The sequence below is a fragment of the Ostrea edulis genome, chromosome 7, assembly GCF_947568905.1.
Source record: "Ostrea edulis chromosome 7, xbOstEdul1.1, whole genome shotgun sequence".
NCBI classification, from domain to species: Eukaryota; Metazoa; Mollusca; class Bivalvia; order Ostreida; family Ostreidae; genus Ostrea; species Ostrea edulis.
Window position 1 is genome coordinate 11,092,264 of NC_079170.1, and position 72,089 is coordinate 11,164,352.

At 35.0% G+C, this 72,089-nt stretch overlaps 2 protein-coding genes and 1 long non-coding RNA gene across 4 annotated transcripts; all 3 read left to right on the top strand.

Moving 5' to 3' along the window:
• The first annotated feature begins 16,971 nt into the window (after positions 1 to 16,971).
• LOC125655364 (prion-like-(Q/N-rich) domain-bearing protein 25) lies at positions 16,972 to 34,266 on the top strand. Of its 2 annotated transcripts, XM_048885640.2 has the most exons (15): positions 16,972 to 17,049; positions 17,812 to 17,887; positions 18,054 to 18,145; positions 18,233 to 18,445; positions 18,545 to 18,646; positions 19,006 to 19,128; positions 19,256 to 19,408; positions 23,256 to 23,399; positions 23,528 to 23,683; positions 23,780 to 23,929; positions 29,822 to 29,965; positions 32,848 to 32,862; positions 32,993 to 33,107; positions 33,298 to 33,379; positions 33,543 to 34,266. In XM_048885640.2, the coding sequence occupies exons 1-15, from the start codon at positions 17,028 to 17,030 to the stop codon at positions 33,834 to 33,836; spliced, it is 1,881 nt and encodes a 626-aa protein (XP_048741597.2). In that variant the 5' UTR covers positions 16,972 to 17,027; the 3' UTR covers positions 33,837 to 34,266. The 2 variants fall into 2 exon arrangements, with proteins under 2 accessions (XP_048741597.2, XP_048741598.2); XM_048885641.2 differs by lacking the exon at positions 32,848 to 32,862 and having other exon boundaries at positions 17,013 to 17,049.
• A 17,480-nt stretch (positions 34,267 to 51,746) lies between these two features.
• Positions 51,747 to 52,832, top strand: LOC125655387 (uncharacterized). The gene is made up of 4 exons (XR_007362722.2): positions 51,747 to 51,854; positions 51,960 to 52,172; positions 52,290 to 52,391; positions 52,722 to 52,832. It is a non-coding gene; the product is annotated as an uncharacterized LOC125655387 (long non-coding RNA).
• A 1,008-nt stretch (positions 52,833 to 53,840) lies between these two features.
• LOC130046461 (prion-like-(Q/N-rich) domain-bearing protein 25) lies at positions 53,841 to 66,400 on the top strand. The gene is made up of 10 exons (XM_056143293.1): positions 53,841 to 53,933; positions 54,061 to 54,216; positions 54,298 to 54,447; positions 55,411 to 55,560; positions 55,880 to 56,023; positions 56,483 to 56,617; positions 61,006 to 61,020; positions 61,156 to 61,270; positions 61,455 to 61,536; positions 61,860 to 66,400. The coding sequence occupies exons 1-10, from the start codon at positions 53,882 to 53,884 to the stop codon at positions 62,139 to 62,141; spliced, it is 1,281 nt and encodes a 426-aa protein (XP_055999268.1). The 5' UTR covers positions 53,841 to 53,881; the 3' UTR covers positions 62,142 to 66,400.
• Positions 66,401 to 72,089: the final 5,689 nt, after the last annotated feature.

Genomic DNA, 72,089 nt, shown 5'->3' on the forward strand with positions numbered 1-72,089 from the left:
GACCTTCCGAGAGTAAACTGGGAAACTTTCTCACTTACCGGTGCAAGCAGGATTTGAACCCACGCCAACCACTGAAGAGACATTATTTGTCGAAATGCGCATCTGGTGCATCAAAATTGGTACCGTATAAGTTTTACCTTAAACACAATGTAGTTCAGGACACACTGAATAGGTCAGATTTGTTTTGCCATAAAAATTGTATATACAAGATATGAAAGCTCTAGCTTAAATAGTTCAAGAGATATCTTTAAAGATTTTTCCTTTAAATATATCAGCATATAAAACTTTGATCCCCTATTGTTACCACACCATACCTCCCGGGAAATGATTTTAACAAACTTGAATATGCACTATGTCAGGAAGGTTTATTGTAAATTTGTGGGCTTCATACTAAATTTGAAAAGAATTCTGTTATTCGAATCGTAGATTGATCGCTGATCGTTATCTTCACCTTTCAGTTATAGAATTTAGTTAAAAATATTCAATTGTTAACATCGACGGACTACAACGGACGCAGACCAATAGCAATATGTCATCTGAGTTTACTCAAGTGACCTAAAATTGTATAATTTTTCTAAAGCTTTTGAAAACTGATAATGCTATTAAAGCCTAGTCTGATCCCTTACACTCCATTTCAATAGTTAAGCGTAAAAACAGACTGGAGTGGATGGGGACCAAACTTAAGAAAGCTGTGAGATTAGTTCAATATTCAAACCTACAGTTTTTGAATAATAAGTATTTAACCCAACTGGGATGATTTCATCCAAAATATTTCACTAAAAATATTTGTGGGGATATTAGTTCACACAGACATTATGTTTCAAAATGAGCACGAGTATGGAAATGAACTGGGGTTCAAATTGACTGGCTACGTATACCTAACATGGCTACATCAACAAAGAAAATCACTTGAAGCTGTGAGTTTTTAGGTTATATGTGAGTTTAAGGAATATTTGAAAGTATGCTTGGAAACAAGTATAGTGGGAAAATATGTTAGGAATTATTTAATATTAAATTCATGAGACAGCGATGCAGGAATGCAGTGATAGAGGGACTTAACCATGCACTTTTTTTCTGTGCCGTAAATTGAAGATTTTTAATAAGGGGCTCATCTGAAGCTCTAGTGCTCTGACTTGCCCCAATATCTTCTCAAAGAGCTACGATTTTGGGTTTAGTTCTGCATCTAGTTTTTTAGGAGAAGATTTTAAAAGATTTTCCTTGTATATATTTCACATATAAAACTTAGATCCCCTATTGTGACCCCACTCTACCCCTGTGAGCCATGACTTTTAACAAACTTGAATCTGTACTATATATGAATGTAAAACTTTGATCCTCGATTGTGACCTCACCCTACCCCCGGATACCATGATTTGCACAAAACAGGAACCTTTTATGTGAATTCAACTTTCCTGGTCCAGTGGTTCTTGAAAAGGTTTTTTAAATGACCCCACCCTATTTTTGCATACCCTTTATCTATTGATGATGCATACCAAGTTTGATTGAAACTGGCCCAGTGGTTCACTCTGGAGAAGAAAATGAAAATGTGAAAAGTTTACAGAGAGACAGACGACAGGCAAAGGTGATCAGAAAAGCTCATTTGAGCCTTTGGCTCAGGTGAGCTAAAAAAGTATATAAACATGTTCAATGTTAAACCTGTTTGTTGTATTGCTTAACAGCTCCATTGCCAGCATCTACCCTTACTGAGCTTACAGTGTCAGACCTTGATATCATCATCATCACTCATTTTGACTATCCAGGCCAAATTAATATTTTTGCAAGGGTGAGGCCTGGCTGTCCTGTCGAGGTTGAAGTTTGTACTTCCACACTTGGCGACCCAGTGGATTGATCCTATCCAATCCTCTAAACTCTAGGTCTCGTTTTAGGATCTCATCCCATGTCAGCTTTGGTCTACCTGTGAAGTTCTTTTCTGTTGATCATGATGCATAACATTCTGACAAATCTGCAAAAATATTTAGAGAAGTGATTAGTAAAAGGTCTTCGTAAAAGGTAGCAAGAAATGTACAATTAGATAAAAATCATAATTTCTATTTCTACAAAGTAAGTGTTTATCAAATGATCAGCTGTAAATATTAATTCACACATCAATTATCATTTTTAAAGATTCAAAGTGATACAGATATCATGAACATTTTATGACAAATATATCATAACTTCAGATTGTTTTTATGAAAAACAAATGTATCCCCAGCTCCCCAAATTGGAAGTGCTCCAAATGAAACCTCCAACCCCTTAATGTACTGCATGGTATGGAAGATAAAGCATGAGCAGGAACATAGACATTATGAACTCCAATAATTAAGTCACATAGGAGAAGGGTTCACAAACTATTTTACACCCTCCACCCCTACAATCCACTATATTAGGGACAACATTTGGATCTTTGATCTGTCCCTGCAATATGCACGTCGCAAATGGCATTGAAGTATTCTACAAAATTTCAAGTCTATCGGATAAGCCGTATAGGAGAAGTATTCACAAGCTATTTTAACATCCTCCACACCTCTTAGATCTACAATTAACTTTTAGAAAAATAATTGGACCCTCCTGTCCCGACAATATGCACATCTACAAATGGCAATGAAGTATTGTACAAAGTTTCAAATCTATCCAATAAGCCATATATTTTACATCCTCCACCCCTCTAAGATCTACTATTAACTTATAGGAAAATAATTGGATCCTTCCGTCCCACCAATATACACATCTACAAATGGCAATGAAGCATTGAACAAAGTTTAAAGTCTATCCGATAAGCCATATAGGAGAAGTGTTCACAAGATTTTGTGGCAGACGGACAGAAAGTACAAAAACAATATGTCTCCCCTGAAAGAGGGGAGACATAATTACAGTACTGCAGCAATATTTTCACTGTATTTCAGTTGGAGGCTGTCAAAATACAAATTATCAATATACTCTTAAGGTGCAAATGAAAACTTGCATATATATACCTTTTCTCAATACATTTTAATGCATTTTATTTCATCTCTAGTGGACTCTCTTTAGGACTGGCTCATTTTGCTGGGAATATGGGCATCTAGCTATCCTGGTGCCATGTTCTTTTTAATGAATATTGTATTTTCTAGGTTATGTCAAAGCCACTTTTTCTCTTTGATGCAAAATTATGTTTGACTGAAATTAAAGTGAAGGTTATTTAACAAGAAATCTAGTAGACACATTCAAGCAATACCTGTTCCCTACCACTACTAACTATATATTTATTCAACATATGTTCAAATTCAATGGAACCACTGGACTTCATATACTATTTTGTCAAAATGCACAGTATTAATGAAGAGGGTGTTACAACTTACATATACCAGATAAGACGTATCATCAATGGTCTACCTAATATATTAATATCTGCTCTAGAACCTGATTTTCATGCACCCATGTTATGATGGATTGTATTATGGTATTTATCAAGCTCTTTCATCTGTCTGTTAGCTTTTTTAAAAATTCAAAATCTTAGTTTATCAATCCTTATACCCACTCAGGTGATCTAATCAGTAATTAAAAAAACTGATTAATCTTTTTGAACATCATATCTAGCAAAGATACTTACATACATATGTAACTTTAAAATGATACTTATGCCTTGTTCAAACAGCGGTTTTAATGCATATTTTGAATTAAAATTTTCAAACTTTAATGCGCATCAAATATACTTCGTAGAATAGATATAGGCCCCTGCATAATGACAAATTTGGGTCACATGCATCATACCCCTGGTTAGCTATAGATTTATATGTATGCTAATTTTGATTGAAAAACTAATTTTAAAAAACTTAATTGATCACTAAAAATAGTGAACATTAAGTAATTAGAAAATGCCAGATGTAGATCTGTGCTCTGCAGAGACATACTGGGTCATATATGCATAAAGAAGAAAAAAACTATAAAACAATTCTCTTTGATCCACTGTAAATTGTAGGAAAATATTCGATCCCTGGGTCAGAAGAACGTGAACAACATTAAATGATAATGAAGTATTGTACACAATGACCTTCATTTTTGCAGTTACTACCATTACACCGGAAGTAGGGGGCGTGCTTACTGATGGAGTCCCCCCCCCAATTGTGGCCCCATCCTACCCCCGGAGGCCATGATTTGAACAAACTTGAATCTGCACTATGTCAGAAAGTTTTCATGTAAAAATAAGTTTTTCTGGCTCAGTGGTTCTTGAGAAGAAGATGTTTAAAGATTTTTCATATATATTTGTATGTAAAACTTTGATCCCCTATTGTGGCCCCATCCAACCCCCGGGGCCCATGATTTGAACAAACTTGAATCTGCATTATGTCAGGAAGCTTTCATGTAAATCTCAGGCCATCATTAAAAATAGTTTTGTTTGATGTACTCTGACTCACATTTTTCAAGGTGGGTCGGTAGGTAGGGTTTTTTTTTTGGTTTTTTTTTAACGTCATGAAAATTTGTAATATTTTCTTTTAGAATAAGGAGAATTTTCTATTTTTCAAGGGACCCACCCCCCCCCCAAAAGTTTTAAATTGCTGGAAAAAATGGTCGGGTAGAAGCAAATTTGATTGGTCGGTCGGAGTACATCAAACAAATCAATGTTTATTTTTGGCCTCAGCTTTTCTGGCTTAGTGGTTCTTGAGAAGAAGATTTTTAAAGTTTTTCCCTATATATTTGTATGTAAAACTTTGATCCCCCCTTGTGGCCCCATCCTACCCCCGGGGGCCATGATTTGAACAAACTTGAATCTGCAATATGTCAGGAAGCTTTCAGGTAAATTTCAGCTCTTCTGGCCCAGTGGTTCTTGAGAAGAAGATTTTTAAATGACCCCACCCTATTTTTGTGATTATCTCCCCTTTGAAAGGGACATGGCACTTCATTTGAACAAACTTGAAAGCCCTTCACCCATGGATGCTTTTGGCCAAGTTTGGTTGAAATTGGCCCAGTGGTTCTGGAGAAGAAGTAGAAAATGTGAAAAGTTTACAGACGGACAGACAGACAGACGACAGACAAAATGTGATCAGAAAGAGCTAAAAATCAATTAAAATATGCAAATTCATTTTTGGGTTGAATGTATTAATTGTTACACAAATTTACTACATGTTTACAAATCATTACATTTTGCTAAATGATATAATTATTCTACATATATCATCTAAGATTTTAATTATACAAAATAAGATCATATAAAATCTGTAAATAAATTATGGATCAACAAAATTGTTAAATACTAAGACCTGCTTTCATATTTACTGTACTTAAGACCACATAGAATTTCATATTTACAGATTATCATCCACGCCCACCCCTCTCAAAATTATCCACCCCATTGTTTTTTATTCTACCTTTTTAAAAAAAAAAAAGAAGTTGAGAACAAATATTTGGCTTGTATATCAAACATTTAGAGCATTTCAATGACTGACCCTAACATTTTGGCATGTTGTGGTTATATTTGACATGTTTCTATTATAAGGGTACCCAAAGATGTGGTAGTTGTTAAGGACTGTTGCAGTGTGATATGCATTTGGTCAAGTGACTGCACATGTATGCCTTGTTAAAATTGATTAATGGAGATGCTATTGAATGTGAAAGTATGCCATATCATGCCATTTCCCAATTCTGTGTTTGGAACTTTTATTATTGAGTGTGCGTGTCTTAGACTAGAAGAAGATGATGGCAAACTGAATTGAATAATGTTAAGCAAAAGAACTACAGTACAGTGACTGTTGCTTTGTGGTACAATGATGGTAATTATGACTCATTAATTAGCGGATACGGCAATGGCATATCCTGATCCTGCATAAACTGCATATTCAAACAAGAGGCCCATGGGCCACATCGCTCGCCTGATTCACCTTGGCCCATATTTAAAGATTTGTTCTACATATTCGCTTCTAAAACTTTGATCCCTATTTAAGTATTGTGGCCCAACCTACTCACGGGGCCATAATTTCTCCTACCTAAAATCTAACTCCAAAAAACCCCACACAAACATAGCTTGTAAAGGGGATAGGAGGACGTGCCTGGTGTTTAATAATTCAATGTGTACAGGCATTAGAAAAATGTGTACAGTCAAAACTGCCATAGCGACCCACTGTATTAAGCGACTCACTGTCGTATGTGACCATAAAAAGTCCCCCCCAAGACGTTACTTTATATTTTGTACCTGTATTAAATGACCACCTGTCTGACGCGACCAACGACCATGATTTTTACAACCTTTTCGTGTATTTTAACGAAATTTTACCTCTATTTAACGACTGTACATTTTTCGATTACAACGTGATTACTACTTTCGATTTCGGTCGAGCCGAATATTCTGGGAATTATCGCCCCTAACACTTTCGTTTTCAAACACGCGACTATTCTGGGAATTATCGCCCCTAACACTTTCGTTTTAATACGCAGTTTGGCGATGATCTTGTTTAGTCAACCCTCTGAATAAATTATCATACCCAAGCTGTCAACATTCAGTGTCATGTGTGGTTAATTAATAAAACCCGAGTTGTTGTTTGTTTAACAAAATCAAGGATCAGGGAATCATGGCCGGTGTATTTGAAGGTGTGAATTTCGACAAACTTTAAGTGCCGGGTAGGCTAGACCGGAAATGAAAATCTACCACTTGTTGTACCATTATGTTCAACAAGAGTAAAACATCTGCCCGATTGCGATATAAATCAGGTAAATATTGTGCTTAGGACTGAAATTTTAAACGGAGTATTCGCAGTTTTCCTGCATGAGATACTCGAGGTTTCCAGAATAATAACCGGAACTAGCAGCTCACTTCGACATGTCCCAAGTATTTGATACGTCCGAGTTCAAGAAAATTGCCTGCATTAGTTCTAAGCTTAAAAGATTTGCTGTGCATGTACAATGGATATTGTGATTTATTTTTAAATGTTTCTCAAATTGAATAACATTTTTCCAGCATGTATTGTACAAAAGGAGACGCAACACTTCATCATTTGCTTTCTTACCACAAGCATTGCATTTTTTAGTTACACTGTACAAGTAGGCTTATACATAAATACCCTTTACTTCAAAGTATTTATAAGTTTTAGAAAATTTATCATTCTTAAACAGATTAAATGTAATTTTTGATGAATAAAAAATTATGATACAACGCATTGTATTCTAGATTTTTAACTACAGTGTATTTAATGTTATTTTACAACTATTGAAACCATACTTGATATTCTTAATGATAAATTCCAAATACATGTAGTCATTTTCTCCATTGTACAAATTATTTGCGAAATTTTATCCATTAACTGCGGAAAATAGGCAACCTGTATTAAGAGACCACCTGTCATATGTGACCTTTTCTCCATTCTCTGTTGGACGGTCTCTTAATACAGGTTTGACTGTATATGCAAAAACATACTTTAAATTGTATGCAAAATGATACCCATGTCTAGTCCTATTATAACATTGGAAGGAAAATTTGATCTGGCCACCATTGCTACACGACATTTTAAGTTATGAAAAATAAAAAAATTACATATGAACACCTAGGCTGTGTCAAGCTGAGTGAGCAAGTTTGTGCAGAACGAACAAAAATTACACCAAACACAGCGACACCTTTTCGAAATTTTATTTTTACAAACTTGAATCTGCACTACAGAGCTGTATGTCAGGAAGCTTTCATGTAAATTATGTAAACTGCTCTGGCCTAATGGTTCTTGAGAAGAAGATTTTTATGGCCCCATTCTACCCCAGGGGGGTCATGATTTTAACAAACCTGAATCTGCACTATGTCAGGAAGTTTTTATGTAAATTTGTACTTTCCTAGCCCAGTGTTTCTTGAGAAGATGATTTTTAAAGATTTTCCCTTTATATTTGTATGTAAAATATTTGATCCCCTATTGTGGCCCCATCCTACCTATGGGGGTCATGATTTGAACAAACTTCAATCTATACTATGTCAGGAAGCTTTCATGTAAATTTCAGCTCTTCTGGCCCAGTGGTTCTTTAGGAGAAAATTTTTAAATGACCCAACCCTATTTTTGCAATTTTGTAATTATATCTTCCCTTTGAAAGGGGGTGTGGCCCTTTATTTGAAGAAACTTGAAAGCCCTTCAAAAAGGATGCTTTTTGTCAAGTTTGGTTGAAATTGGCCCAGTGGTTCTTGAGAAGAAGTCAGAAATGTGAAAGTTTACAGACAGACGGACAACAGGGGATTGGAAAAGCTCATTTAAACTTTCAGCTCAGGTGAGCTAAAAATTACTATTATTCAAAAAAGCGCAAAAGAATGTTCAACTTCAGTGTTACATGAAAATGTACTTCAAAATCACTTAAAAACAATTATAATATTGCTGTATGAAAATTTTCTGTCCAAAAAAACAATGTAAAAAAAATATGAAGTAATCTACACTCTACAGCAACATGCGAGTATAATGAACGGGAAATATATATTCTGAAAAATAAAAAATACACCACCTGCCCCATTTTTTTCCAAGCAAGGATGGAAATCTAAAAAATAATTTTATGACTATGTGGCCTAAAATATTTTGTATACTTACTAATTTCAAAACTCGAAAAGGAAATGTTATCCATGTGAAGCACTCTGTTCATCCTCTGGGGAAGACAATCTTTGATTTGCAGTTTGTGTCATGACTACACCATGATATCTTCTAATCTCGTCATACTATCAGAAAGTAGTTTTGGCAGTTGGCAAGTGTATCAATGGTGTAACTTCTTCATGATCAGATCTTCTATACTGTGTCATATTCAGCATAAAGTAACAAGGGCAAATCATCTAGTTCTGAGGTACTGAGGAAGGGCTGTTTTTCTCAACACAGCCTTTCTTCTGGTATTCTTAGGGATACTTTATTCATCTTTTAATTACATTTCCTTCTTGGAGATTAAAAGTTGAAGACCACTGAAAGAAAAAGAAGTGATTTAATGAGTTCCATGTACAACTGTAGTTTATCGAATGTGCTGACCAGAATATTATCTAACTGTAGCCCCCCTCCCCGATCAAGCATGCAATGTCATACATGTATCTGAAATCAATACTTATAAAAATTAATTAAAATTAAAATGTTCAAATCTACAATCTTGTTACACATCTCCTATATTTTTTACTTATCATAACTTTGAATTTTTAATAAGTGTGTCCTTTTGTCCGCAAACTTTGACAACCCCTCATAAACAATTTACAAATATGATATCAGAAATAATAATCTAAAAACATTATCCTGTTGTTCATAGATGCCATCAACACTAAGAGTATAACAAATAACAAAAGCTCTCCTGACATTGTCTCATTCTGAAAGAAATGATGTGCTTATATCCCCAAAGGCAGGGGGTTACCCAGAATTGTGTCTAGAGAGAGGAATAATATTTATGGAATTAACCAAAAAATTAGTTATAAATTTTAAAAAATTTTAGCTATGAATTCATGTTAAAAAATTGGTAGCTCAGTGGTAACAGAGCATTTGCTTCATGATGAAGAAATCATGGTTTCGAGCCATGCTAATGTACTTTATTTAGGGTGTAAATGTAGGTAGTGAGGTGAATGCTCTATCGTCATATTTAGCATTCAAAAGAGAAAGTTGCTGGTCTTTCAGATGAGACCTTCAAACACCACATGCATGCGTTTAAATGTGTCACACTTCATATTACTGAAATATTCTCTACAGGTATTATACTAAAATCAAACAAACACATATAATCATATACATGTTAAAAATCTTAATTTTAGAAATTTCTTCTTCTGACAAATGATGCGCAAGCATATAAATGGAAGCTATGCCACTATATGTCACGACACTGTACAGCTTGATCAGTTTATACATCACATAAACAATCACAGATGTAAACAATCAAGAAAAACTCAGTACACAACATCATCCCTTAATTTTGTATTGTAGCTGAAGATCATTCTTCCAAGATCGAAATGCAGCTTGGAAATGATTAGCGAGGGTTGAATTATTCTTAAAAAGTAGATTGAAAGCAAAAGGTAACTGCCAAAGTTACCAGGAGACAATAATCCATACATCGTTCGAATTTCCTCCACTGGCCACCTACAGTGCACGTGTAAACCACGTGTGTGACACCACAGCCCGACAGGCTACATTGTAAACAAGTAAAATGCATTCAGAGTAATAGTTTTACATATCATATTCTGTTTGGTTTATAGTCTTAATAGTTACATACCTATGCGGTACGCCTGTACCATGTACGTACTGCAAGCAGTGCGGCGTAATGTACATTTGCATCCTCAGGGATTTCAACCCGGACAAAGTGGAACATGCCAATCCGAATACATATACATCTTTCTTTTTTATTTTTGCATTTTTATTTATTTATCTATTTATTATTTATGTCATGGCGTTGGAGAAAACTTCAAAGTAGGGAGACAGATGTAAAGGGGTATACGTTCCAATCATCCAAAAAATGTGCCGTGTGGGGGGTGGGGTAGGGGGGTTGATTCCTAAGGACCTGGCGCATTTCTTTTTGTGAAATTCTATCCAAAATCAATATGAATTCTTAGTATACAGAGTACATTAACTGCAAAGATTATATTTCAAAAAGAAAAAAACCCAAACAGTTCACGCAGATTTATCACTTTTATCATCGAAATTTTCAGTAACTCGGGTACTCTGTCGCTTGTACATAACACGATCGGTATGAAACACCATTTAACCGGTCTATGTAATAAAAAACCCATTGATAATATGCAAAAAATTTCTTTCAACCGTGTTTACTTACCTCAGATGGGCCAACTTCTTTCCCTGGAAAACTCCATTATGATGATATCACAAATGACGTCATTTAAAACAGAGCATGCGCACTTCGAAAGTGTGTAAGCCATGCTCGCAAGGAAAAAAGATGGACGAGTGCTAAATCTTTACACACCTGTTACACACATCTCATAAATCCTGTTAAGTAAACACTTCAGGATTTTGATGGTAGATGACCTATTTAATGATTTTATGCTGATTTTTATAAAAATCCAACTGAACACCACCATTTCCGTGTTCCTTTGGCCGACCCCGTGTTGATTTACACGTGTGCCTTCTTATTCACTGGTTCAATTGACAGGGCTTACAAACACACACACACACACACACACACACACACACACACACACACACACACACACACACACACACACACATATATATATATATATATATAAGGTGGAGTTGGGCATAAAGTAGACCTCACTTATTCTGAGGCATTAAGTAGACTTTTCTCATATTTTTTATTTGAGACATTTTGTTATAAACATTTAGTTAAATTTATTCTTAAAGGCTTCAAAAATATAAATATGGCCATCTCAACACTAAATATTGTTTCGTTATAAATAGACAAATTTTCTGGTCTCCTTAATATTTTGTAAATACTTTGGAGGTTTTAAGTTGACTTGTATATATTTTTATGAAGATCCTCGGGGGTTTAAGTAGACCAAGTATATACAATGTATAAAGGAGACCACAAAAGTATATATACATGATTATGCAGACCATTTTTTCTTTTCTGGTTTTTTTCTTAAAGAACTGTTGGATTTTCAGATTATATATTTATTTCTAAACAAGAGGCCCACATGCCTTATCGGTCACCCGAGTACTAGTGAAAAAGTATTCACTACTCCCAAGGGCTATGAAATTTAGAAAAAAATTCCTATTCTGAATATCTAAGCTAAATTCTAATGTTCAGCAACAGTATAAAACAAGATGTGTTCTTCAATGCTCTCAAAAGCGTATACGCTGATGAAAGGCTTTAAATAATATCATATAGGCCTAATAGGTGTATTAACATTAAAACATTAGACTAATTTGGATCCATCCCAGAGTCAAAACCCTGGTTTGTAAAATTAACCAGTTTTTTTACATCATTTTCTGCTATTCCCAAGTATGCATATACATTATACAGTATCAAAAAACTTACACATAAATTCTATATACTAAGTTTGGCCCCACCCTGGGGTCAGAACCCTTACCCTGGGGATCATGAAATTTACAATCGTGGTAGAGGCCTTCCTCCTTTACATCACTATGCATTTGGTTTTTTCTTAAACATGTGCAGTTGTAGAAAAGGATGTTTTAAAAATTATTCATATTTTGGCAGTTTTGCCTCGCCCTTAAAGCTCCAAGGGTTCAGAAATCCTGAAAAATACAGTTTATCTCCCCGTTCCGAAGATGCTTCATACCAAATTTGAAAAGAATTGGTATGATAGTTATCAAGAAGTTAAAAATTTCTATTGTTCACACATTTAATAACTGACCATTTTAGCCCCCACCGTAATACCAAAGCCCTACCCCTGGGATCTTCAAATTTAAAATTTTGGTAAAGGAATACCTGCTCTTTCCAAATATCCATTTAGTTTCAATGTAGTATCAACTAAGATGCTATTTTTAAGTGTTTTACACTTAAAAACAATATAGTAAGTTTGACCCTGCCCTGGGGTCAAAACCACTACCCCCGGGGATTATGAAATTTATAATTTTGGTAGAGGCATTCCTGTTCTACATAACTATGCATTTAGTTTTCTTTAAAAGAACATGGTTGTAGAAAAGAACATTTTTGAAAATTGATCAAGTTTTGGCAGTTTTTGTCCCGTTTGCGTATTTGGTAGGCAAAACAAACTCCAGAAAAAAGACCAAATTTGGTCAATTCATCATAAAACAATTACTAATTTTTTAATTACATAGAGTCAAAATGTTAAGGCGACCGATCCGTGTCACCTTAATCCAGGGGGCCACTTAATGCTAATATATAAATGTGATCGGTCTATTTAATGCCACAACTATATATATACTGGACCAAATTTCTAACTCCCCAAGTTAATAATTTCTAAATTTTACAAACCTTTGCATTTATGCAATTTGTAATTTATAATATCGTCTGCTAACTAAAATACTGACCTTTTAAGCACAAAGATTTCAAGAACGCGTTCGTAGCTACTGGACCGTAGCGGGTTTTGTTGAAATTGAAAATCTCGTGTTCGATTGGTTTTACTGGTTTGCTTTTGAAAATTCTTTGTTTTCTTGTTCTCAATACACTCATTTGTATTTGAAAAACACAAAATTACTGAAGTCAAATGCGGTGCATGTCGACAGAGGAACGCGCAAGAGCAGTTGGCATGGTCCATGCTGGTTGCAGTTTACGAGAGGTTTGCTTTCTTCCATTACATTCGATCTTTTGCGAAAAACTTTCAGATACACAGTGTAAGAAACAATTTAAATATTCAATTGAATTGATCATTTTCACAGGTTGCTAGAAATTTCAATAGAGACCACAAGACCATCGCAAACCTAATCCGAAAATTCAATGGAACCGGACGTGTAGCGGATCTACGCCGACGGCCCAAACGGCGTGTAACAACCCCTCAACAGGATCGCTACTTAAGAGTGACCCATTTACGCGACAGACATTTGACAGCTCGAGCAACAGCAAGGCGCACATTGGGAACACATGGAAGACCCCTCAGTGATCAAACTGTGAGAAACAGACTTAGGGAAGGGGGATTGCGGGCAAGAAGACCTTATGTAGGGTTGGTATTGTCTGCAAGACATAGGCAACTTCGATTAGCGTGGGCAAGACGCCATCTGAGGTATACGCGCGCGGACTGGGGACAAGTTCTTTTCACAGATGAGTCCAGATTCAATTTAAGGCGATCAGATGGACGGTCCCGCGTCTACCGCAGAATTGGCGAACGATATATTGACGCATGTGTTAGGGAGCGAGGGCAGTTTGGAGGTGGTTCTGTCATGGTGTGGGCGGGAATATCGTTTCACACAAAAACACCAATGATCCCGATCCACCAGAACCTGAATGCAGCAAGGTAACAAAACCTTGTCCTACAGCCAGTGGCAATTCCACACATCCAAGCAAATCGCGGAATGGTCCTTATGCAGGATAATGCCACCCCACACACGGCAAGAACCACCCAACAGATGCTGCAGGGTCACAATATCCGCGTAATTGACTGGCCCCCTTGCAGTCCAGACCTCAATCCTATTGAACATGTATGGGACGAGGTAGACAGGCGAGTAAGACAGCTTCCCCAGCCGCAGAATCTGGCAGAGCTTGAGAGAAACCTTACTAACACTTGGAATAACATTCCACAAAGGTTTTTACACAATTACGTGACCTTAATGCGAAACAGGTGCCAGGCAGTTATTCGAGGGAATGGGGGACACACACGGTATTGATTGTTGAGAATTTCAAAATTTAGGGTACTGTTAAGTTTTCATGTTTTTAATTGAATATTTCAATAAATGAACATTGAAAAAAAATTGACTTCTTTTGAGGATGTTATACTCTAAACCAATCAAAACCTATGTCAAAATAATAGAAAATAAAACCAGTGGATGACAAAACTTAGGTGGGGAGTTAGAAATTTTGTCTAATATATATAAATATATATTCAATAAATTCTTTTTTCTTGGTATCGGGTTAGAATAAAGTCAAAGAATAAAATCCAGTACTCAAACTTTTATCTATAGCGCTTTCGTAGTAACATAGGAACATATAAAAACTGCCTTCCCCGCACGAATCAAAATGTCCGCTACACGGTATGTTTCTTATTGTAGGATCTCTCATCTGTTGTTTATGTACACGAACACGGTCAGCCAATAAAGAAAAACCAGCAGTCTTCAAATGCGAGGATCCACGATACGGTACTTGCCAATTTATACAAACCGGCCACTCCATAACTTTCAAAAACGGAATTAACTTCAATGTAAATTCAACTATGACGTGTAAATCTAAAAATCTACTTTATTGTATGACGTGCCCTACATATGCAGAAAACTATATAGGTCAAACAGGAACCAAATTGGCTGATCGTGTTCGTGTACATAAACAACAGATCAGAGATCCTACAATAAGAAACACACCGTGTAGCGGACATTTTGATTCGTGCGGGAAAGGCAGTTTTTATATTTTTCCATTTTACAAAGTAAAAGAGGAAAATGAACAATTACGCAGAGCCAAGGAAAACTATTTCATAAAACTGTTTTAGCCGAAACTAAACTGTTAATATTTTTATTTCATGTTATTTAACATGTGCATTTTACATAGAATGTTTCCTTTAATGTACAGGAATTCAGAGGCGCTTAAAACTTATAGACTGAACTATTTTAAATATGTCTATATTTTTAAAAGTGCCTAACATTAACATTGTATAATGTTCTGACGTCACAATCATGACTGTATTATGTTTAACGTTGCCCACATAACGTCACGAGGATGACGTCATAATGGAACTTGTTTACATTGCTTAAAAATCTACTGACGAGCCCGCAGGGCGAAAGCGTTATAGATAAAAGTTTGAGTACTGGAATTTATTTTTTGACTTTATATATATATATATATATATATATATATATATATATATATATATACATATCGACAAAATGTTGAGTATTATAGGATATATGGAATATATGTTTGAAACACTGAGGAAGTATTGATATAATGAAGGTATGTTGATTTCATTCATTGACAATTTTGTTTAGCGGAAAAAACATTCCATTTAACATGTCGATCTGATTTTCCTCGGTCACACAATCAATTAAGACTGCAAAAGTAACACACTTTGGTACATATTGTTAGAGCCTTTTTATACACTGTGTAAAAGGTCATAAACTAAGGTACACGACAATTACTGTTAGAGTAGTCTGTTATGAGATTGATCACTGTTCGCTATCTTCGCCTTATATGAAAACTTTCAAAGGAGTGGTAAGATTCTAGCTGCTCTTTTGATAAACTATGGGTGTTTTACTGTCATTATTGCCAGTTTGATCAGTGTTTAAATCCTGGTGAAGTGTGTTGCTTTTTTATTTCCTATCAAGATACATTCGAAATCTAACTACATGTATAACATCATGACGTCATAGAAAGGCTCATATTTGTCATGTTATGATACAAAATATTCTCATATAAACACCCAAACAGATTAAAACGTTAGTAGCTCCTTCCCTCTGTGTAGGACAGATCTTAGAGGTGGTGCAATTTACATTCATAACTGGAATATGACCTGCCTTAAAATACCAGCGTAATATTAATTTCTTAAGAAAAATTAGTAATTCAAACAAATTCCAAGAGAGTATAAAACCGGAGTGTTGTCTTCGTTTAGAATTATGATACAAGTCAGATGGATCATCTTACTATATTGATGACGTCAAACCGCCATTTGTATGTAATGGCGGATTGTTTAATTTAAACAGTAACGAAATAATCTGATGGGTTACATCTATCACATATCAATATTGTTAATTATGAAAGGCAAAGATAACGAACAGTGATCAATCTCACAACTCCCACAAGCAATACAAAACATACAGTTGGGCAAACACGGACCCCTGGATATACCAGAGGTGGGATCAGGTGCCTAGGAGGAGTAAGCATCCCCTGTCGACCGGTCATGAGCCATATATCTTGATCAGGTAAACGAATTTTTTTCCATTATCATTGTCCAACATTCGTGATTGATATTTAAATATAATTAAGGGTTCAATTTAATCCAGTACCCGTTATGTTCAATGGAATATGCTTACTTTGTGTGATTTTATTGCTAGTTATGTATCGTTATCGTGCGACAAACTCCTTGTAACAAGTTCCTCTGGATTTGTTTAGACGGAGGTGGACAATTGATAAGAAAATGATAAGAATCATTGATAATAGGGAAAACACGGGCCATTGGAATTTTCTAATGTGAGATCAGGTGTCTAGGAAGAGAAATCACCCCCTGTTGACAGGATCCATCCGCCACTAGATGTTTGTTTTAGTCAGGTAAACGTAGAACATGGTCTGTATAATCAGGTGAGAAACATATACCCCGTGTGCAGCTGCTAATAAAAGTATCAGATGAGATATTATGCACAAAATGAAGCTGTTAAAATAAAACAATTAATGACAATTTCCTTAATTTTAAATGGTACTAAGAATAACAATGAGGAAGCGAGCGTGATTGTCAAGTAAAGTATATTCATAATTCAAATTTGCATATGTGGATATGTTTAAGTTTTGCTATATAATGAATACATGCTAAATAAATTAGATAGACAACCATAATGAGGGGAATGGAGTTAGTCGGTAAGTAATTGGTGATCTCAATACAGATATTTTGCTTTAGTAATATCTATCAACATAGTTCAAATGTAACCGCAAATCTAATACATTGTATCTCTATAAAACTTTGTTGTGCATAATTTCTGTCAATAGTTTTACTTAATCGCACCTAAAAATGTTGGAAAATGAACAAGTGAAGATATTGAACAGTGATCAATCTAAAAACTCCCATCGAATACACAATTAAGAGAAGGACAAATTCAGAACACGAAGATGCCAGAGATGGGATCAAGTACCTAGAAGGAGCAAGCATTCACTTTGTACCAGTCACATCCACTGAGATTATGTCAACAAAATATTCCGTAGTCAACCGCAAACTCAAATTAGATCATCAGGATGTGTTAAATGTAATTCTATTACACAACATTATGAGAAATTAACATAACGCAATATATTGTTGAGTATTTTTATCTAAGCAACGAATGTGAACAAGCCAGTATATAAGTATCAAGGCCTGTGGGACAGGTTTGCAATGGATGCAAATTCCCAGACACCTCCTCCGTACTCTGATGTTTCCGGAACTCATTTTTTGTTTTTGTTATCGATCTCCGTTAACTTCACTTTATTCAAACTAAATTTTACAGGAATAGTTTTTTTATGATTACAAAATATTACATACTCTTTTCAATCCAGTTTGAAAATTATGGTGAAAGCCCTTGTTTTTATCTCCACTTCGTTTGAGCTATACATTTATGTTTACTTCCTCGTTTCCTTGTCAATTTATAGATATATTTCTATTCGTGATCAGTCTGAATGGGATTTTGTTGTCGACCAAGTCGATGTTTTCTCTGCATTTCCAAGAGTAAGATTTTCCTTTGAAACACCTAATTTAAAGAATTTTTATTTTTCGTCCACATTAATGTTTTTAAATTGTCGTAAAATGATTTTAAAAAATGGAATATTTAATAAATTTGTGCCGAAACCGTATCAGGGATCCACGCCATGATGAACAATTCTTGCATTTGCAGGGAATTCAGCATTCAAGATATTATCCGGTTTGTACAGAGCGATGGAAGTTGTGAATTTTTTCTACAGGAAATGTCATCACTAATTCGACAAGGTATTGCGTAATAACAAATGAAATACAAAGAAACATGATATTATATTTAGGTGTTTAAGATTCTCTACACCATTCTTCATATTTCAGACAACTTGAGATCTCATCAAAATGAGGAGACTTGCATACTTCTCACTTCGTTCGACAATTCATCATCAAATGAAACGATCCGGCTTAGCGGTGTTGTTGTAAGGCTCTATGCAAATGTGAAGAAATATGAATTTTCTATTATGCCTAACCAATGCCAAGGAAATAGTTCGTTCAACGAAATTCAGATCCATGTCTCATGTCAACCTACAAAAGGTAATACATACATATATATTCTCCTAATAACGATCCAGAATATATAGATACATGCATTTGCGTTATATTATTGTTTGACTTCCTTTCCTTATATTGTAGCACATAACGTAAACATATGCGATGATGGAAGAGGTTGCAACACTGAAAGAGAATTCTGCAGAAAGCTATTTGAGGATGAAAATGAAAAAGGACTTTGTATTGGTACAGAAAACTTTATCATTGGCTATTCAAATTATTGCATTCTAGAATCAAAATTAGACCGTGTCTCATTAAATTTCTTGGGAATCAAACTTTGTGCATTTGTCAACATAAAGTTTTGTCGATGGTGAATTTCTTGAACTGATACTTTATGTTCGTTCTTGACAAAAAAATAGTATTTTGTTTAGTGAAAGGTGATATTGGTTTAATCACCCCCAAAACATCGAAATTCGATACTCAATGAAATATCACAAACAATGGTATATCTATCACTGATCAAAACTGTATAGTCATATCTATTTAGCCCACTGAAAACACAGTGCGTAATATTTTGAATATTTTGATTCTTATTTTGATATAAGCACGACGCAACCTTTTTGAATCCTGTGACAAGGACGTGCAGTGCACACAAACCACTAAATGTGAGAATAGGACATGTCATTGCAAGAAAGGATTTAAAGTCATCGGTGGTAAATGCTTGCCTGGTTAGTAGATATTACACATAAAGTGATCAAATGATATCCACTAGGCTTTTGCTATGTTTGATTTCATGTTTGAAAGTAAAATGACTCCTGATAGAAGCAATGAAATATATTTATTTACATTGTACAGTTGGGATGTCTTTGAACGAATCATGCTCTCACGACGGTCAGTGCACTGGTACTGTAAACGCTGGGAGGTGTCAACAGAACAAACAGAGTCGAGGTGGTGGTGTCTGTTCCTGTGACCCAGGATTCTTTCAAGAGGGTTCGAATTGTTTACAAGGTATGTCCCTTTTAAAACCCAACATATTTTAACAGTATTAGTAAGAAAATTTACATATCTGGACAAATAATGGAAGGTAATTTATTGGTATGTCACTTCTGTGCTGCAAGTTTTCCAAACCAATACTGTGTTCTATGCTTATGTTTATGCTATCTATAAGCAGGATACAGATACACTGTACACATGTATGACGATAATTCCTTTAAGTCATATCAGTTGTATATATCCCTTTATGCATAACAACTATTATCATATCAAATAATACCGATTTTGTAAAGTCTTCAGTAAAAAACTTTGAATATGATTTATCGTGTAGGATCATAGTATCACAAAAGAAATGACCTCATCGTGGCGGTAGCTAAATGTAGATCCGGTTTGAAACACCCAGCAAAAATGTGAATATGGATGGATTAAAATAAATGAGACTCAGATAGTACTTTGCGGCAGACCCATTTGATTATAATATCTTGAGAATTCCTTTAGAAAGTGAATTGAACATTTTCTTTATAGAACTCCCCCCAAAAACGACAATGACCAACACTTTTCAATAATATATTATTTGAATCTGGTGATTATGATGGCCATAGCATACCATAGCTATTTTTGAAAATGACACTCCATGTGCTATGCATTGTCGCATTGTCGTCTTGAAAATGTAAAGTTATTTTTGGGGAAATGTCTGACAGCAACTGACAATAGTTATTATGGATGATCTTTATGCATTTTGGGCGTTTGTAATACAGTTAACAACTACCAAGGTACGAGGTCCTTTCCAAAAGATACAACACCAAATACTCATGATGACTTATGTGCCGTGACCAGGACTCATGTATTAGAGCATCCACTCTCTGTCACACATATGCAAGGTTATCATCTCCACTTACCACTTAACTTAATTAAAAAAATATGATATGGTTCAAGTCACCATTTACGTTTCATTGCTTTCCCCCTTAGCCCAAGCTACACTTTTAATGTTTACATAACAACACGCCTGTTCGATTTCTTCCGAAACATGAGAAATTTTCACAGTTTCTTCTGAAACAGAATTTTCTCTAAAATGGTTGAATATTTGAGTAATTTTTCGCAAAGGTTCGATCCGATCCTCTTTATCAACCTCAAAACTGATTATTTGCACGTCTTTTTATACAACACCGTAACTGTCTTCTGAAGTTATTTTAGTATTTAGTGATGTGTATACATAAATATGTGATGTTCTTCTCTCATCATGTCATGTGCTTCTCTCATTCTGTCACGAACTTCTCATTATGTCATGTGTCTATCATTATGTCATGTGCATTCATCATTTAGTGATGTGGTTATCTCATTATGTCATGTGCTTCTCTCATCATGTCATGTGCTTCTCTCATCATGTCATGTGCTTCTCTCATCATGTCATGTGCGTCTCTCATCATGTCATGTGGGTCTCTCATCATGTCATGTGCTTCTCTCATCATGTCATGTGCTTCTCTCATTATGTCATGTGTTTCTCTCATTAAGTCATGTGCTTCTCTCATTATGTCATGAGCACTAATTATTTCAGGGGCATTTATCATTATGTTGCGTTTATCATTATGCGGTGTGCTTTATTATCTGTTGTGCACTAATTATAATATCATGAACATTAATTATTATGTGATGTGCATCTCTCATGTCATGTGCATTCATCATTATGTCATATGTATTTACCACTATGTCATGTGCATATTTTATACCATTATGCAATGTGCTTTTCTGATTATGTCATATTCACTTATTATGTCGTGCTTTTTTTCGTTATGTGAAAAGATTTTGTTTCTATACGATCTGCTTTTTTGGTTCATTACGTCTTGAACAAACATCTTTATGTTATATGCAAATATCATTATGTTGTGTGCAAACTTCTTTATGATGGTGATCAAAGTCACGTGACGTGATAACTGTAAAGTTAGAAAATGGCGGATGGAATGATAAATAAAAAATGCCGAACTGGCATTTAGAGTTTTCAGAGAGATTAAGTCCGAAAGAGCAAATATTGCTGTTGTTATCATTGAGTTTTGGCAGCTGGAGGCTCTTATATATTTAATCTCCATTTGACTTTTACTCTAGATAGTGTTTAATTAAGATTAACAATAGACTATTTGGACGACTCAAATCTAAGTGATCTAAAATACACACCATTAAGAGTAAAATTGTGTATGGATTATATATCCAAGTGTTTCCGGTCACCAAGAATCAAGGTCAACAACAGCAGGATTTGCTCTCTTGGGCTTCCCAGGAAGCTGAGAAAGTTCTAGATTGATATAAGGTCTGCCGGGTTAATAATGTATTGTAAAGCGCTTTGAGCAGCATACGCTGGAAAATGCGCTATATAAAACCAATAATTATTATTATTATAATCTGTTTGAAAACCCCAAGTCCAGTTCAGCATTTTTCATTTATCACAAATCAGCTGCAATCCTAAAACAAAAAAACAAAACAAAAAAAAAAACCCAAAAATTGAAATACATCCTGATTCCACTTGTACGAACTAATGTGACTTCCTATGCACTCCGGGGAGGGCACCGAAATCGCAAGGAAATACTTTCAATAGAGACATAACGATGATGTCACAAGTCGGCAGTCCCTCCTATTACATCTATGCTGATTCTATCATTCCATCCGCAATTTTTGAACTTTACAGTTATCATGTCACTTGATCTTGATCGTCATCATCATAACGGTGTTTGCACACCACAAAATGATCTTTGCATATAGATGTATGCTCAAGGCGTAACAAACGAAACAAGCACATCATATAAAAATAATGAGAAAATCACATTACCTAGCGACCTAAATTTGCACATGATAAGATGATGAATGTACATGACATAATGAGAGAAGCACATGACATAATGATAAATGCACACGACATGATGATAAATGCACATCATGTAGTGATTAATGCACACCATATAATCAAAGAACCACGTCACATAATGATAAATACATATGACGATAAATGAACATGCCATAATGATGAATGTTATTGGCATGATTAATGCTCATGGCATCATGAGAGGAGCACATGGCATAATGCGTATGGTCAGTTTTTAAATTGAGGTAAGCTACTGACAAAAAAGTTTATGACACAGGGGTTTCAATAGTCTCGTTTAAAGTCAGCATCTTGTAAATTGTATGGTCGTTATAAAGATTTAGTTTGTCAATACAACCTATCATTGGGGGTCAAAATTGAAACACATCACATAATGATGTATACACAATCACTAAATAGCAAACGAACATGAAATGGCGGCTTAACCGTTCCATATCTTCCCCTTTTCTTATTGTTCTGCAAGAGACCCATTTCCGTATACAACCAAATCACAAGACACATTGTACATCTGTTTTGCACCAAACTCCTAGCAGTATCGGACTGTTTTATCTCGCTCTGAGTGTTAGTTACAATTCCTTGTTTTAAATTTTGTGATAAAACTTTAGAAATCCTTGTTTTCTATTTACGTTCCAAATTGCGCATGTCATTGTGTCATAAAGAATTATACGTCATATCTAATTATAAATGTGACGATATGTTACCCATTCATGTGCTCTATTAAGTTTACATGAATTCTGAGATATATTACAGGTAATAAACGTGTTGAACCTTCCTGACCCGACATTTGAGCGTCAATTTGTTGATGACATTATGATTCACCACTGTAACTCTAATGCATTACATAGAATGATGGAATGCCATTTTTTGAGTAAAGAAAGACTTCAACTGAAATGCTTAAAATCACACGATTTTCTCATAAAGGAGTATTCACCTCGTACTCAAGGCAATGATTTATCGTTGTATGAATTTTCCGACAGGTTTAATTATTCATTATAGGTAATCGACGCCTTTTCCAATCTTGTGAATCACAAAGACAATGTACAGGAACTCACGGGGCAGGGGTATGTAAAGTCATCGCTGGTATACAAATGTGTCACTGTCCGGATAATCACACAGTAGTAAAAGGCGTTTGTATGAAAGGTTTGATGTAGAATATAATTTTTGTAACAATGAGATACTACTAAAATGGGAGGGATATCATCAAATTATTCTAAATTATAATGATCGTAAAGGTAAATATTGGTTCATATTTGTTGATATGTTAATAGTTGGGTCAGTCATTGGGGATACGTGTATAATCAATGAAGAATGTACCGGTACACAAAATGGCGGGAGATGTATCTACAGCGAGGACGACGGTACACGGACTCAAACATGTGCCTGCAATGACGATTTTCTAACAAATGGTTCATATTGTTTACCAGGTTGGACATTTTCGCAGGACGAGATTTATTCGCTTTTGCATTTTAATATAATATGTTCATTCTTTAAACGATGTTTATTTCATTCTTGTATTATAGTCAATAAAAAGCTTTTTGAGACTTGTGAAGTAGATGATCAGTGCAATGGAACGTTGGGTTTGGGGATATGCAGAACAGTTGGTGATAGAAAGGTGTGTGTCTGTGGACCTCAATACATAGCTGACATGGCTTCCTTAACATGTCACAAAGGTATGAGTAAAATCTGAAAATAAAAAAAAAATACGCGCAATATAACGAACCCACGATATTGTTAAGTGTATTTTTGATATATAGATAGCAAGCTGCATAGAACAAAAAATATTTGTAAAAATGATATCAAAATATAGATACCAAACACATCCTAAATCTACTGAAAATGATTAGTAACTCAAATCAAATATGATTGTTGGTTATATTATGCAGTGATAGCATATATATAATTATATACAATGCATTTCGATAAAAACAAAACGTGAAAACAAATTCCGAGGTATTATTCTGAAATTATCAATACAATGTGTGTTGTGAAATAAGTCCAATACAATGGGCGTCAGGCGATCTCGTTGATAAGGAATTAAATATAGGTGTTTCACTGTGATTAGGAAGAAAACATAAAAAAATCGTTCCATCAACAACTTGTATTAGTCTGTTACTCATTGATCAGGAGCATTGTAGCATTGACCAGGTTTGTCTCCATTCTGAATAGAAATAGCACTACATGTATGTAAAAGAAAATGACTATGTTTCAAAACTTGGTGATATACAAAGTGTATCAAATTATCAGTTGGGAAGGGAATATTTGAGGCGTGCACAATGGATGACAAGTGCACTAAGACAAAGAATGCAGATGTGTGCGAATACAATACAGAGAGCCAAGCTAACAGCTGTGGTTGCAAGGATGGATTTGAATGGGTGAATGTATCATGTGTACCAAGTAAGAGAATATAAAATCTCAAACAGCATCCATTGGTCATAAATGCTATCAAAAAACTTATAACTAAAATTAAATATGATTGAATTAAGGAATAAATTTACTACTTTTTCGTTGGATGGAGGTATATCACGAAAAAAAGACGGAAAACTGCATCATTGTGCGTAGCGCATAATACAAGAGTTTTCCGTCTTTTTTTTGAGGTACGGATATACCTCCATCCAACGAAAAAGTAATGGATTTATTCCTTATCATTTAATATTTTAAAACATTGAGTTTATATGATGAAACATTATGTGATTTGAGTTGAATTAACGAGTTATTCTTGGACTACATTCTATGTCATTTCGAGATGGGCTTAGTAATTTGTGAATACACAACTTTAAAAACAACTAAGTCCGTTATGCCCGATGGTGACTTACACGAGCTGTTGTTTACTGTTGAGCAAACGGGTTTCTTGTGGACTGAATAATGCAGTTTTGAAAGGATTTGTTAGATATAATTCCTGTTGAGAAAAAATTGCTGGAATTTTGTTGAGTGGAACCGGAATTAAGTGCAAAGTTCGATGTCGGTACTAACGGAAAGCGTGGGACACGTAATAATCATGATGTGGAATGCAAGGTAGGGTTCTCTTGAGGGTTGTCACGGCTTCCAGGTGGAGAAGTTAGTGTTACAGAGGGTTTTTCGAGTTTTATCAGTAAATTTCTAAGGTGTCACAACTGCTGTAGCGTCGTACGGAAGCCTCGTTTCGGTGCTCACTCATAAACATATTATGCCGGAGTTCGAAACCATAGTCGTTAAGGGCTACGATATTGCAGTATCTCTGAGGCAGTGTGTGGTGTGTCTGATATTTGGGTTTGCGACATGAAGGAAATTGTCGCAAAGTGCAAATGGACTATTGTCATCCACGGTTGAATACATTTAACTCCCAGCCCGGAATTGCAGAAGCAGACGTGTGTTGTTATATTTGGGGTGTGTGTCCTCAAATGGCCCTGTTTATTTCATTTTGCATAATTGATTATTATTTATATTTGATATTTGTTTGCTTTTGTTTAATAAATTTATATAGGTCGATAGATTTGTTAAGTTTTTCTTTTCATGATTTTCTAATCTATATATAAATAAGAAGCATCCAGAGGAATCCCCAACAATCCAATAGAAAGTAGTTCCGGCCATTTTTTTGTTGTTGGATACGATATTCCAATAATTTTGTCAACCAATGACAAAGCGTGTAACATGTAAAATTAAATGATTTATAAACATTCATTAAAACATTGTATTTACTTTAACAGTACTTATATAACATGTAATTATTCACACTAATATGGTCAACATACTTTGTTCAGTTGACCCTTGTTACGGCACGTTTGGTCGTCGACGACCATTTGTGTCGCACGTTTGGTCACCGGCGACCATTCGTGCCACACGTATCGTCGCCGGGCGATTGAACATGCCGTGAGAGTGGACACGATTGATAGCCAATTTAGGCCATACCCGAGAACGAATGGTCGCCACCCAAGCTGTCACTCCCAAACCCCAACTTTGCTTTTCTCCCTTCCTCCTCCTCCTCCTCCTCCTCCTCCTCCTCCTCCTCCAGCATCTATTCCACTTTCTTCTCTTTCTCCCTTCTAATCCTCCTCTTCCTCCTCCTCCTCCTCCTTCATCTCCAATTTCTTCTTCAATTTCTTTCGGTTATATCAAACCGAATAATTGTTTAGAATTGGCTGGCAATAGCTAAAGGGGATGTGGCGCTTTCTAGTGCATAAAATTATGCAGACAGTGTTGTTTATGCCGAATTCAATGATTTCATTTTCTTATCAAATCATAACAAATGGTAGTACTTGCTTTGTATTTCACTCTGTGTGCTCATGTGTATTTTTATGCGTGTATGCGCACTCATACTTATCAGGATATATGCCACGCCATATTTATATTTACTGCTTTATAAAGGTATCTTATATAATCTATGAAATATCTTCTATTCTGAATAAGATATCTGATAAATTTTATAAGACGTCTCGTTTAATCTTCAGTTCATAATATATCTCATAAAATATATGATATTTTTCAAAACTAAATCAGATATCTCATAAAGTTTGTGAGATATCTTGCATATTAAACAAAATATCTTATAAAGTTTATGAGATATCTTATAAGATATAGGAGATATAAAATTATTCTTGTAAGATATCTTATAAAACGTATAAGATATCTCATATGTTTTATAAGAAGATATCTCATAAATGATTTCTTAAAAATATATCTCATCAACTTTATGAGATATCTTATAAAACATATGGGTTATGAAATATGTTTTATAAGATATCTTATACATGTTATGAAAATAAATTCATATTGTTATGGGTCAGAATTATCCAGTAGCAGAATTTACTAACAAATGCAGTCAAACAAATAATAATATTTATTTGCAATTATTGAAAGAAAATTATAATAGTAATAAAGGAACTAACATGCAATAGGTGAACAATAAACAATGTCCGTGCCGAGTTGAATCTGTATATAAAACAAATCATAAATGGGTTGTTAATTTCCGACGAAATTCCTAAATCCTAGTCCCAGTTATAGCATAATCCAAAATGCCCAAAGTGCTTGTCTAACTAGAACTTAATATCGGCTAAATTCACATTTTCTAGTTCATTCTTGTTAGACACCGTTCGTCATCTATCTACTACATGATAAACATTGAATTCTAGAACAATCTAGGTCATAGATGTCACTCAAGTGCAAATATTACACAACAATATGATATAGTTTATAAGATATCTTATAAAAATTGATTGATGAGATATCTTATAAAAATAGAAGATATCTTATAAAGTTTAAGAACAATCTTACAAAACATAAAGGATACCTTATAAAGTTGAAGAAATATCTGAAAATACATAAGATATCTTATATATTTTACAAGATATCTTACGAAATATATGAGATATATTATAAAATTTCTTTTATAGAATACCTTATAAAAGTTAATATTTACATTTTCAACTGTATTCTTCTACATAACACTATTACGAGCAATACGTATTTATCACTGCATAAATCCACTATAGGGTCAACAGTGGTCACGGCTGTGCGTATCAACATTTGTTAAAAGTAGGTAACAGGTACTACTTTTACTAAGGCAATACACATCTAGCAATCGCTCTCACTTACTACAGAAGTCTATCAATAGATGAAATGAACATCACAAAATGTATTTATGGTTTTATTTGTATTCACAGCAGTGAATGTTCATCAATAATCGATAAAAGCTTTTCTGTAAATAATGTATTTATAGTTACTAATGTATGTCTAAAATTTCGTCTGCTACAACTTCACCCTGGTCATCGGGGACATTAGGCTTTAGCAAAAAGGTAATTCACAGGATGTATGGTCGATAAGTCGTTGAAGTGCATGAAGACCTACACCCCCACTGCCTCCGTGCCACAGCAGCCATAAGGTGATTGATGTCGGTTTCCAAGTTTATGTCGGGACATCGAAGCGAGGCGTCGTTAAAAACCTATTACAGAAATTTATCGAGTCAAAAGAAGCGTTCAGTGAGCTCATGTTTGTGAACAACTACACATCCAAATCCAAACCGTCCCTTACTTTCGTGCACTTCCACATTCTTTTCTGCGATGTTTAGTTCTTTCCAGAGATTCATCTGAGCTGCGTCCTCTGTCCTGTCTATAAATGATGTGCCTACACCTGACGTCTGCCGTCCTGTTCTTCACGTTCCTCCACTTCAGTCTTCTGTTAACTCCGTAATATCCACATATCTTTCAAAATCGATCTTCATCGTCTTCTCCTTCCAAAAGTGAAAGCGCATCACAACTGCAAGTGTAACCTTGTGCACCCCCGTTCAAATCATACCCCTCCCCCTGGAATTAGACATTTGGAAGAGTCTCCCATTATATACTCCCGATTTAATGTATATGTATATGTTGATATGCTTGCTTTTTAGCGTCTTAATAATCAAAACAGTTCTTCATTTGATGAAACTTTGTTTTGTGTTTTCGTCATTTTGAACATACATGACACTTCGTTGTGCAGGACAACAATGTGAAATGTATGGAAACGTGTTGTTAACACAATTCAGCAATGTTACCGATCAAAAATGTAAATATAAGTAATGAGGTATCATTTAAGAATATTTATCGGGATATAATTACGGGTTGGTACGTGATCAAATTTTCACGGGCCCAACCCGTATTTATATCCCGATAAATATTTTTAAATGATACCTTATTTCTTAATTAAATACCATATTAGAGTGAATGAGCTATCTTAAATCAAAAACGTTAATAAGACATCTTATAAAGTTTATGAGATATATCATATACTGTATAAGATATCGCACATAAAACATATCAAGTTATTCTATATCTTTTATAAGATGTCTTATAAGATTTATGAGATATCTTTGAAGAAAAGTAAATGTAAAACGGCGTGTCATAGGATGGTACGTAGAGTATTGTGTTGTTAAAGTGTTGCGACTTGTGTGTTTGCAAAATAAATTCACATCTAATTTCATCCAGATATGCGTAGGTTTTTTGTTTGTTGGCTTTGTATTGTTCCTCACTTGTGTTAAAAATGTGTGCACGTATGTGCGTGAGTAATGCAAAACAAACTTTGTTACACATAAATGTACACATATACGTACACACGCATATAGCTGCACACATGCACGTATATGCACATGCATGCACACATACACAAGCGCACACACTCACACCGTCACTCAAACACACAGACACCCACGAACGAACACACACACACACATGAACTCATACACTTTTTTGCAAAACAAAAGCAAATTTGAGGTTTGGGACATGGGGCTTGAGTGTCGACCATTCGTACTCGGATATGGCCAAATATTGACGAACAATCGTGCCCATCCTTACGGCACATTCGGTTGTCGGGCGACGATGCGTGCGGCATGTTTGATCGGCTGGGGATAAAACGTGCCGCACGTATTGCCACCGGGCGACCAAACGTGCCGTAACAGACCCTGCCATAAGAAATGAAAATCAATGTGTTCTTCCCAATACCCTGCTTTGTTTTTCGGATATTTCGTTAAGGCGATGTGCAATGGTCCATTGTTTATACAGTTTTTAATACAACATAAACAAACAAAGCATTCCTAACTTTCATTCTTTACATTTCAGTTGGTAGACAGCTGCTTGAATCCTGTGAGTATGGTTTGCAATGTAACGGGACTACAAATGCAACTGTATGTGGATTGTTTGGAAACAGATCACTATGCTTTTGCAATAAAGGCATTGTTGAGTCTAATGGGAAATGTACCGAAGGTAACCATAGTTATGGACATCTTCACTTAAACAGCAATATGCAAGAGAAAGAGAGATGGTGAGAGTTATGTCTTACAAACTCTGACGGCAAGGCCGTGGAGTTATATAATGCGGGATTGAATATATTTTCTTGTACGTTTAGGCACTATTTTTGCTGCAATTATTTTTATCTCAAGAGATCGGCATAGCAAACTAAGCTTTCGAGTTTGAAATCTAATGTGATTAGTGTTGATATATTGCTACTAATACCGTGTATTCAGCCGGTAAAGGCCTTGGTGAATCATGTGAAATTGACAGACAGTGTACAGAAATACTACATGCTGGTGTTTTTGGTTTAAATAGTTCGTGTTCCTGCGATAGCGGGTTCATCAGAGAAGACAAAGGCTGTATTAGAGGTTAAATTTTACAATTACACAGCCTTAAGTATATTGATGAGTCATTCATTGATTTTGTTTTCAGATTTTTGAAATTGGTCATTGTTCGTTATCTTCGGTCGTTTATAAATAGTTATAACTATCAATTCCATATTCAACATTTACAATGATTTATTTCTTAAATGCCCACTCCTCCTTAGCACCTGATCCTACCTCTGGTGTATCCAGGGGTCCGTGGTTGCCGTGCTCATGTTGCATTCTTTATAGGAGTTATGAGATTGATCACCGTTCGTTATTTTCACCTTCTCGTGTAGTTTGAAAAATATTAAGGCTAAAACAAATCTCTAAAGAATTCTATTTCTAGAAAGTATACGTCGAAACGCAGTACATGGATAGGTACGAATGAAATCAGTATGATAATGAGGTCATAAGTAGCTTACTGCTGTAACGTCACGACAATTGTTACAGCTTGATCAATGTATATTGTGATACATGTGTATGCATACAAAGTTCATTTTTAGGACCATGTCAAATGATATATAAAAACTGCTTAAAATCTTTCAACTTTCCATGATTGAATTACGTGTTATACATGTAGCACTATGAGTAGAAATAAATCGGTCAGTTGTTGTTTGGTTGGAAACCTCGTCTAAAAAACGCCTACTACCGACATGACTAAGAGGCGCAACTTTAAATTCGGAAAAATCAAGGTAAAGTATTGAAAATAGCTAATGATATATAAATGCCTAAGACCAAAGTTGTCACAACAATTACTGTGTTCTATACATTTACACATCACTTCTGGAGCGATATATAAGTTTCACGCGCAATTTATGTTGTTTTGTTTGCACACTGTACACACAGTGGACATGTAATGTGATGTGCATACAACACAAACTGTATGTGTGGAAACTGATGCTCAGTTGATACATATACCATTGTTTTAATCCTCCATTATGAGAATATATCTTATTTGATTAATATTTATAAACATAATTCACATGAATACAGAAAAGTTTCTAGGTAATGGAATCTTGAATGAATACAGACAGGATGAATTAATTATACACACTATAACTGTGCTTATAAACTTCAGTACATTTCAAAATTGTCAAGTTTCCCCATTCTGACTGCTGAAATATCATTTGGTCCTGTAGTGTTCTATAACTTGATATATAAGAAAATCAGTTTTATTGAAACTTTAGTGAATTTCGCATTGGATTCCTATACGGTGAGTAACATCAACTTTTAATCTCTCTACATTACTTTGGTCAAGTGATCAATGATATATTAGTAGAATGGGGTAAATCCAAACAACAGGTTGCCAAGGGATTGACAATTATAAAAATGCGAAAATAACAAACAATAATCAATCTGATAAATCCTACAAATAGATACAAAATTGCGAATAAAGCAAACACGGATCCCTGGATATACCAGTAGTGGAAATTTGTGTTTCGAAGACGTAAGCATCACATCAAGTGATATCTTGTATTTGGAAAATTAGTTCATTATATCTAAGGACCACGAATTTAGGAAAAGCTATCTTTAAAGAAGACTTTTAAGATTTGTATACTATCAAATTATTTGTCAGTAGAATGCCTCGATTGAAAAATTAATCTTACGCAGAACGAGCTCTTATAATTTGATGAACTGGAATTGTACACACTGTGGCCACTTGTTCTGCATTTGATGATGAAACAAAAAAGATCACAACTACACATATATAACGTACGAAATGGTGGAGGAGTATATATTACTTCCGTAACGTAGAGCTCTGTGTTGTCGACTTATTTTTTGTGGAAGGCTACTTGTTTTGTAACTATAACAACAGTCTCGTTTATAGTCAGCATTTCGCAAATTTTATGATCGTTACAATGATCTAACATGCCAATACAACCTATCGTTTGGTCAAATGCTGTTTGACATATTTCATTCCGATAGACTAGCTCTTCATCTTTCAACAAACTCATTATAGCTGATCAAGATATAGAGCTCACAGGGGGTGTGACCGGTCGACAGGGGATCATTACTCCCCCTAGATACCTGATCCCACCTCTGATATATCCAGGGGTCTGTGTTTGCCCAACTCTCTATTTTGTATTGCTGAGAAGATTATGAAATTGATCACTGTTCGTTATGTTTACCTTTCATACATTGATATGAAACCCTTCAACTACAGATGCAGGTGATAATGGGAATAATGGTACATTACATAGAAAGTTGACGATGGAGAAGCCGTTTGTTAGTTTGCCGTCAGTATCTATGTTTAACAAAAATATCTAAACACGAATCAGATGTAGAAAACCCTGGTTTCTTTTGTTTCCGGTTAACTGGGATATATCAAATCGACGTATGAATAAAATTGACAAGTATCATTTTACACACAATTCCATGGTTGATTGTTCTTTGAATCAAATGGTTGGTAGGGAGGTTTACATTTACATTCAACCCGCCGAGTATGAGATTTTAAAATACCTTCATTCAACTTTACCTATTTTCCTTTAGGCGGATGGAATGAAGGTATGTAGAACCTGTTCTACTTCTTGTTTTACGTTGTTGTTTTTTTTTTTTTTATATATATATCTATGATACACGTAAAAGTAAAAAGGATATTTTCTGATGGTGATTCATTGTATTGTTTTTATTTCAGAAATAATATATCGATTTATGTTTGTCGGAGCAGGCGGACTTCTGTTTGGAATGTTTTTCTGGATTGTAATACTTGTACGTAAATGTAGAAGAAACCTACTCTCCAGAGGTGGAAGGTGCAGTATTACATTTCCTTAATTTTTATGCCTTTGCATAGTTACTGATTGTACAATATTTGTATTCATTCTTGATAGGATTACTGGTTCGTACTGTGTGAATGACAGTTTTGTGTGTATAATTGTTCTAAATTTGTTTCTTATTGATCGACACCAGTGTTTTACTTTTGTACAATTTTTGTGTGACCAGGTCTGTAGTACAGTCTGATCAAGAAAACATCAATCGTCAATCCACTCTGTATGCTGTACCCAGTGATATTAGGAATTATGTGGTATGACACAAATCTCTAAAGACTGCATGTAGCATAAGGCATTTTGGAATTAGAATCAATTTACGAATCTGTTGATGACATTATCACCCATATGTATTGTAATAAATCATGTTTGTTAAAGCGACTTTATTGCCGTTTATGTTTCTTCTAAATTGTTTTTCAGGAACCTTCAACGTTTCTTCACCAAGATACCCAAAGAGTAGCAAATTACACACGCAATCACCTCAGTGAACCAGTGAAAAAGGAAGATAATGCGTTCTCTCAGCAAATGTTTGTAGAGCAGGACCCTTGTGATGACGTATACAACCACCTCCATGAAAAGGAAGCACCATTGTGTCAAGGCGTGTATGACGTCGCGGAAAATGTCTCTAAACGCATGTTCCAGAGTTCTGATGATGACCCCAAATCAGCTGATTTGTATGATTTTGCTGAACCTATAGATGTAAGCACGCTCTAAATATGCGATAATTACATCTGTAAAGCTTTCATATATTGTATACCTTGAATGTTTGGAATGTAAAACAAATAAATATGTACGTCGAACAACTTCTCGAATGTCAAATGTGAAAGTTGAAGCAGAATATGGATAGATGTACAACGACGGGTTTTCTGGGACGCAGGTTGATGCATGTTCACATATCAAGACACATCATACTGAATCATATAGACGTTGGTACTTAATACAGGTATACGAATGCTGTAATACCTTATCAAACCTCCACAATTGTATCGTGTCATCCTTGCAAACGTTCCAATCTTAAAAGTTCAACAGCTGTAGTGAGTGGAATGTTAATGTGCACACTAAGTTTTTTCTGATTTATTCCCATCGTTATGTGTGTTACATGTGCTTGTGATTAATGGTGAACTATTAAATTTCACATTCTGAGCTTCATTTGTTCTTTCCCTCAGGGAATTTTATTTCACAACACGATTTCTTATATTTTCACTCACTTTTCTCTTTTCAACGTGCGTATGTGCAGAAATCTCCGGTCTCTTATGCATATTGTGTATTTAAATTTCATATTTGAGCCTTCGAACGTTAGTGTAATGATATGATGAGAATATTTATTAACTATTAGAAAAATGGAACATTAAATTTCTATAGAGCACGAGGCTGTTTCACTCCAGAATCATTTGTATGAGAACCAACCTATCAACTTTAAAAGCATTCAAATTGTATATTCAGTAATGGCCATTCAAATCTTTGCCATTTAGAAATACAAATTGTAATGTTAAAGGAACTTAATGGCCGAGGTTTTCAACCAGTCGGTTTTCCTCAGGTAAGTTAAGTGTGGGGCGGAGCTCATTAAAGGCAGGTGTGAAAACCCGAACCCGACGACACCTTGATAGCTTGTATATACCGTCCCAAATATACAGGATGTTATCTGTGTTACCTGCATTACCTGTACGTTTTTGTAAGATTGAAAAATTATTTCATGGTAGTGATTTTTCTCGTGCAGGTTAATCGAAACGTTGATGATTAAATCTAATGAATCAAACGTAAGAATTCAAGCTCGATAAATCTATTTCATATGAATGAGAACGCTAGCCATTGAAAACTTAGGCAGAATATTCTTTATTCAAATTTTTTTTAATCCATTTGACTGCCTTCGTTCGTCGGATACCCAGTATCCGACGATGTTTGACTGCCAAACATACAGTTTCCGACGGAAGTTTCTGCGTACTGTGGTAGATTTTCTGGCTATGTACAGCTGATGTACCGATCATCGTCCCACGCCCCATGGTGACTATATATTCAAAAACAGCTTAGAAAGTTTTATTCTGTTTGAATTGTTTTTTCTGAACCACACATCAGAACTATCTGCCTACCAAAGTTGTCTGTGTGACTCGTCTATAACGTATGGCCTACAAAAACAGGAAATTCGTATTTTCTGACAGTTCCTTTAATAACTGGTCAAGACGAAGAATTTGTTCTTCCTCTGGGTCCCAATTCCAACCATTATAAGCAAGAAATAACCCTTATAGTGGCTAATTTCTCTTCCGATTAGTTAAACTTTTGTGGCCATGTTTCGATGGGAAAATTACGCCTATAAATTTTCAACTGAGTGTAAACAAGATTTCATTAATGTACAATGTATTTACTCATAATTAATCTGTTTAGTATAAAATGGATGTCCGTGTAAATTATATTCAACAATCAATGATACTTATTATCAATCGTACCCATTCCTAAGCAAAACCTATATTCTTTTATAATTTATGTAATTGTACATGCAAAATTTATTACTGTTATTGTGTGACTATATCTCTACATGAAAAAGACAAAACCGTTTCCCCATCGAGCAGGTTAACGCAGTAAGCAACAAAAGATTGCACGGACGCCTCGATCGCCAGATCAGATAGATAAGATTTACACAAAGACTAGTAACCAAATGTCCATCAATTTCTAGCATCCAATCTGAAGGTTAATTTCTCCTGATTGACAAGGGTTCACAGACCAGGTAAATTTGAAGGCGGTGCTTATTTTCTCGGTCTTTAAAACAGATACATTTTTTCCCATTGTTTTTGGAAAATGACAACACACATATATCTGCTAAAAACACACGATGGAATTCATAGTACCGCTGGGTAAGTAAAATTTGTTTCAATTTTAATCTCAACCGAGAGGGTAGTACCGAGTATATACCCCTTTTGGGTCACCTAAAACAACCACTTACAGGAAAGAGTGACTCTGTCTTCATCGACTGGTAGATAATAATAATAATATTTATTGATATATCGCCCTATATGACTATAAATAATCACTCTAAAGTAAAGGAAAATATAATAGCATTAAGACCGATAATATCAAAACAATGCTAAAAACATCAATAATGTGAAGTAAAATTTCTAAAATCTACAACATGATATGCATGAAAAACGTTCCACGCCGTATATTCAAATGATATAAAATAGAATAGTTGAAATAAATATACAATTATACACTTGAAAAAGTCATGTTGAAATGATGGTAAAGAAATCATAAAGATTTAACCACCTATAATACAAATAATATGCAAGTCTAAAAATGTGTTTTTAAATATTTTTGAAAGTGTTCAAATTCTGACAACGGCGAAGGACATCAGACAGAGAGTTCCAGAGTGTAGCTGCTGCCACATTCAAGCGCCTGTTTCCATATGTGGAGGTTCGACATCTAGGTCTGACTAATGTCAGTGCATTTTCAGATCTTAGGGAACGATTTGGTTGGTAAACAGTGATCACCTCCTCCAAGTATTTTGGTGCCATCTTCTGAATCACTTCATATGCGTAGAGGATAATTTTGTATTGGCTGCGTCTGTCAATAGGAAGCCAATGTAAAGAAATCAGCACTGGAGTTATGTGATCACTTCTCTTGGAACGAGTGATGATTCGTGCTGCCATATTCTGTATCCGCTGCAGTTTTGCAGAGTCGGGTGTGTTAATACCGAAAACAAGAGCATTGGCGTAGTCGAGCTATTATTGGGAAGAATATCGACTGCCAAACAAGGGTTTCCTAATCGGCGCATATCTGCTTTGTATTAGTTACTTAGTCATATAAAATCCACATCATAGACAAAATGCACAGAAAACACGTCTGGTTTCCAGGATTAAACTGCAAAGAAAAAATCAAGCCAAGATGTTAACAAAAATAATTTCTATCTCACTTTCACTCTCTTGGTTGACCTATTTCTTTCGATTTATCTAATCATTTATCTATCTATTTTTTTTTTACTATTTATCACTCTATCAATCAATCTTTGTATCTATGTATCTATCTATCTATAAATACAGAGAGAACACCGGTCTTTCAATTGGCGACATAACTGTATGTCTGTTTTCAATTCTGTCGAAGATTATACCAAACGATGGACTAAATAACAAAAAGGAGAAATTGATACATTGCCGGAATGGATTAAAAGTAGTAGAGTAATATTAGAATTCAACATTAAACATATTAAAACAAAAGTACGCAACGTCTATCCTTCTGTGTTTAGTAAATCATAAGTGATAAAAGAATTGGATAGGTTAAATGAGGAATATCTTTTGGTTCAGTTCTAAGGCTCATTATTACAATTGTATTTCAAACGAACTTGGCACTAATTCCACTTTATCCCGCATTGATTTCACTTTTGGCAATCGTACTTATACTCCAACTGCCCCTTCAAGATATGGAATTCTCCAAAAACATGCATCAGATTTAGACACATTTAATATCCCAGTCAATGGATTGGATGAGTATGAGTTACCGTACCTATGCTGGATTCCTAAACTTCATAAAAACCCTTACAAAGTTACATTGATAAATCCAGTAAGTGTTATACCAAGCCCCTACATGGCTTCTCAAACGTACTGTGCGACTACATATGCCAGAAATGGTGTCAATCAAGTGTGAATTCAACACATTTCTAAAGAAATTTAAGTAAACTTGAAATCGTGAAACTTTTCTCAAATGAATGTCCATGGGAATTCCAACAGACTGTTGGAAGATTTGATCACCAAAAACCAATGCAGAACTCTAGTATATTTTTAGTTTAACTTCAGAGTACTTGTGCGTGGAATCAGAGTGTTGTTTAAAAACGTAATTGTTTGAATGACTGATCTCTCTCTCTCTCTCTCTCTCTCTGTTTCTCTCTCTCTCTCTCTCTCTCTCTCTCTCTCTCTCTCTCTCTCTCTCTCTCTCTCTCCATATATATCAACTGTTGATATTGACCACATTATGTAATTGTTTTCGTTTGTCCTGAAGAAGAAAATTTGACAATCTCGTTGTTCGTGTCGTTGGTCATTTTAGTGCTTTGTATAATTTTTTGTATTTGACCTTGTATCCATGTTGTGGATCCGACACTTTGAGGTATCGGGTGTTGTTGGAACTTTAGTGCTTATATATATATATATATATATAACTTCAAACTTACTGTGCGATTACATATGCCAAAAGTGGTGTTAATCAAATGTGGATTCTAAAAAATTCTAAAGAACTTTTAGTAAACTTGAAATCACAGAATTTTCCCCAAATCAATACCATTAAAACCTATGACTTTTCAACACTATATTCGACCATTCCTCACGATGAATTAAATACTATACTTTTTGACATCATAGACAGTTGCTTCTTCAACAAAACCGGAAAACGGAAAGATTCATATCTAGTGATCAGTCATTCAAAAACTTACTTTGTTAAACACCACTCTGATTCCACGCACAAGTACTCTGAAGTTGAAATAAAAAATATGCTAGAGTTCCTCATTGACAATATCTTCGTGGTCTTTGGTGATCAGGTCTTCGTTGGAATCCTATGGGCACGAATTGTGCTCCTTTGTTAGCTGACCTGTTTTTATATTCATATGAAGCAGAATTTATTCAAAAACTTCTACGTGAGAAGAAAAAATATCTCCCTGTGACCTTCCATTCGACTTTTAGATATATCGATGACGTTTTGTCTATTAACAATAATAGCTTTCATTCATATGTCGATTTGATATATCCCTGTGAGCTCGAAATAAAGGACACCACAGAGTCGTCCACTTTTGCTTCATACTTAAATATTTTATTGAAAGTAGACAATAACGGCAAACTGACAACTCAACTGTATGACAAACGGGATGATTTCAGCTTCTCCATCGTCAACTTCCCACATTTATGTAGCAATATTCCATTATCACCTGTATATGGTGTTTATATATGTCAACTGATTCGATATGCAAGAGCTTGTTCTGGGTATAGTCAGTTTTTAAATCGAGGTAAGCTACTGACAAACAAGTTGATGGTACAGGGATTTCAATAGTCTCAATTGAAGTCAGCATTTCGCAAATTCTATGGTCGTTATAACGATCTAGTTTGTCAATACAACCTCGCATTGGGTCAAATGCTGTCTGACGTGTTTCATACCGATTGTTAAGCCGTTCTTGGCACACTGATTTTGACTGCAGATAACTCCGTTTACTTGATCGGGATATGGGGCTCACGGCGGGTGTGACCGGTCGACAGGGGATGCTTACTCCTCCTAGGCACCTGATCCCTCCTCTGGTGTGTCCAGGGGTCCGTGTTTGCCCAACTATCTCTTTTGTATTGCTTGTAGGAGTTATGAGATTGATCACTGTTCGTTATCTTCACCTTGCATATATATATAAAGTCAACAAATAAAATCAAATACTTAAAATTTATCTATAGCGCTTTCGCCATGCGGGCTCATCAGTACAATTTTAAACAATATAAATAAGTTCCATTATGACGTCATCCTCGGGATGTTATATGGACAAAGTTAAACATAATGCAGTCATGATTGTGACGTGAGAACATTATACAATGTTAATGTTAGGCAGTTTTAAAAATACAAACATATTTAAAACAGTTCAGTCTATAAGTTTTAAGCGCCTCTGAATTCCTGTACATTAAAGGAGACATTCTATGTAAAAATGTACATGTTAAATAACATGAAGTAAACATATTAACAGTTTAGTTTCGGCTTAAAGAGTTTTTTGAAATAGTTTTCCTTGGCTTTGCGTAATTGTTCATTTTCTTAATTTACTTTGTAACATGGGAAAATATAAAAACTGCCTTCCCCGCACGAATCCGCTACACGGTGTGTTTCTTATTTTATGATCTCTGATCTGTTGTTTATGTACACGAACACGGTCAGCCAATTTGGTTCCTGTTTGACCTATATAGTTTTTTCCACATCTAGGGCATGTCATACAGTAAAGTCAATTTTGAGATTTACACGTCATAGTTGAATTTACATTGAAGTTCATTCCGTTTTTGAAAGTTATGGAGTGGCCGGTTTGTATAAATTGGCAAGTACCACACCGTGGATCCTCGCATTTGAAGACTGCTAGTTTTTCAGGGGTTGATGTTGGCTTTAGTGAGATTTTTTTTTTCAAATTTGGTGGTTGACGTCTACTCTGGAGTATATCCATGGGCTGAATGAGGTCATTTAATTTTTCTGATTGTTGAAGAATAGGGGATAACTGCTTGACTGTTTTGAATATGTTGTGATTTCTCGAGTTGTGTGAAAGAACGAAAGGAATTTTGTTGTTGGTTTCTTCCTGTTGTTTAGTAGTTCGCAATTATGTGATGGGAGTTTCTTTAGCCTTTTGTATAGCGGTTTCAATTAATTTTGGTGGATATTTCTGTCTGCATAAAATAGCTTAAGTTCAGATAATCATGTATTTCTGCGATCTTCATCTATTACTATTGTACAAATTCTCCGGGCCATGTTAAAAGGGATGTTTGGTTTGGTTTGAGATGGATGGCATGAGTTAAACATCAAGTTGATAGGAATCTGTATGATAATGAGTAGTATTTAATTTCTTAATTCATGAGTATATACAATGTATGTGAAAAGAAGATAGCATATTAATGAGCACTGTAGAACATAAAAAAACCCATGTGAATATGCAATTAAAAACACTCCGGAAAGTAGTCACGGTAGATTCATTAAACAAAGAACACGACCGGTATAAGTACCTATACCCCGTTTTGACACTTGACCGCTTCTGTATACTAAGTATCGAAGGTTTATCCCCACTTAAGTTTTCCGCAATTCACTTTATTGGAATTGTGTGTACAGTATATCATCCCGAGGAAATAATCCCAGAATTAACATACGTACGTACAAAATAGATAGTGTGACCACGAACTTCATTTAGATGGTGCAATATTTGTATATTTCTGATGCAGATACTTTTATATGTGTATTGTATAAACATGCATGAGAAAAGTAAATTTTTCATATTAACAATAATGACTTTCATTCATATGTGGATTTGATATATCCTTGTGAGCTCGAAATAAAGGACACCACAGAGTCGTCCACTTCTGCTTCATACTTAGATATTTTATTGAAAGTAGACAATAACGGCCAACAGACAACTTAACTGTATGACAAACGGGATGGTTTCAGCTTCTCCATCGTCAACTTCCCATATTTATGTAGCAATATTCCATTTTCACCTGCATATGGTGTTTATATATGTCAACTGATTCGATATGCAAGAGCTTGTTCTGGGTATAGTCAGTTTTTAAATCGAGGTAAGCTACTGACAAACAAGTTGATGGTATATGGGTTTCAACAGTCTCGATTGAAGTCAGCATTTTGCAAATTATATGGTCGTTATAACGATCTAGTTCGTCAATACAACCTATCATTGGGTCAAATGCTGTCTGACATGTTTCATACCGATTGTTAAGTCGTTCTTTGCACACTGATTTTGACTGCGGATAACTCCGTTTACCTGATCAGGATACAGGGATCACGGTGGGTGTGACCGATCAATAGGGAATGCTTACTCCTCCTGGGCAACTGATCCCACCTCTGGTGTGTCGGGGTCCGTGTTTGGCCGATTATTTATTTTGTATTGCTTATAGGAGTTATGAGATTGATCACTGTTCGTTATCTTCACGTTACATCAGAGAAAAATGATACAAAAGTGTGTAATTTGGCGAAAGGAGTACATGCATTTATTGACACTTGTTTCATCAATATAGGCGCAAAATAATCAGAAATACTTGTCAAATCATCGAAATTTAGCATTGGGTTTTTAAAGCTGGGTGGGGTGGGTGTGTGTGTGTGTGTGTGGGGGGGGGGGGGGTGAGAAAAACAGTTTACTTGTCTAAAGCTCTTGCCAAGGAAAACAAAATGATGATAATGATAAATTGTTCTTTTGCCCGAACTTGAAAGTGCTAAAAAGATAGTTCGGAGAGTGTTAGGTATTCATTAACAGAAGGTTCCTCATTATTTTGTTACACGTACCAGCTCTTGTCCTTCGCTATGTGTTCATGTATAAGGTTTGAATTCATAACTGTAGGCTCTTACATTCTTCTCACATTCAGAACTACCCCTACTTTTTAACCAAACAATAGTTATGTTCTGTGATAAGAACGATGAATATTCTATCATTTGATATTGGTGAGTGATCTGCAGTTTTCGTTAAATTTTACAGTTAATAATCCTAGTATTTTGTGCTTCAAAAATTGAATTTCTATTATAACAAGAAAGTTTACTTTCACTATAACGTACGTTATTCTTTTCCTTTTTGCCTTGTGGTTAGGTCGTCAGACTCTCGACCAAAAGGTCGTGGGTTCGAGTCCTGGCCGCGATAGGGCCGACGTTGTGTCCTTGGGAAAGCCACTTTACATGAAGTTCCTCACTCCACCCAAGTGTGAAAGGGGTACCTGGCTATAGACAGTGAAATATATTGTTAGAATGTTAGTGCTCTAGCGCTTATAATGACAGCTTGCACTGTGTGCTTCCTAGGAGGCTGAGGAAGTTCTAGATTGATATAAGGTCTGTGGGATAATAATGCATTGTAACGCGCTTTTAGCAGAATACTCTGGAAAAAGCGCTATATAAAGCCAATTATTATTATCATTATTAAGATCGATCCTTCAACTTTGGTGTTGTGAATGACAATGATCGGTTTAATGCTTTGTGGACGATGAATGGTATGTTCTATCTATCTATCTATCTATCTATCTATCTATCTATCTATCTATCCATCCATCCATCCATCCATCCATCCATCCATCCATCCATCTATCTATCTATCTATCTATCTATCCATATATATATATCTATCCATCTATCTATCTATCTACTTATCTATGAACAGATGAAAATAACAAAAGCGAAATAAATAACGAAGATTGATTTATCTCATAACTCCTGAGGAATACAACATAAAGAGCTGGACAGAAACAGACCCTTAGACATACTAGAGGTGGAATCAGGTGACCAGGAAGAGTAAACATCCGCTGTGGAACGGTCACATCCACCTTAAGTCCTGTATCTATATATAAAGGAAAACGGAGTGATATGTAATCAAATTGAGAGTATAATCATAACACATCAGACAGCATTTGGTCTAATGACAGTTTGTATTGGCAAACAAGATTGCTCTGACGACCATAGGATCTGCGAAAATTGTATGTGTATACAGTTTGATACATCAAAGTTTAATCAAAACAAAATGTAGAATCATGCTTTCCTCATTACTAATTATTTCAAGTACATCCATCTTAGTGTGCCAATGACAGAGTGCACTTATCTTCACATAAGGGATATGCTAAAATTCAATTAGAATTGTTATTGTTGCACTTCGATAAATCGAATCAAAGGTAAATTTGCAACACTTTCATCCTTGAAATTTTTGAAAGGTTGAATAAATCTAAATACACTCGGATATCAAACCTTAAACACTCATATTCGCCAAATTTTATTCCATATGTGATATTTCAATACAATTGGTGTACAACTATTATACATACTCACACATATGCAGCAATGATTTGAAAAATGTGCATCATTGTGATTCTTTTATTCCATTTTTCATCAATACTCGATTGTGATAAATGTCTGCCCTGTGGCGTGTCTTTCATATCCTAGATACCCCATATTATATGTACAAATCCTGAAACGTACAACTACATCAAATGAACCGTTCCGTTCTCCACTAGAATCGTTCCCAAACAAAACCGTTCCAATCGAACCATGCAGCGTACCATTCCCAGGCCAAAATGTTTCGTACCAAGACGAAATCGTTCTATTTTTTATTATCTAAAACTGTTTGTCCTTGATTAAACTTTCGTTTCCTATAACCGTTCGTTTCTGTATTATCATACTGAACTCGCCTGTATATCACATGCCGCTCAGTCGGGAACGAAAGGGACAACAAAAACTTGTTGATGAAAAAAAGCACACCAAAACAATTGCGTCGTAGACGATTTTATTCCGGATCGAATCGGAAAGGTGTTTCAAAACAAGCAAAATGATATGCTCAGCGTAAAGGCGATTAGGTCTTAAATTAACAAAACAAAAAATCACATGCTTTGGTGAAATTGTTCGAAAACTAAGATGAATTATTCATTGGTTACAATCTTCATTTGTAGTCTTCAAGTGCGTGTGTGAATCTCTGAAATGCTTAAGCAACGGTGAACTACCACACGAATGATTGGAGAAAGAGTAAACGCCTCATGTGAAACGTCTTCAAGTGTCAAAACAGGACTTACCTGAGCATAAGTATCGTATAGATGTCATTACATGTATATACCGTCATATGATTCATTGTGGATGCGCACCCCGTTATCAAATTAAGATGAAGCCCAGTGTGTCATGTTTACAAACATCTTTCAGTTAAAAAATAATTTCTGTATAATTTTAATTTCTATCATTTTGATTACATGATTTGTATCATGATAAGTGTAGAATCGTTGTCTACATTGACAATATCAGGAGTATTTTAGATTAAAGATGTTTACAAATTAGATTACATCGGATATTTACAGAGCAAACACTATCAACAAAAAAGGGAAGTCGCATCTTTTCGATTCCCAATGACCAACTACAAAATGTTAGCACATTCACTAACAAAATAACTTGCACACTCCGATATCTTGAATAGAAATAAATAGTTAATGAAAAATTGATAACATCGTTGGTTCAATTCACTTCCAGTAGACCTGCGAAATTATAATCACATATACCGAACATTAATAAACATGAAAAATAAAGATAACGAACAGTGATCAATCATAACTCCTATAAGCAATACAATATATATAGTTGCGCAAACATGGACCCCTGGACACACCAGAGGTGGGATCAGGTGCCTAGGAGGAGTAAGCTCCCCTGTATATTGTAGGATTGATAAGTACACGTTAACACTGTCTAATATCCTGTCTGTCGTGCACGAACCACGAGTTAAATACATTTATCACATGGTTACTCCTCTATCCGGTGGATATCACATATACATGGATTTTCGTTATTACAATGTTTTCCTACGCTGTTTGTGACGTCACAAATTTCAGGAAACCAACTTCTGAACAACACACGCGGTTGAGTTAAGGCTTTCCCAATAAAAGTGTTAATACCAGTGCTGTACATAAATATACTTTACCGCACTGGCATATTGCACAACGTCACAATGAAAAATACGTCATGACATATCTACAGTCCTTTTGTGGTTGGAAATGTCAAAATATTGTTTCGTTATTTACCACCGCTGTCAAAAGATAAGCTGCAATCGCGTAAAAGTTTCTGTCAAATGGGTTATATTAATTCTCTTTGATATTGAAAAAGTTTCAATTTCTTCTTTATATAGCATACATGCTAAAGTAATATTCATATTATATTGTGATCTTGATATCGACCCTAATCTACACGTATAGTTACTTTCACAATGGACTCATTTGCATAAACAGGGTTTCCATACATAAAAAAGTCCATCATTGCCACGACACCCCGAGGTTTTTAAGTGAAAGATGTTTGATTTATGTGACATGTGAACTTCAGTGCCAAAGGAAAGTTAGGAGAGCAAGTTCTGACTTCAACAGAAAATATGTTTTTCCGGCTAGATTCAACTTCGTATGTGCAAAAATCGCTGCATCTTGCATATTCAATACAAATATTAGACATGTTACAAGTCACAATAAACTTGCTCTCAGCACTTTTCAAATTAAGAAATTAATATGCTTTGAAGTTATATTAACTTCAACTTGCATTGATATCTGGATATCGTGCCAATTCAACGATTTATACATACACGATACTTTTTTATCTTGTTGTTTGATCACGTGATACAGAGTTGATGTAGAGACTGTCGGTCTCGTGAAAAATGTATAAGAGGTCAATATGCAATTAATGCTATATACATATTGTTTTTGTATAAAAGGGTTGTGTTTACAGAATTTGTCACAAATTGATCTGTTTATTAACGCTTTTTTCCTGACATATTTCTATGGCCCTACTTAACACAACTGCGCATTATTCATGAAAAAAACTTCTGAACAACACAGTGACGTAGATAAATAACCGGGGAATATAAACATGTGATAAGAAAGGAAGCAAGGGCTCGTTTAATTAAATAATATCGGGACACATATTTCGAATAAATAATGCTAGTAAGTCCCTTCTCTATAAACACATTAATTCTACAGATCACTCCATCTTGTTGATGAGGGTGAGGATATTAGAAAAATGATCCAGCATTAAGTACCCTTTTTCGTAGACAACGAAAAGATCACTGGATCAGGACTCTAAGTACTGTAATTTCTTATGGATGTAATGATAATATCTATGATGTTGAACATTTGATGAGTACACAAAGAAGTAACGTGAATGTGAAGGGACTAATTCCCAATACCCTAGGGACATCGTTCAAATAATAAACCAAGTATACATGCTGTCACGCTTGATTCACTTTTGCCATACGTCAACAGACAATTCGGTCAACATCATATTCGCTCAAACCTTTACTCTGTTTCATTGAGAGTTTAATCGAAGAAGTCAGAGCTAGTTTATACTTGGACTGTTCAACACTAGAATATAGACTGAACTCTATGATCATGGATGAAAGGCGAAGATAACGAACAGTGATCAATCTCACCAATCCCATAAGCAATACAAAATAAATAATTGGGCAAACATGGAGTACTGAACACACCAGATGTGGTATCATGTGCATAGGAGGAGTAAGCCTCCCCTGTCGACCGGTCATACCCGCCGTAAGCCCTATATATTGATCGGGAAAACGGAGTTAACCATAGTCAAAATCAGTGTATGAAACACGTCAGACAGCATTTTACCCAATGATAGGTGGTATTGGTGTTGATATTGAAGTTGCCAATCAAAGGCTATTTAAGCCCCTGCGAGTGATGGATGATACCGTACCGCCAGTTCCTTACGCTTAACTTTACATACAAAGGAATAGAACGTAATCAAAGAGTTCAGTCTTGTATTCCAACGTATTTCAAGTTCAATTTACACTTTGTATTTCCTACAGATATACGTCTTCAAAATTAAAAGTATGTATTCACGGATTGTACATTTTTGTATTATTTTCATGTAACAACTGTTTTGTTATAAACTGCGATATTTTATATGTACGATATCTGACGATTAACAAGTTTACACTATCATATTTATGTTTAAATAACAGCAATAGATTGTAATTTATTTGACAAGAACCAAATGTATCTATCAAAAGCAATGTTTGGTTTTTATGAAAAACAGAAAAAGTAAAGGAGTTCTTTTCGCATTTTTTGACAAAATTGCATTATGATATACTGATATCTGACCTATTGCAATCCAATATTTACAAATATTTTGGAATAATTCCTTCTGATATTTGAATTATGATTCTTTAACATTATATTCCACCAATTTCATCAATTTTTGTGACGGGGCCAAATTTAACCCTTTGTTGGCTTGCTTCTCTTGTCACGCGACTTCATATTATAGATCATTTGTATTTCCAAAGAATACTTTCTAGCTGCAAGTGGTCAGAATCTGTAACATTCTAAAAAAAAATGTGTTATGTGTACAATCGTCAAATTGTCTGCTTTGGTAAAGAAACAAAAATTCCTATACCCCAAATTAAAGACTGTTATGTTTTTTTAAGCGATGTTTTTGATGATTCTTTTTCAGATCTTCGATATGTTCTGTAAAACCTGTGTTATAATGATCACTTGAAATTCATTTAGTAGTAATCTCACTGGACGTAGTTTCTGTACTAAAACTTTTGATAATTTGACTTGTAAATCCTTTAACGTTGTTTACACTATTGAGTGTAACCTGTGTGGCTTAATATATATGGGATAAACTAAGGGTTCACTTAATAAACGAATACCGGGGCACATATTTCAAAATAAATAATGGTGTTAACAAACTTCTTTACAAGCATTTCAATTCACCGGACCACCGTATCTTGTCCATGAGGGAAAGGATTTTGGAACAAAAAATACCATCAAACAAACAATTCAATATTAAGTATCCCAATTCGTAGACAACAATAAGATAACTGGATCAGGATCCTAGGCACTACATTTCCTTATGGATGCAAGGATAATGTATATGTAATTGGAAATTTGAATAATCCACAAGGAAATAACATGAATGCGATGGGAGTCTTTCCCAATACTCAAAGAAACGCAGTCATGGACATCGTTCATATAAAAAACCAAGTATAAATGATGTCACTTTTGAATCACTTTTACCATACGGCAACAGACAATTAGGTCCACACCATATTCGTACGAAACTTTACTCTGTTCCATTGAGAGTTTTACATACGTTATTTTAAGAAGTAACAGCTAGTCTATTCTTGGATTTTTCATCACCTGAATATAGACTGAACTCTATGATTATGGATTTTGACAATCACAGACTCTTTAAACCAGCACAAGTCTTGGATGATATTCCTTCCAAATCATGTTTTACATACGTAATTTGAAATCATCCCGTTAATCATAAAGTTGAGTTGTTAGTTTGCTGTTAAGATATATTTTCAATAAAATATCTAAGTATGAAGCAGACGTGGATGACTCTGTGGTGTCTTTTATTTCGAGGTCAAAATGATATATCAAATCGACAAGTGAATGAAAATTAGCATTGTTGATAAATAAATGTATCTTTTCCTCTCACGTCGGTGTTTTTGAATAAATTCTGCTTCATATGAGTAAAAAAGTAGGTCGAATTGTCTAAAGGTAGGTCGAAGGTCAATGTTAAGGTAATCAGGTCAACAAGTTTGGTGTCAATGGAAAGCTCTTGTTCCAAGAAATACAAATACTAAATATGAAAGCTCTAAAAGATATGACTAAAGTTAAAGTATTTTGCCATAGATAGACATATAGACATATAGGATATGCCCTATTTGATTCTAGGGGCATGAAATAATGAATGATAAAGACTCAGGGTTTTTCGTCACAGTTAAAATAAAAAAATGACAATGCGACAATCTTATCACAAGTATGTGTTGCCTATCTGCTCACACGTTCGATATGCATATTTGTTTAGCAATTGTGTGAGCAGATTTAACATCTTTTGAAAATATTTTTATTGGAATGATCATGCATAGACCTTGCCAAAACTACTTTGTTGATCGCACGGTGTGTACTTGGCTGATATTCTGAATTTCAACTTAGGATGTTATGATGTCAGAAAATCCGAAGAAAAACCATGTTGTTGCAAACTTTTCAGCAAACGGCGGTGAATATTCCTCATATTATCTATCTGATAGTGTATATACATTCTGACAAAGGGTCAATGCTTTTCCTTTCATATTTAACCGATAGCAGAGTTAATATTTCTTGCAAAATATTTGATTACATAAAACACTGCCGTGAAATACTGTCTGATTGTATCTCTGAATTATCCTATTCCAATCGAAAAAGGTTCACTTTAACCCAGGACCCGTACACGTATTGTTTGAAAGAAAACGTTTACTTCGAACGGTTTTAATTCTAGTTAGGCATCTTTATCGTGCGACAAAGTCTTTGCAAAAAGTTCTTTTGGATTTTTTTTTAAACTGAGGTGGAAAAATACTAAGAAGCATTGATAATAGGAAAAACACGGGCCCTTGGAATATTCTGATCAAAGATCAATATAACAAATAGTGATCAATCTCATAACTCCTCTAAGCAATACAAAATGGAAACTTGGGCAAATACGGACCCTTGGATATACCAGAGGTGAGAGTAGGTGCCTAGGAGGAGTAAACATTCCTTGTCGACCGGTCGTACCCGCCTTGAGCCCTATACAATGATCAGGTAAATGGAATTATCTGTAGTCAAAATCAGTGTGCCAAGAAAGGCCTAACAAATGGAATAAAACAAGTTAGACAATATTCGACCCAATGATAGGCTGTATTGGCATACTAGATTGTTATAGCGACCATAGAATGTTTGTAATGCTGACTTTAAACGAGACTGTTGAAACTCCTGTACCATCAACTTGCTGTAAACGTAGAATATTGTCTGCGAGAATAAGCTGAGAGATATACACCCTATATGCAGGAGATAACAAAAGTAACAGATGAGATTTTATACACAAAATACAGCTGTAAAAATCAAGAATTTAATGGTTATTTCCTTGTAACAAGTTCCTCTGGATTTGTTCAGACGGAGGTGGACAAATAATAAGAAAATGATAAGAATCATTGATAACAGGGAAAACACGGGTCATTGGAATTTTCTAATGTGATATCAGTTGTCTGAGAGGACAACTCATCCTCTGTTGACAGGATCCGTCCGCCACTAGATGTTTGTTTTAGTCAGATAAACGTAGAACATGATCTGTATATCTAATAAGGTGAGAAACATATACCCCGTATGCAGCTGATAATAAAAGTATCAGATGAAATATTATACACATAATGCAGCTGTTAAAAAAATAATTCCTTAATTGTTAATGGTACAGAGTATAACAATAAGGAAACGATCGTGTTTGGTACGTAAAAATATTCATAATTCAAATCTGCATAAGTGGATGTTTACGTTTTGCTATATAATGAATAGGTGATCAACGGAATTAGACAGACGGTCAAGATGCGAGGAATGGAGTTAGTCGGTAAGTAAACTGGTTATCTCACTACAGTTATTTCCCTTTAGCAATATCTATCAACATAGTTCTAATTCAACCAAAAATGTAATACTTTGAATCTCTATTAAACTCTGTAATGAAAAATTTCTTCCAATATCCTTACTTACACGCACCTAAAACTGAGGAACAATGAGGAATTTATGATAACGAAGAGTGATGAATCTTATAAATCACACAGAATACGGAAGTATGAGATGGACAAACGCGGATTTCTGAGGATGTCAGAGATGGAATTACGTTCATAGTAGGAGTAAACATCCAATGTTGATCAGTCACGCCCGCCGAGATCATGTAAACAGAATGTTCCGTTATCAAGCTCAGTATGTAAAATTCGTATGAAAACACCAGGTGACATTCAACCCTCTGAAAACTCGTTTTACAAATTAGATCATTATAACGTATTAAATGTGTTTTTATCAAACAACATCAGGATTAACTGTATAACTCAATATATAATCGATTATTGATATCTTAAGAACGAACGTGGTGGTGATATATGGATCAAGAAGGGTGTGACCGTTGAGAAATGGATGTGTACTCCTCCTAGGCACCTGTACCCAACTCAGTTGTTTCCAGGATTCATGTTGAAGTTTTGATATTGATCACTGTTTTTTAACTTCCCCTTTTCATGCTAAATCTTTGTGGAATAATATATTTGTGATCCTAAATATTAAATAATGTTAATTCAATTTTGAAATTTACGGAGAAAATCGTTATAATTTGCTTTGCTATACCTCTACTCTTAAATCCATTGTTTCTTTGTAATTTTATAGATCTATTTCTATTTGTAATCGGTATGGATGGAATGGTTTTGCCTTCCAGCTCCAAGCATTCTCCATATTTCCAAGAGTAAGATTTCCTTTGAAATAATTTTACTCCTTTCATAAACATTGATATTCAACATTGTTAAATCGTCAATTAATTTCATTTTAGCAAACAGAAACAGTAAAATAATTTAAGGCTTTCATAACTTTTTGCTGAAACCGTGACAGGAAGTCACGACATAATAAGCAGTTCTTGTCATTTGCAGGGAGTTCAGATTTCAAGATATCATCCGGTTTGTACATAGCAATCAAAGTTGTGATTTTTTTCTACAGGAAATTCCATCACTAATTCGACAAGGTATTGTGTAATCACAGATAAAATCCAAAGAAATAGGAAATTACATGTAAGTGTTTCAGTATTTTTCTACCATGTTTCACATCATTCTTACCTAAAACATTTTAGACAAATCGGCATACCATCACAATGAGGAAACTTGTATACTTCTCACTTCGTTCGACCATTTGTCATCAAACGAAAGTATTAGGCTTAGCGGTATTGTTGTGAGGTTCTATGCCAATGTCAGGAAATATGATTTTTCTGTGATGTCTAACCAATGCCAAGGAAACAATTCATTCAACGAAATTCAGATTCATGTCTCATGTCAACCTACTAAAGGTAATATATACACATATATTCTCCTATTGACGTTTCAGAACATACATGCATATTAAATTAAATTAATGTATTGGTATTATATTACTGTTTTAATTTCCCTTCATTCTTATATTTCAGCACATAGCGGAAATATATGCAAAGATGGAAAAGGCTGCAATACTGAAAAAGAATTCTGCAGAAAGCTATTTCAGGATGAAAATGAAATAGGACTTTGTATTGGTACCTATTACTTTATCATTGGCTATTTGAATTATTTCATTCTAGAATCATAATTAGAATTTGTCTCATCAACTTTCTTCGGAATCAAACTTTGTGAATTTGCTGACAAAAAGTTTTGACGATTGTAAATCTCTTGGAATGATACTTTGTGGTCGTTCTTGAAGAAATGTGATATTTCACTTAGTGAGGTGTGATCATTTGATACTCAATGAAACGTAACAAAACTATAGTATATCTATCAATGATCAAAGCTATGAAGAGACATCTATTTAGCCCGCTAAAACAGAGTACATAAGATTTTTAATACTTTAATTTTCATTTTGATGTCAGCACGGCGGAATCTTTTTGAATCCTGTGACAAGGAAATGCCGTGCACACAAACCACTAAATGTAAGAATAGGATCTGTCATTGCGAGAAAGGATTTAAAGTCATCGGTGGTAAATGCTTGCCTGGTTAGTAGAAATTACACATAAAGAGAACAAATGATAGACATTAGTTTTCTGCTATGTTTAATTGCATGTTTGGAAGTAAAACAACTCCTGAAATAAACATAATGGTTTTTATTTGTTGACCTTGTACAGTTGCGATGTCTTTAAACGAATCATGTTCCCACGACCGTCAGTGCACTGGTACTGCAAACGCCGGGAGGTGTCAACAAAACAATCAGAATCCAGGTGGTGGTGTCTGTTCCTGTGACGTAGGATTCTTTCAGGAGGGTTCCAATTGTTTACAAGGTATATATGTTCAAAACGCAATAATTGTAACACCTTTCATGAAGGATTTAAAATCCGATAACAAAAAGAAATAAGTATGAGAAAGTATTTTATTTACATGCTATTTCTGTATGCAATTTTCTCAAGCTATTAATATGTTCAGAAATGGAAGCATCATTGTTTGTGAGTGGATTTCGAGGGCCACTCGTATCAACGAATTTACGTCTCCTCGAACATTTTCTAAACCAAGTAGAGTTATCTCTCCTAGTGACATCGTATAGCTTATTCACGAAATTGCGTCCCAACGAACAAGCTTTCCCACGAAGATTTGCCTCCGCAAATTGAAATGAATCTACAGTATATTTATCGTAAATCTATTGTGATTTTATGACACTATGTCTTTTAAGATAAAACAAACCAGTCCAAACTACATGTGGAATTGAAAGCAGTATAATTTTGAAATATCAAGTGATAACGATGATATAAAGTTTTACTGGATACATGATTTGGCTTCGAAGAATTGAAAGAAATAATACATTTTGTTTAGTAAGTTATGAGAATAGTTCAAACGAAATGACTGAAATCCCTTTAGAATATTGCAACGGTTTGTATCATAAAATGTTACGCATACCATGGTTAAGTTGATTTTTGGTGGTAATTATACAGGTTTATTCACCATTATAGATAATCGACGCCTTTTCCAATCTTGTGAATCAGACAGACAATGTACAGGAAGTTATGGGGCACGGGAGTGTAAGGTCTTCGTTGGTATACAAATGTGTCACTGTCCGGATAATCACACAGTCGTTAAAGACGTTTGTATAAAAGGTTTGATTTATAACATTATTTTGTAACGATATGATACTATTAAAATGGGCGGGACATCATCAGATTATTGTAGATGATAATGATCGTTAAGGTTAATATTCATTCATATTTGCTGATTTGTTAACAGTTGGGTCAGTCATAGGGGAGTCGTGCACAATCGATAAAGAATGCACCGGTACACAAAATGGTGGGAGATGTGTCTATAGCGAGGGCAACGGTACAAAGTTTCAAACATGTGCCTGCGATGAGGGATTTCTGAAAAATGGTTCATTTTGTTTACCAGGTGTGGTATTTCTGTAGGAACACATTCATTAGCTTTTAATTGTTTATATAGAAAGAATTATATTTCATCCTTTTATTTTAGTCAACAAAACGGTTTTTGAGAATTGTGAAGTAGACAATCAGTGCAATGGAACGTTAGGTTTAGGCATCTGCAGAGCAGCTGGTGGTCGGAAGGTGTGTGTTTGTGGACCTCAATATATAGAGGACATGGCTTCCTTGACATGTCAGAAAGGTATGAGAAAATATGAAAATAAGAAATCACGCGCAATATAGCGAATATACGATATTGTTAAGTGTATTTTTATTTATAGATAGCTTGCTTGGAGCAAAAATATATTAAAAACGTATTGAAAATGATATCAAAATATGCATACCAAAAGCATCCCAAATCTAATAGAGATGATTAGTAACTCACGTCATATGCTATTATTTGTTATATCATGTAGTGATAGCATAATTATATATAATTTGTTCCGATAAAAACCTAAAAGTGAAAACAAATTTCGAGGTATTATTTTGAAATTATCAATACAATGTGTTTTGTGAAACAAGTGCAAATACACTCCTTCTGTATATGCATCCTCAAATGGACTTCAGGAAATGTTGGTGATGAGAAATTAGATACCGTATAAGTTTTATATTATGACCCCTGGGTCGAGGCCTCTGCTGGTGGACTGTTAGTCCCCGAGGGTCTCTACAGCCCAGTAGCTAAGTACTTCGTTACTAGCCTGAAAAACGGATATATATTTAATTGATGTTATAGAATTTAGAAATTCATTTCAAAATTAAGATTATCTCCCTCATGCATAGCTCTTATTCTTGGACAAATTTGGCTCCGCATTTTTTGGCACGCTGTTTTTGGCTATATTTAGCTCTAAAGCTTCATAGTTATTTCGGATTTCAAACATTTCGGTTGAGCATCACTGAAGATACATTATTTGTCGAAATGCGCATCTGGTGCATCAAAATTGGTACCGTATAAGTTTTATAATACAGGTGTGATTAGAAAAACGATAGGTACAGAATACATAAGAAAATTGTTCCGTCAACATATCGTATTAGTTCGTTACTCATTGATCATGAGCACTGTAGCATTAACCAGGTTTGTCTCAATTCTGAATAGAAATAGCACTATGTAAAAGAAAATGACTATTATTCAAAACTTGGTGATATACAAAGTGTATATAATTATCAGTTGGAAAGGATATATTTGAGACGTGCAAACTGGATGCCCAATGCACTAAGACGAAGAATGCAGATTTGTGCAAATACAATACAGAAACACAAGCTAACAGCTGTGCTTGCAGGGATGGATTTGAATGGGAGAATGCATCATGTGTACCAAGTAAGACAATGTAGAATCTTAAAAAGCATCCATTACTCATATAGTAAGATTTATAATTGATTAAACTATCAACAATAATTTAAACATTATATTAACTGTACTAGGAATGATATTACATGTAATTAATTTGCAGTAATATAGTGATCGTACTTTGTGCAATTGACCCTGTCATTAGAAACGAAAGTCAATGTTTTCTTTTTAATACACTGCTTCGTTTCTCGGATATTTCGTTTTGGCGATGTGCAATGGTCAGTTGTTGATACGGCCGTTGATACAACAATGAAAGAAGCATTTCAAATTTTCATTCTTTACATTTCAGTTGGTAGACAGTTACTTGAATCCTGTGAGTATGATTTGCAATGTAACGGGACTGCAAATGCAACTGTGTGTGCATTATTTGGAAACAGATCACTATGCTTTTGCAATGAAGGCATGTTTGAGTTTAATGGGACGTGTATCGAAGGTAACCATACTTATGTACATCTTCAAACTCCGAGAGAGAGAGAGAGAGAGAGAGAGAGAGAGAGAGAGAGAGAGAGAGAGAGAGAGAGAGAGAGAGAGAGATTGTTTATATATTTCAAACTTTGACGTTCATAATGTAATTAACAGTAGCAGAAATATTGTTTTCAATTTGATTGATAGTAACAGTTTAACACATTAAGAAACAGCATGTGTTGGGAAATATTGTGGATTTACATGCTGCAAGAGTTGATAAATCATTTTCTACTTTGAGGCACTATTTTTCCTGGATTGATTTTTTAGCTCTAAATATTTGCATAAGATTTTAAACTTTCATGATTTGAAAAAAAGTGTGCAATTGTCATGTTTTTGTCGATGATAAGATGATGTTTGAAATCCCCTTTTTGTATTTAATGTAATTAGTGTTAGTATATTTTTTACACTGTTACTAATTCGCTTCCAGCTGGTAAAGGTCTTGGTGAACCATGTGAAATTGACAGACAGTGTACAGAAACACTACATGCTGGTGTTTGTGGTGAAAACAGTTCGTGTTCCTGTGATAGCGATTTCATCAGAGAAGACAAGGACTGTATTAAAGGTTAGGTTTGAGAATAAGTTCAAGAAATAGTAATACGAATCAATATCATATATCAATTTTGCAATGATGTATTTCTTCAATACTACATGTAGTTTTACAACGAAAACAGATTGATTGATTGATTTTATATTGTTTAACGCTCGCTTGAGAACATTTCACTCAATTTGAAACGTCATCATTGCCGGTGAAGGGCTGTAAAATGTAGGCCTGTGCTTAGCGGTTATGGTCTCTGAACAGGGCGTGATCTTGATCTGTGACACGGGACCTTGGTTTTTGTGATCTCATCCTAAGGACCGCCCATTTAGTCGGTTTTTACGACAAGCAAGGGGTACTGATGACCTATTCTAACCCGGATCCCCACGGAACCAACGAAAACCCCCCAGCAACTTTATAGTTACTTTGAAAGGGAACATTCGATTTTAAGTTTCCATTTAAGAATCAACGCTGCAAGTTTTTGAACAATTGAAATGTTTTCATAATTCCATGATCGAAACGAAATTTAAATCAAAATCTCTCAAAAATCCAAAATTCGAAATTTAGGTATTTCATAAAGACTGTAACTTAAATATCCAATTCATTTAAAATCGCTGAACGTATTAAGCGTAACGACGTCAAAATTCCTATCATAAGTACTTAGTTGGCAAAATGCAAATTGTTAGGGTTGATATTCTCTTTTTTGGTTTTCTGTTAGGATCATAATAAACCAAGTCCAGCAAACTCCAGAAACATAATTTAAAAGATTTATATACAGGGGAACCTAGCAACATATGAATAATGACTTAGAGGTGTTAAAGTGCATAAGGAATGCTAGCTGTTTGTTTACCGCTGTTTACAGCCCTTTCGAACTCGGTAGTGAAGTCCAGTCCCCAGCTATGTAATATTCAATGTAATTCTGTAGAGGGTTTATCATTACAAAACTTACAGTCTGCTCATTCTGAAACAGATATCTAGATAGTTTAAATTCTAGAAAGTATACGTTGAAAATATACATTCATAAACAGGTTTATGACACCTTTTTATCGAACTTTACCAGATATCATTCTAAAGGTAAAACGTCGTGATATTTCCAGCAGCTTAAACTAGGTCACGTCCATCGATAAATGATATCGAGTACATATGATTTACACAGTCCTGTGATGCATACTAAAGAAGAAAAAGCAAAACACAACCTTAGGTTTGTATCCTCCATGTGTAAATTTATTTGTTACACCTCTTCAAATGAGATATAGATAACAACCAAGAATGTGGCTTGGACAGTTGCCGATACTGAGATTGAAGCAAGAGGACAGCATGGGATGAAAAAAGAAGTGAAACTGAAGGCTAAACTTTGCAGTATGCCTATAATATGCAGTATGCTTACAGTCCAACATTGAACTTAATAAGTTTTCACCTTACAGGAAATATTTATTTATTCTTCATTAATAATGAGCTAAGCTCATGTTGCAAAGACACGAGCTCGCTCCAAAGATCACACATTCAAAACACGTGATCTTCTCTCCATCGACTGAAAAATAGTGGGGATTACCCAAAGAAAAATGTCAACGTCACTACGGTGCTTTCAGAAAAACACGTAGATAAATGAAGTATAATTGAGTGTTAGTTTTTATTTATTTGAATATTAAATGATCGTCTTGGACACATTAAAACAAAAATGCGCACCCTCTATCCATCTGTGTTTAGTTAACCAGAAGTGATGGATGAATTTTATAGCCGAAACGAGGAGTGTTTTAATTTACTTCTTACTGACAAAGCATGTAACAAAAGTGTCTTTGTTTCTATGGTTCATTATCACAACAGTAATTCAAATGAACTTGATTTTAATTCCATTTCTGGTTTTCTAGTTATGCTAAAGGTTCTCTTTCGATTTAAAAAAAAAAAAGATTTCAGATAAAAACAACCCCACATTTGACATCACACATACTTCTGTACACACCGATCTTTCCCATAATTACTTGTAAAAATCACCGAGCGTAACTTGATCGGTTGGTATTTATTCCCGGATGAACTGCGTCAATGGTGAGACGGTAGCTGTGTCACTTTGTTGTATGCTGACACGTGTTCGATGTGGCTTACACATACTAGTAACTTACGTATGGCATGGGGACGGATACAAGACCATGGTAAGTATATGTTTTGTATTTACAGTGAATCTACAGTATATCTTCGTTTATTTAACAGTTGGTATATACTCCTTCTTATACTTGACCTTGACCAGTACTAACCACTTTACCTGCATATGCGGTGGCGTGAGAATTTAAATATATTGTTACATTATGTAAATAGCTTTCTATTATATAAATAGTTTTCGGTGTGTTTTGTAATTTTCTTGTGATATTTAAATTGTTCTTCTAAATACCTGGGCAGAAGTGAATGACCGGATGTAATGCATAGTGTGTTATGTTTGTAAATATCAATGCTATCTTTGACATGTACACCAGTTGTGATATTTACTATTCATAATATAACTTCATTATCTTTACAATTTGATACAATATTTAGTTGCCTATATTTGTGATAGTTGCCATATTTTAGCGTCATGGATAGTTGCTGAATTGAATTGTATGTGGGAATCAATGATAAATCATTGGACTGTGTGTCAATGGGAATCCTAAAGTATCTAGCAGATGGATTGAGACCCAAGCGGAGGGGAATGCCTGTTTAACAACTTCAATCAAGAATTGTCAGGGATCGCAGCTAAGTGACGATCGTGCTTCGCCTTTGTAGAACTTCATCATATTAGCATACATTCTGCATTTAATACCTGTCATGAATATCTTGACATATTGATCAACTCGAAGACGATGACACTGAACAGTGGCAATTAACTGTGTAAAGAGACTATTGATGTTTTTCCATTGTAGATTTTCATTTTTTTTGTAAATATACTTTGTTATTCAAAGGTGTGTTATTGTTTAATTAGAGACAGCCTTGCTTTCCCCCCACATGGCATCCTAATTAGTAAACATGTGAAGATAACGAGCAGTGAGTAGTGATCATGACTCTGATAAGGAATACAAAGATTGAATTGGGCAAACATGGGTCCCTCAACATACCAGAGGTGGGATCAGATGAGTGGACTTGAGGAAGATCTTATTTAGTAACTTGCGACGCCGTTCTGCTAGCAGCTCTCGTGATGAGATCTCTCATCGGAATTCCTTGACGTCGGCCCAGCTCCTTCTCTGTCACCCCGTCTATGTCCTCCCCTTTTAGAGAGGGTGTTATATCGTATGACGTGACCAAACCATGCCATCTTCCGTCGTTTGACTGTCACCAGCAGTGGTGCTTGGAGATCAGCAAGGTTGCTGATCAAGTTCCTCACATAGTCATTGGTCTTGTGCTCCTTATAAGAGATATGTGTCAGTCTTCTCAAGCGCTTGGTTTTCAATGCTTTGATTCCGCTCTCTGTTTCAGATCTCATGTCTCACATCCACATCACTATTGACTTATTGAGCAGGAAGTTTGTGTGGTATATAAATTTCCTTTACTTTTTTCAGTCTGGCAGTTGCAGCAATTACAGAATTAATCCTATTTCGGATTTCTGCTGTGCAGGTGTCATCTTTGGACAAGGTTGATCCTAGGTACTTGAAGCTGGTTACTTCCTCCAAGGGCTCACCACTCATGGTTATGTTGGTACTCATGTTATTGTGTTGTTGACCATGGCCATTGTGCGATTCTGACTGCTGTCCGGAAGAACTGTTGAGGTCCATCGCGCTGCTATAATGTTCGTAGAGGACGTGGACGATTGAATGAGCCCTTCATTAATGTTGAAGCCTCTACGTACTTGCTATGGGCACACATTGTATGCCATTATTAGCTGACATGCTTTTGAAACGGGATAATTCCAAAATATCTTTATGTGAAGAAAAATCTCTTGTAGCCTTCAACTCGACAATAATATATTTTGCCGGCAGTTCATCTACGAAAAATAATCATTTTCATTCATAAGTCGATTCGATATATCTAAGAGAGCTGAATGCATTATATGTCCTGCGTTGCATGAAAATTCAGGTCATGTGCTAAGATATTAATTACGGATTACTAAGTTAACTTGGTCAACATTTTGGACTCACGGCGGGTGTAATCGGTCAACAGGGAATGATTATTTCTCCTAGGCATCGGATCGCACATCTGGTCTGTTAAGAGGTTCACGTTTGCCCAACCTTTAATTTTGTATTACATCTAGGAGTTATAACATTTATCACTGTTCCGTATCTTCACATTTTCATTGAGGATCTGCGTTCGCCATAACGCCGACGTTGTAAAATATATCGCAAGAATTATTGTATACAGAATTCCGAGATGAATTAATATTCTTATATGAAGTTTATATTTTCATGTTATCCAAACCTTCATCTGTGGAATTTTGAAATAACTACATTTAATTTTAGGTGGATGGAATCAAGGTATGTAAAAGCTGTACTAGGTCTTGGTTTATTTTTTTTTATATCTATAATACTTGTACAAGTTAAAAGGATTATGACAATTTCTAATGACTGAATCTCTATGTTATTTTAATTATAGTATCGTTCCCTTTTTAGATATGGTATATCAATTCATGTTGTTCGGAGCAGGCGGACTTCTGTTTGGAATATTTTGTTTGATTGGTATAATTATATGTAAATGTAGAAGAAACCCAATATCCAAAAGTGGAAGGTGCAGTATGATATTTGACTTAATTCTATGATTCTATCTATAGTTATTTATTGCACACATATTTAAATTATTCTGCGATAGGGTTACTTATTCAGGATGTTCAAATGAGAGGTCTGTGTATATAATTGTTTTACTTGCTGCTCGTTATTAGTGTTTTAATTCGGTATAATTTTTGTGTAACCAGGTTTGTGGTACAGACAGATCAAGAACCCAGCAACCGTCAATCCATTCTGTATGCCGTGCCCAGCGATATTGGGAATCATGTGGTATGAATCGGAACCCAAAGTACTACTTGTAGCAGAAGATATTTTGAAATTAACATCAAGTCAAACGAACGATGTCAGGTTTTCTCCAAACTAATTGGCAGGGATTATATGAAATAAAACCAACAATCTAAAATAGATTATCAATCTTTTATGCAATGGAAAAAAGTTGAGATATTATTACCCACATGTATTGTAATACATCATGTTTATTAAAGCAAGGTAATCTCCTTATATACTCTATTTTGCAATGCTTATGGGAGTTATGAGATTGATCACTGTTCGTTATATTCACCTTTCATGTGTATTCTATATTTAATTTTAAGGGACCTTCAACGCCTGTTCACAAAGATACCCAGAGAGTAGCAAATTACTCGTACAATCACCTACACGAACCTGTGGAACAGAAAAAAGACAATGTGTATTCTGAGGAGGACTCTTGTGATGACGTGTACAACCACCTCCATGAAAAGGATGCACCATTGTGTGAAGGCGTGTATGACGTCACAGAAAATGTCTTTAATGACATGAAACACAGTTCTGATGATGACCTTGAATCTGTTGGTCTCTATGAATTTGCTGAACCTATAAATGCTAACATGTATTAAAGATACAGCAGGTGCACTCGTAAAGCTTTTTGTATTCTTTCAACTGTTGATATTCAAATCACGAAAATTATGTAACATTGTATTAGAACGTGTTGCTTTAATCAGGAAGACAATTTGATTTTGGCAGTTCGTCAACTGTTGGAATATGAAAAAAAAATATTAGTTTTACGACTTCTCGAATATCAAAGGTGAAATTTGAAGCAGACTATATTACCACACTTAGTTTCCAGGGACGACGGTTGATGCATGTAAACGTACCACCAAATATCAACCACAGTTGATATCGATGAATGCAGTGATATTTCATCAAAACTCTTACAATGCAATTGTATCATTTGAACAATAGTTCTAACTACAAAGGTCAGTCTGCTTTAGTGAGTGCAAGTTTCAAGTATAAATATACAAGAGTTATTTACTCCAAGACCAGCACATGGATTTTATAAACGTGTATCATAGTGATTATCAGATGTGTTTATACTGTGGTCTAGTAGTTATCCTGTCATAAACCCGCTAATCGTAAATTTGAACAATGCGTAGTAGATTGTTAAGTTTGATATTGTTTGATGCTTGTTTACACCTGTTTAAGATGTAACCATGTTCTATGGAAGATGAATGGTTCACGTCTGATAATGTTTCATGCTGAATTAAGCAATTGCTTTTGATTCTTATTAATATCCGACTGTGATAAAGTTCTGCCCAATGACGTGTATTTCACATAACCTCGATACTTTATAGTAGATGTATGATGTGACACATTTGGACACTTTGCAAAAATATGTCTGTCTAAAGTTTTCATGTGATCGTCATATCTTATGAAAACTATGATTTTTAGGATTACACATTCACGTATGATGAAATATACCTGTATTTTAATTTATTCGTGAATTTAACTTTTATAATTCTGATTCATGCAAAGTTGTCGAGGTTATTGCATGAAAATTGAAGATAACGAACAGTGATCAATGTTAAAACTCCCATAAATAATACAAAATTAAGAGTAGGGTAAACACGGCCCCTATATACACCAGACGTGGAATCAGGTGCCCAGGAGGAGTGAGGATCACCTGTTGATTGACCACACCTGCCGTGAGCGCTATATCCTGACAAGGTAAATGGAATAATCCGTATTAAAAATCAGTATGCAATAACGGTCAACGAATTAGTTTGAAACACGTCGAACATCAATCGACCTAACGACAGGTTGCATTTACTTAAATTCTAAAGAAAAAATGATTGGAAGAAATGATTCCCAACAACGCACATATGTTCGTATTAGCTGATCCCGCCTCTGGTGTGTCCAGGGGTCCATGTTTGCTCAAGTATCTATTTTGTATTGCTTATAGGAGTTATGAGATCACTGCCTGTTATCTTCACCTTTCTTGTACTTCTCAAGAACTAAAGTAATGCTGACTAAAATATGCTGTGATTTTCTTTGTAGTCTTTGATGACCAGGTCTTCGAACAGTCTGTTGGAACACCCATGGGCATACATTGTGCTCCTTAACTAGCTGACCTCATTCCATACTTTAATGACAAACAAGTTGATGTTCCAGGGTTTCATAAGGCTCGCTTAAAGTCAGTATTTCGCAAATTCTATGGTCGTTATAGGGATTCAGTTTTCCAATACAACCTGTCATTAGGAAAAATGTTGTCTGAAGTGTTTCATATCTATTGTTAGACCGCTCTTGATGCACTGATGTTGACAATCAATTACGCCGTTTACCTGATGAATGCATAGGCAAACACGAACCTCTGGGTACGCCAGAGGTGGGATCAGGTGTCTAGAGTAGACATCCCCTGTGAACCTGTCGACCAGTTACACTCGATACGACATAGAAATGCAATGAGTATCATCAGACACCAATTAATTAAAATACACCAACAGGTCAGACAATGAACAAAATAAACTACAACTGGGATTTTAAGGCACTGTTGGAAGACTTGATCACCAAATACTACAATTGTAAACATAGGTAAAGTCAACGAGGAACTTGAGCATTATTTTAATATCTACTCCATGTCGTGAAATTTCTTTTGCGTAGAATCAGAGTGCTGTGTATCAAAGTAATTTTGTTAAATACATTACAAAACAATGTAGATACAGGCTTTGTTAACTGGAGACAGTACATACATGTATTCATTATCTTACCTATCGAATTATTTGATGGTTTATTAAACACGAAAGGGTATATGACAAGCGTCGTGTCTAATGCCAGCTTTTGATATTTATGCTACGTATATACTTACCTATTTGTCGAATTTGGGGAAGCATTTGCGATGTAGGGATATAAGTTTGAATGTGACTGAACTGTTTTAATGATGACATATTATGTTATGATTTCGCTGGTAAAATAATGAACAAAACAGAACAAGTCACTCTCTTTACAAGAGAGGGGTTTCAGACAAGACTAAAGAGTGGTATGTTGCCTTGAATCATACCAACTCCGGAAGTGAAACATCGGATATAATAAATAAAAACTAGAGTAGATTGTCCATGATAACATAAATTACATTTTTATCAGGCGGTAAGTGAAACAATCATACAATGCACTTAAATTTCGAAAGATGCAATATTTGTACTATTAACATACCGTAGTTGTAAGTTTCTGGTTGTTGAAGCCCTTGAACACTGTTTTTTAAATACATTATAGATTCCCGGCTGTATATGTAGGTACAAATTTGTGAAAACATGTATTCTGAGAATGGTGATTTGTTAGTGATAGTGCAAATGATGATAATTCCAATTATCCCACCACATCATATGACAACAATTTATCAAGTATAGTCAAATAAATCAGATTGATTTAAGTGTACGATAATAACAGCCTCACGATTATCGCATTTCACGACATTTTTCCTGCTTGAAAATGTACTTGAAAACATTTGAAAAATTCGATATTATATATAATCATTGATCAAATCATTTACAACTTTCCTATTTGGTATGCATGAAAGGTGAAAATAACGAACAGTGATCAATCTTATAACTCCTATAAGTAATACAACATAGATAGTTGGGCAACTATAATATTTATTAATAACTTATAATAAAGGTGATGTCGTAAACAGGGAGATTAAAACATTTTCTGAGACAAAATCTTTAACGAGACAACACTTCCATTAGAACTGACCTTGTTCCTAATGCAAAATAATATTAACAAACATAAAATTACCCCGCTCTCGTTATTGTGGCTAACTATACAATCGCAACCATGTACTAATTTTGATGATTTTTTTAATTTGTTATTTCCTGTTCTCATTGTACTAATGAATGTGATATATGAAAGCCTGAAGCATTTGCCTAAGGACATACGCTTTTGAGAAATCGATCGATTGCATTCGGTTATCAAGTACGTTGTGTAGACCCAACGTTGGATGTCGTCTATGTTCTTATTGACTTGTTATGTTCTGAAATCAATTTCCCATGAGAAATAGCAATATTTTCTCACTGTTTATGTCAAGGAGTGGGCTTTTGTCACAGTAAGGGGCTCAAATGCTCTACTTCCGGCTATAAAGTTACAGAAATAAATATGTGCTCTATCATTTATAGGGAAAATACACCATTGCGTAAAATACATACTATATCTAAGTATAAACCACATGTTATTTTGTCCTTCCTTATGCACTGTAACTTAAACACGTGTTACGGAAATAGATTATATATTTACATAATTCCTGACCTGAGTGAAAAGTGAAAATAATGAATAGTGGTCAATATTATAAAGAATACAAAATTAAGAGTAGGGCAAACACGGACCCCTGAACACAAAAAATATGCGAGTTTTGAAACTGAACATCAATGTAAAATCATGCACATGGAAATGTAGTAGTTGCTGCTCTAAGATAGATCTTTTGCACTACATTTATAATGAAAGGATCGAAAAGATCTGTTTATGTTCTATGTACGTTTAATCAATGGATATTTTCGGTTAGGACATACATATATAGACATACACCTAAAGGCAAAAATAACGAACTGTGATCAATTTCATGAATACCACAATTATTACAAAATAGAGAGTTGGGGAAACACGGACACCTGGGCATACCAGAGGTGGAATCAAGTGCCTAGGATGAGTATGTTGGTGTTTGTGTTGGATAGAACATATTTTATTGATCAAATCAAAGGGATTAAGAATAGGTTCTTACTTACTAGCCACTCACCTACATATGTTGCTAAATACTGTTGTTTTTGTATATTTCCTCCTTAATTATTTGCAATGAAGAAACCACAAGCAAACCCGCAGCCGAGAAACGAAAGTTATGAACATATTATCTTCACATAATAGAAACCTTCGTTTTAACTTTATATGATACAACCTATCGTTGGGTCAAGTGCTGTCTGACACGGTTGATACCGATTGTTAGGCCGTTCTTGGTACACTGATTTTGACTGCGGATAATTCCGTTTACCTGACTAAGATATAAGGCTCCTGGTGGATGTGACCGGTCGACAGGAGATGCTTACTCCCACTAGACACTTGATCTCATCTGTTGTGTGTTCAGGGGTCCGGATTGTCCAACTATTTATTTTGTATTGCTTATGGGATTTATGATATTGATCACTGGTCGTTATCTTCACCTTCCATGCTTGATATGTTGACCCATTATTAGTTTTAAAGAAAATTATCCAACAGCATGTGTTCGGAATGATGTAGAATTCTGTGTTTGCTCATAATTTACAGAATGTAATAATCATTACACTGATGTTTATTCAAGTGTTAACGATAATTAACGCTAGGATTTATGTTATCAAATCCTTTTATGTGGATTCATGAAGGGGAAACTGGAGCTCAATATTTTTGTTGAAACATATGGCCCTTTATGTTGCCCAGATATAAATGTTACGTATTCACATTATTCGTGCAGAGTTCAAAGAACAGAATTTGAAAGATATGTGGCATAAACATAAGTTATGTATGGTTTGCATATAGAATATATTAAATTATTTTTATTTGTACTTCGGTTGCATTTCTATTGAATGAATTTGTGAAATAGAATTCCAGGATCATGATGTAATCCTTTTCTGTGTTGTATGATCCATGACATGCCATTTATCTAAAGTATTATCAATACTTACTAAGTGTTGAAGGCAAACACACTCCATTCTCTTTGTGTTTTTTTTTTTTATCGAGGCAGTTTTGATGTTACAAGGGTTTCAGCAGTTACGTTTAAAGTTAACATCTCACAAATAATATGGTCGTTATAACGATCTAATTTCCCAATACAACATATCATTAAACCAAATGCAGTCTGACGTGTTTCATACCAATTGTTAGGTCGTTGTTAGTCCACTAATTGTTTACTTCTGATTACTTCGTTTACCTCACCAAGATATAAGGCTCACGGTGCGTGTGACTAGTTTCTTAGGCACCTGATCTCACATCCCAACTCTTATAGGACTTATGGGATTGATCACTGTGCGTTATATCTACTTTCCAAGTGTTAGCATATTTTAGAAAATTAATTTACGAGAAAGAAATCAAACTTGTGAGAGCTAAAAGGTAAACTAGAGTGCCAAATTCGTCCAAGGATAAGAGCTATGCATGAGGAAGATAATCCTTAATTTTGAAATAAATTTATAAATTTTATCCCACCAATTAAATATACATCCGTATTTTCAAGCTAGTAACGAAGTACTTAGCTACTGGGCTGTAGAGACCCTCGGGGACCACCAGTCCACCAGCAGAGACCTCGACCCAGGGGTCATACTGTAAAACTGATACGATACCAATTGGGATGCACCAGATGCGCATTTCGACAAATTATGTCTCTTCAGTGATGCTGAAGCCGAAATGTTGGAAATTCGAAATAACAATAAACTTGTAAGAGCTAAAAGGAAAGCTAGAGTGCCAAATTCATCCAAGGATAAGAGCTATACATGAGGGAGATAGTCCTTAATTTTGAAATTAATTTATAAATTTTATCCCACCAATTAAATATACATCCGTATTTTCAAGCTAGTAACGAAGTACTTAGCTAATGGGCTGTAGAGACCCTCGGGGATATGTATTGTATATATATATTTTATAACTTCATTTTGACAATTCCTCAATGTTTGGAATGTAAAACAAATAGATATGTACGTTGAACAACTTATCGAATGTCAAATATGACAGTTGAAGCAGAATATGGATATATGTACAACGACGAGGTTTCTGGGACGAAGGCTGATGCGTTGTCACATTCCAAGATACATTGTTCTGGGTATAGTCAGTTTTTAAATCGAGGTAAGCTACTGACAAAAAAGTTGATGGTACAGGGATTTCAACAGTCTCGATTGAAGTCCGGGTTTCGCAAATTCTATCGTCGTTATAACGATCTAGTTCGTCAATTCAACCTCGCATTGGATTAAATGCTGTCTGACGTGTTTCATACCGATTGTTAAGCCGTTCTTGGCACACTGATTTGACTGCGGATAACTTCGTTTACCTGATCAGGATATAGGGCTCACGCCGGGTGTGACCGGTCAACAGGGGATGCTTACTCCTCCTAGGCACCTGATCCCACCTCTGGTGTGGCCAGGGGTCCGAGTTTGCCCAACTATCTATTTTGTATTGCTTGTAGGAGTTATGAGATTGATCACTGTTCGTTATCTTCACCTTGCATACTAGGTTTCTTTTTGATTTATTCCCATCGTTATGTGTGTTACATGTGTTTGTGATTAATGGTAAACTATTAAATTTCACATTCCGAGCTTAATTCGTTCTTTCCCTCAGGGGATTTTATTCCACCACACTATTTCTTATATTTTCACTCACTTTTCTCTTTTCAACGTGCGTATGTGGAGAAATATCCGATCTCTTATGCATATTTTGTATTTAACTTTCATATTTGAGCCGTCGAACGTTAGTGTAATGATATGGTGATAATATTTATTAACTATTAGAAAAATGGAACATTGAATTTCTATAAATCACGAGGCTGTTTCACCCCAGAATCATTTGTATGAGAACAAACGTATTAACTTTTAAAGCATTCAAATTGTATACCTAGTAATAGCCATTTAGATCTTTGTCATTTAGAAATACAAATTGTAATGTCAATGGAACTTAAAGGCCGAGGTTTTCAACCGGTCGGTTTTCCTCAGGTAAGTTAAGTGCAGAGCGGAGCTTGTTTAAGGCAAGTGTGAACACCCGAGCCCGAGGAATCCTTGCTAGCTAGTATATACCGTTCCAAATACACAGAATGGTATCTGTGTTACTTGTATTACCTGTACGTTTTTGTAAGATAGAATTTTTTTCTCATGGTAGTCATTTTTCTTGTGCAGGTTAATCGAAAAAATGATGATTAAATCTAATGAATTAAACGTAAGAATTAAAGCTAGATAAATTTATTTCATATGAATGAGAACGTTAGCCATTGACAACTTAGGCAGAATATTATTTACAGTGGAGCCTCAGTAATCCGGACGCCATTAATCCGGACGCTTCACCTTCCGGACGATTTTTCTAGGGAACGGAATTTTTATACATTATTTTGCATCATTAATCCGGAAATTCGCGTTCCGGATCCGGACGGTCACATTTTACTACAAAACGTTATAATGCATTGAAAATTGTACCGTTAATCCGGACGGTAATTTTGTTTAGGGAAGGTCTGTGTCGGACAATGTTAGCAAGGTGTAAATTATAAAGAAAACAAGCCAAACTGTCTAATTGACGCGATCACCTGTACCCTATCAACACCTCCCTCCAATTAGGTGGTGTGTGATGATAAGTCCGTTAGATAGCACGTGCCGATCGAGACATTGTATTGCCAATTTTCGCACATAAGATTTTTATTGCGTGTAGTGTTGAATTTTGTAAATAAATCTGTAGCATATTATTTTATAGTTTTGATCAATACCCTAATAGTATTAATAAATTAAACATCATGCCGTAATGATAATTTATTTAACTGCTACACGTATGAGTTGTACTGATTCGTAAATTGATATCGGCTTATTCAAATCTAAAGAGTGTAGATCATACTTCTAGATTCTGGATTTTATTCTGTTGATTGGCGTGAAATATACATGTATGTTCATGCACATGTATATATACTATAATTCTTTAACGTTTAGAATGTCGTGCATGTAGAATGTACCTGTGTACGATTGATTATTGTTACGATGTTGTAGAGCTTTATTGCTTTCGAAATTTTAAACTCTGGGTAGAAGTGAGAAAATTACCATTTTAAGGAAAATGACAATTAAATTCTGTATGTACCTGTAAAGTTAATTTCACCCGAGTTTTGTTCCGTTATTATCGCATCATGAAAATAATAGGTGCGCGTGACTAGATCAAAGCAGTAGTAGGTCTTGATATTACGAGCTTAAATGATTTTGTTCTCCTGATATTGTCTTGGATAATTATAGAATAAGAAATATAAAGTCTGGCAGATTGAATTTTGGTTAAAGAATGTTGTCAACTGACATGGTAATCACGAAATTCTTATATCAACTTTGGACGATGAAGATTCTTTAAACAGACCGCCGAACCCGTGAACCGTGACAGATGGAAATTACCGGCCTCTTTAAGAAGTAAAAGTGTGATGAAATGTTTGAAATGTAAATGATTATGTTAGTTACTAATGATTTAATTACTTATAGTTACATAAAGTGCTTCATTATTTGTTTTAGTGCATACGGTACACAGTTTTGTATATTTTTTTGTAGGGATCATATGTATGTACAATGTAAGCACAGGCAAATACACTAAACACGTACATTAAATTTTAGTGCTTTGAAATACATGTAAATGTTAACATTATCATAATTTATTTACTAATGAAATGGTTAAATCCAATGATAGAATGTGTATAATTCACTATGCATCAATAAAGTAGGCACATATTGGTTACTTATGCAAAGCTAGAAAATATGCGATTCAATTATCCGGACGCTTCATTTATCCGGACGATTTTGCTGGGAACCAAAGTGTTCGGATAAACGAGGCTCCACTGTATTCAAAAATTTCTTGAATCCATTTGACTGCCTTTGTTCGTCGGATACCCAGTATCTGACGATGTCTGACTGCCAAACATACAGTTTCCGACGGAAGTTCCTGCGTACTGTGGTAGATTTTCTGGCTATGTACAGCTGATGTACCGATCATCGTCTCACGCCCCATGATGACTATATATTCAAAAAGAGCTTAGATAGTTTTATTATGTTTGAATTGTTTTTTTTCTGAACCGCACACCAGAATTTTCTGCTAACCAAAGTTGTGTGTGTGACTCTTCCATAACGCATGGCCTACAAAAACAGCACATTCGTATTTTCCGACAGTTCCTTGGATAACTGGTCTAGACGAAGAATTTGTTCTTCTTCTGGATCCCAATTCCAACCATTATAAACAAGAAATAGCCCATATAGCGGCTACTTTCTCTTCCAATTAATTAAACCTTTGTGGCCATGTTTCGATGGGAAAATTGCGCCTATAAATTTTCAACTGAGTGTAAACAAGATTTCATTAATGTACAATGTATATACTCATAATTAATCTGTTTAGTATAAAATGGATATCCGTGTAAATTATATTCAACAATCCATGATAATTATTAACAATCGTACCCATTCCTAAGTATAACCTACTATATTCTATTATGGTTTATGTAATTGTACATGCGAAATTTATTACTATTATTGTGTGACTGTATCTCTTCATGAAAAAGTTAAAATCCCTGTCCCTATCGAGTAGGTTTACGCGGTAAGCATCAACATATTGCACGGACGCTTCGATGGCCAGATAAGATGGATAAGGTATACATAAAGACTAGTAACTAAATGTCCATCAATTTCTAGCATCCACTTTGAAGCTTAATTTCTTCTGATTGACAAGGGTTCACAGACCAGGTAAATTTGAAGGCGGTGCCTATTTTCTCGGTCTTTAAAACAGATACATTTTTCCCCATTTGTTTTTGGAAAATGACAACGCACATACATCAGCTGAAAAAACCCACGATG

Coding starts and splice junctions, on each gene's coding strand:
- LOC125655364 (XM_048885640.2), top strand. CDS start 17,028: ATGAGGGGAATGGAGTTAGTCG. Junction 19,129..19,255: donor CGGTGGTAAATGCTTGCCTG/GTTAGTAGATAT, acceptor TACATTGTACAG/TTGGGATGTCTTTGAACGAA. Junction 23,930..29,821: donor TTCCTTAACATGTCACAAAG/GTATGAGTAAAA, acceptor TTTACATTTCAG/TTGGTAGACAGCTGCTTGAA.
- LOC130046461 (XM_056143293.1), top strand. CDS start 53,882: ATGTGTCACTGTCCGGATAATCACACAGTCGTTAAAGACGTTTGTATA. Junction 54,448..55,410: donor TTCCTTGACATGTCAGAAAG/GTATGAGAAAAT, acceptor TATAATTATCAG/TTGGAAAGGATATATTTGAG. Junction 56,024..56,482: donor TAATGGGACGTGTATCGAAG/GTAACCATACTT, acceptor ATTCGCTTCCAG/CTGGTAAAGGTCTTGGTGAA.